The sequence below is a fragment of the Rhodnius prolixus genome, unplaced genomic scaffold (assembly GCF_049639745.1).
Source record: "Rhodnius prolixus isolate KJV_2025 unplaced genomic scaffold, Rpr scaffold_12, whole genome shotgun sequence".
NCBI lineage: Eukaryota > Metazoa > Arthropoda > Insecta > Hemiptera > Reduviidae > Rhodnius > Rhodnius prolixus.
In genome coordinates this window covers 9614470-9674574 of record NW_027411635.1, presented here as the reverse complement: position 1 = coordinate 9674574, position 60105 = coordinate 9614470, and the positions used below count along the sequence as shown (strand labels likewise).

General features: G+C 33.3%; 2 protein-coding genes across 2 annotated transcripts; one reads left to right on the top strand and one right to left on the bottom strand.

The window, feature by feature from the left end:
- The first annotated feature begins 3461 nt into the window (after positions 1 to 3461).
- Positions 3462 to 41256, top strand: Graf (GTPase regulator associated with FAK). The gene is made up of 20 exons (XM_074143195.1): positions 3462 to 3802; positions 9908 to 10065; positions 23703 to 23774; positions 24608 to 24712; positions 29968 to 30078; positions 31887 to 31991; positions 32067 to 32147; positions 32228 to 32291; positions 32457 to 32554; positions 32641 to 32735; positions 32817 to 32898; positions 34519 to 34627; positions 35507 to 35728; positions 35825 to 35930; positions 37148 to 37307; positions 37395 to 37529; positions 37657 to 37963; positions 39392 to 39539; positions 39691 to 39770; positions 40485 to 41256. Exons 1-20 carry the CDS (start codon positions 3643 to 3645, stop codon positions 40574 to 40576), a joined length of 2490 nt encoding a protein of 829 aa, XP_073999296.1. The 5' UTR covers positions 3462 to 3642; the 3' UTR covers positions 40577 to 41256.
- A 5554-nt stretch (positions 41257 to 46810) lies between these two features.
- LOC141461826 (GON-4-like protein) lies at positions 46811 to 57649 on the bottom strand. The gene is made up of 13 exons (XM_074143197.1): positions 57358 to 57649; positions 56960 to 57089; positions 55524 to 55627; positions 55278 to 55419; positions 55057 to 55167; positions 54549 to 54717; positions 52068 to 52142; positions 50808 to 51040; positions 50449 to 50652; positions 49572 to 49702; positions 49398 to 49424; positions 48601 to 48830; positions 46811 to 47163 (listed from the first exon to the last, which is right to left on the bottom strand). The coding sequence occupies exons 1-13, from the start codon at positions 57516 to 57518 to the stop codon at positions 46904 to 46906; spliced, it is 1977 nt and encodes a 658-aa protein (XP_073999298.1). The 5' UTR covers positions 57519 to 57649; the 3' UTR covers positions 46811 to 46903.
- Between the last annotated feature and the right edge of the window lie 2456 nt (positions 57650 to 60105).

Here is a 60105-nt window from a genome sequence, read left to right as displayed (position 1 = left end):
ATATTTATACATTTTAACAATTTGGTGCGCTAACTTTGAGCCAACTGTACTCTGTATTGAGTGAGGCCCCCATAAAGCATTTTAGGAAATGTTTTTAGTGAATGAATATATACGTGAGAAAAAATATCTCAAAAAATCTGAAAATTGACTGAGTATTTAGGCCAAATTTCAGTTGGCTGATTTTGAGACTACTTTATTATCCGAATCAACCTGTGGTACCTAAAACAATGTGTTTGTGTGTTTTTTTTATCACTTCAAACCCTTCAAAACCCTAATTTTCTGATGAAAACATTCATAAAAATCTTGTTAACCTTATTTCTTCTTTTACACAGAGCAGTTAAGACAAAGAATAAAATAAAGTTTCAAGTTCAGAAAAGATTGGTGGTTTAGTTATGGAGCAGTATCTGTTAATAAATATATGTAAGAACAAATTATATTTTGTAAAATAATATAAAGACATTGTGATAAATTTTTTGTAATTAATTTGTCTCGGACCAGTGATAGACACTGTTCAGTGCTATTCGAATAACCAATAATGAATATATTTTTATTTATTGAGCTCATTCGAATAGAGATTTATTAATCGTTAACTACTTACACTATCAGCGTATTAATTTTACTCTTACCCATTTACAAACTTCACTTTGAACAGTTAAAGTCATTTTCCTTCACTTTAATCCCTTTGTGAGCCAGATTAAGATTTCATTGTGAGCAATTGACAATATTTTTTTTTTTTTGCTATATCTATTTTGAACGGATTTATTACCTCATTTTGATCAATTTAAACCATTTTCTTTTGTAATAATATATTTTGGATTTAAAATATTCACTATTTCGATTTAACAAAATTAATGTGAGGGGAAATTTAATTAGATGTTCAAAAAAGAGTCATTCAGCATCCACGTTCCAAAAAAGATCGATGTGACAGTATAAATTGCTTTAAAAAAAAATTAAGGCGATACAAAATTATTCAAAATGAAATTTTAAACATAATAATTAATTATTTGATTAAAAAAAAAAAACTTCGATTTTTCATGAAATTTAGGCAGTCATCTTTGGCAGTCCAAAACATTCCCATTTCATCTTTATCCTTAGCAAGACAAGTCTCGCAGGGAAGAGAACTAACGGCTTACTTGTCGTTACAGCCGTGTAGTGAAATGGAATACGAAATTTCATTAATGCGATGTAAATGTTTCTGCAAGATGCGTGCGATCTGCATGGTGTAGGCAATGGTAACCGAACGGGGTAGGTCCTTGAGAGATTTTTATGTAGAAGTGGTTTCCATGTACTTTGTGCGATAGTTTTTCCCAAGCGCTGTAGTCGTTCTTCCACTTTTCTTTGTTTGCCACCCGAGATTGCTCGCGCATTCCTTGTAGGACAAGTTAATTGACTTCACATTAAAGCTTTCACAAAGAGAAGGCGGAAGCTTCATTCCTACGAATCTCACAATGGCCTGGCATCCATTTTTCCGATCCGTAGCATGTATGGATCAGAAGCATGCTGTTAGCCTCTTTGCCACCCTCACTATAAATTAAAACTGTAGGCATATGGATATTTGTTGAGATGGTTAAACACCAAAATCTCTGCCAGATTCTTTTTATTAATTTGTTTTATTATTCCATATAGTGCTTACTTCCCTAACTTCCTCATTCTCGGCATGGAGAATTTTACTTAACGAGTTTGCTTTTTCGTTGCCTTCTATACTGAAATCCCGGGAGACTCTGTCTGGGCATCTAGAAGAACCTCAATTATATATTTGGGCCAGGCATTGATTCTTATCTTGTATTCTCCCATTAATTAATTTGGTGCTCATCACGGCTTGCTTAAAGCCTCCAGCGCAACCTGACTAAATGAAAGTGTTTTAGCTCCTTATAATCTCCTTGCCCTCTGTTTTCTTCGAATTAAGTTACGCTTGGCTCAAAAAAAAAAAAAAAAAAGAAATAAGAAGTAAAAAAAGTTATTAATTTTTAGGTAAAGTAAGTTGAATAATAGGTACAAATTTATTGATTATAGGTTGTTCGAATTGGTTCTAAAAAAGCCCCATGCCTTGGACAGATTATCATTTGACCATATTTCTGTTTAGTTTAAATTAAAATCAAGTTCTAAAAAAGAAAAGATTATTGAAATAGAATTTTGGAGAATATATAATAATTCTAAATTAAAAAAGATAATTCCAAAATAATTATTGTATTCTAAAAGAAATTATATATTTATTTAAGTATATAGTAAAATGAATTCATTTTCTTTCGGCTACCTTGTTTATACCTGTTAAAAGTGTGGGCTATGCGAGTATTAAGAGGTAGGTGAAATGATAGAATGAGAGCTCTGGACTGTAGACCTACACAACATCTGGACTACCCGCTTACATGCTGTGTCTGCAGAAGCCCAAAGTTCAAATCTGCTATTAATGAGAAGTCCTAGGTGATCTACTGACGTGAGACCGTTATATTGTATTCTTTAGGGAGAATTATTTTCTGATAACCATACAGGAATATCTGCCCAATCAAAACGGAGTTAACGCGTCCTAGCTAACTAGGTTGAGTTTGCATATAAACAGCTCAAAATGTAGAAGACCACACTCATGCACCCATCTAACGCATCCTTTTTCTCACCTTTTTATTCTTATTAGGGACTCGCCTGAATTTTTTCTGATGCTAGTATGCAAGGATCCGCTTTCTAATTCACTTGAAATACAGGAACTCCATTCTTTTATTGCTGAAATTTTTTTTTAGAGCTTGATCCGTATGTTTTCTCCCCAGTGAGAGCAACCTACCATCTGAGAAATATTCGATTCATAAGTAAGTTCAATAATTTCTAGAACAAGTATTTATTGTATTCATCTAAAACCATTTAAACTGTTAAAATAGTAATGATTTACATATATCTATAACAGCCCTCTTTAACGAAAACTATTAGTTTAAAAAGTTTAGAATGTAAACAGTAAGGTACAAAGGTATGTCGACCATATTCTTATAATTATTTTTCACAATTATTTTTAATTTGAGATTTATCATCTATTATAATTTTACTTTAATTTTCTGTTGTAAAGAAAATTTAGGATTACCCAAGAATCAGAATGTGATTGGAATATTTTAAAACAAAGTCTGCTGTAAACTCAGGAACTGCTCTTGCTATTTTTAAAATTATCAAAGTGCTTCTTTCCCAGCCGCATGTGTTTGAATTGGCCGCGCCAAATAGTTGAGACTGGCGCCACGTGGCCGCAGCACGCCCATTGCCCATGTTCTTGTCTAGCAAGGAACTAGAAACCAGTATTTGTCAAGAGTTGTTGTAGTTGTAGAGGTTCGGGTTTTATAATAAAAGAGAAATTTTTTTAAAAATAATTTGTTTAATAATACGTCAATTATTTTTTAATTTTAATAATTAATAAAATATGTTCAATCAAGTTTTAATAAATAATTACAGAATTATTTACAAATTATTAAAATTTCAGTATCAATATAATATGTCATTGAGTTCGGTTATTTAGTGTAGTGTACCCAGTTTTTTATTGTTATTTTTTGTGTTTTTTTGGGGGGCTTTAAAAAGATGTTTTTTATGTAATTTTTTTAAATTTAATTTAATTTTCAAATTATTTTGGTGGTTTATAAATTTTTTTTTTTATATTGGGGACACAAAAATACAATGGTTATCGGATTACAACCATTAGAGTTCACTGATTGTATAACAGATTCACCAAGTTTTCGCGAAAAATTGCATCAACATGAAAAAGAATTAGATAAAACTAGTCAACAGATAAAACGTCTAGTTAAAGAAGTTAAAGACCTCTTGAATGCAGCAAAAAGTGAGTAAAAAGTGATTCTTATAATTAGTTTTTCAGATGTGTAAATTTTATGTAATAGAACTAAATTTGCAACTGGCACAAAAGTTTTGAGTTCTTATTGAAAATCTTTCCATGGGCCGACTGTCAGGTCTTGTTTATTTTTTTCTCAGTAATCAATTCACTTACAATGGTCTTACTTTTAATGATATGAAATATCTGACTCACCGGTATTTCAGCGATTACGAAGGATATTTTCCAGATTCAATCTAAGGTCCAGACAGTTGAGATGCTGTATTGTGACAGCTACATCTCTTCAAAGGGAGATATCTCTGTAACTCCCTTTTGCGCATCTGTTTCATTAAGCTTAAGTATACAAAATTCCTTTCTATTTCATATGTACCAAGTACCTGACTCACTTTTAGAAAGATCCAGCCTTTATTGAATGGATTGGTCTTTTTGTTGACTTCAAATCTCCATTTTCTGTTTTTTAGGAGATCAGAAGAATTCTGTGATTATAAATATTGATCTAGGCTCGTGACTCGTGACATAAGCTGAATTTCGTGTGATGAGGAGCTGGATAATGAAGGCCAAATTAGGAGCTAATCAAAATTGTTGAGTTCATTGACCAGTTGGAGATTTAATGAGTTCTCACAGCTCTGAAGTATTGTATATCGTCTCACCATTAGTTGAGTTGAGATTGAGTTTATAGTTAGTGAGCTTATATTGTTCTAGATAAAAGTAGATGGTTACTTTTTTATGTGAGATTATTGATACCATATTCACTGACTTCAAAGTTCCAGGAATTCACAATGTTTGGTCCAGCAATTTTTCATGTACTTGTTGAGTTGATTTTAAATAGAGATATAGTAAGTCCACGCTGCTTGGACCTAAATACTACGTTCATATGTTTTGTGTGAGAGAATTGAGACGACATAAACTGTCGTACAGCTCTTGAAAGAGTGTTTAATTCAGTTCCAACAATGTTTCACAAGTGGTTTTGTTTTACAATTGATGGAGATTTAGTTAGTAAGAATCATAGACTATGGTTCATGGTCATACGTTTTGTGTGAGAGAACTGAGATCGCGTTTGTAGCATCTTCAATATTGTTTAGTGTAGTGTACCCTAAAATTGTTGCCTTGTTGAGCTGGGTTGAATTTAAGGACGTTGTTCCAGTCATACTGGGTTAGGTTTTCGTGAAATATTGCTTACCTAGCTGTCGTTACTGTGATGTGTCCACTATTCCTTGTTCTGATGATGGCTTCTTTATTTATGGACAAACAAACCTTGATCCACTCTATGCAGTTTAAATTCAAATACTCGGTAGAATTCATTAAAGGAAAACGTTAACTTGCAGGCTTTTGATTTTTCTTACGTCCAGATGCCAAGAAATCAAAGTGAATAAAGATTTCTACTAGATCATTGTTGTTTACATACATCTAATGTAAGAATTTCTCTTCAGTAGTAGGAGATTCAGTGCAACTTTTAATAGAATTGATTGGTTTATATAAAAACCTAAACTCATTGTATATAAAGGTATCAAATTAGACTGCAAGGGTGTCTCTACACATGTATGGTAAACTTTAAACGTTTATAACCTGGTAAATAAACTCCCGTGCTATTTGTGAAATATCCTAAGACGAGTTCAGCTTATTGCCCGGCATTCGTTTTAAAAGTTATGACTGGTGATACAGTTCTTAGAAAGATAACAAAGTTCAAGACGACCATCATGTGACGATGAAGACCTATCCAGTAGCTTTGAGATTAAAATCTAACAAAATCTAAACTGTCTAATTTTAGAAGTACCTGGATATGCCAGGATAAAAGGCGATGAAAGTGTGAACGAGTTGGTTTAGTTGGAACCACTACACTGTTCTGTGGTCTCCAGCTAACGTTTGCCGATATGAAACAATTTTACGAAGGGTTAAAACGAATAAAGGGCTAAGAAGTTAAAAAAGCTGTGGAGAGAGACGGAAAGCAGTAGTATCCAGAGCAAAAACATTTTTTAAGAAAATAAGCTGGGAGTCAAGAAGTTCTTCTCCCCCTGAGTAGGACGTAATTAGGGGTTGAAGTAGATGTGCTGATTTGCTTGGATAGCCAGTCATTTACTCAAAATATGAAGATCGGCAAGCCCTCAGTGTCAGCACTGTCTCCACCCATTTCACTAATATGTGATCTAACTTATTCCGCAAAAGTGTACTCTTGAGCGGACGCTTATATATCATCGAATTTGTAGGCACCCACTCGAATTTGTAGGCACCCACATCAGGCTTAAGTTCCGCGCTATGCTGGCATCCTAATAATATTGGTGCACTTGCTGAGGAAGCAGCAGTGTCGTAATAAAACGATTAGCTGGCCGTTATATTAAGGGAAAGATAAAGGATTAGTTCAGATAAGGTTAGATCGCGGGACGGATCTGTTTTTTAATCAGCCAAAGACGCTTATTATATGATCCACTTGAATCTTCTGTTCTGTACCTTAAAGTAGGTGGAGCCTCTCTTTATAAGATATAGGGGCCTTGCCCGGAGGTCTCGTGATATGGTCTCCTGCAGGCTTGAGGTGTTGCAGATCAACGGAAACATAGCGATAACACACAGTCAAACTGGATGTGAGAGGACGTTTCTCCTTTTACATTTTTTTAGAGGCGATCACCCCCATCCTGAGAAGTGAAGAGACCTGTTATGCAGACATTACTTCTAAAAGGAAAAATCTCGCTATTTTAAAAGTATCCAGGGTTCCAGCTCTCGTGTTTACATATTAACTTCTATGGTCTATATGTGCCAGTGGTCTGGTACCACATAATAGGGATGGCAAAGCAGTCTGACGTTATGAGAGATGTTTTCTCTTTTCTTGTCACAGTCTTCCTAGGTGTACGTTTTCTGAGGCAGCCAGGTTTTTCCTTTTAGAAGTAATATCTGCATAACAGGTCTCTTCACTTCACAAGATGGGGTTGATCGCCTCTAAAAAGAATGTGAAAGTAGGAAACTTCCTCTCATATGTTGGCATTAGGCCAGATTTAATCGGAATGGGCATTCGGCCCTGTCAAGATCCGCGGCCACATCAGTTGTGCTGACTTGATTGATCAGCAGAGCCTGATCTTGGGGAGGTTTGTATAATGCATGCAGGCCCTAAGTAATGTACCTTCCAAGCTCAAATCTCTTAAAGATTGTGAGTTGAGAGGTGTCTGTCGGAACAACGCCAGGTCTTCGTTACTGGCTTCAAGTAATGTAGTGCAAGTCCTGCCCAAAGCTGGATGCCCAACGACGTGCCAAGAAGTCCCCATATTGGCTCATATTGTTTAGCAAATTAATTTAGACTAGAAACCTCTTAGTATTAGTCCTTACTACTTCTTCGTCACAGAAATGAAAGGTGAATCTTGAGCGTGAAGAGAGTAGAAGTAGCAACTTTCTACAGATGGAGGATAGTGGCTCATGAAATTACATCTCAGCAGGCCTCCACCACATCTCCTAAACAATCCAAGAAAAATATTGATACACTTGCTGCAGAATTGGCAGTGTCTACAGACGCTTGGCTACCTATCTCCAGATTAAGTGAAAGGTAAACACGAGTTGTAGAAATACTGCAAAACACATGATCTAGCCGCCAGGGAGATGAGTACTTCAACATGATGATAATCAATCCAATCTTTTTTCTTTTTTTTCTTAAAAAAAATTGATGTTATGCCACAAAAGTTGATTTACTAGCGAAATCGTGTGACAGGTGATCGATCAATGGTTGGATTACAGATAAGAATTATCTTAGAAAAAAAAAAAAAGAGCTGTTTGAGAAAGAGTCTGTGTTTAGCTTGTTTTCTGGAACTGAGGCCGGATGGGCTTTCTATGAATTCAGAATTTTTCTTTTGACAACTAGAATTTGCTCAAAAAATATCTAAATATGTCAAGTTTGGTACAATCGCAGAGAAGTTTCAGCAAGAGGTTTCGGCCCATTTAATCTCATGGCAGACTAAAAAGAAGGTATTTAAAGTGGAAGATTATGAAGATATGAAACTTCTTTTAATCCCAGCCTAAGTACAGACCTCGCTCTATTTTCTCGATTTGTTTCTACCTCCATGGTACACTTTTTTCGCGGGAGGACACTAAATAAATGAAACTGGAATGCAAACCTTTGAAAAGCATATTAAGGAACGGAATAATGCTGGGAATCCAACAGCCTATCCTAATGACTTTTTTTGGACATTCATAAAAGTTCCATAAAGATTAATCAAATATTTTATTTTTACTATTTTTTTCTCCTAATAAGAAAAAATATTGCCTTCGGTCAAATTTATCAAATTAAGGTTTCATCTGAAAATACTCGTTTTGAGATTATTATTGTTTTTAAAAACGTTAACAGCTCATCAATAATTTTAGTAGTATATTTTAGTCTATATTAATCCAATAATCTTTTAGTCTTAAACTTCCATTGCATAGAATTGTTTTATCTTAAAAACGTGTTCCTATTTTTTACATAATGTCTTTTGACATAAAAAGATAAAAAAGATATTCTATGCAATGGAAACATGATAATCCAAACTATCATTGGATTAACATAAACTAAAAATAAACATATGCTGTTATATATTTTTTTTTGTAATATGAGTACAATTTTTATTGTATAGAAAATATCATTTAACTTTCTTGGGTTGAAAATGGCTAAAGTGGCCAAAACTGAAAAATTGATGTATTATATATGATTGAAAACGTGGTCATTTATATTAATTTATTAAACAGAGACCAGTAAAAACAAAGTTTTTCTTCATCCAATCATTAAACAAACTTAATAAGGTAACTATTAAAACTAGTATCATGATCTATTAAGCAAACTGGAAACTAGATTGCTTGGAAAGATATCGCCGCCTGACGCGACGATTGCGCTCATTGTTCCTTAAAGGCACAAATAAGTTGATATTTAATAAACTATTTCCTCAATCCTTGTTTGTTTGTTTTGAGGGTTTTAATTATATTTCAGGGCCCAAGTGGTACATACGTTACTATCAATTTATTTTAACTTAATTGAGTAATAGATGAAGCCAGCCTGTTTAAGAGAGATTAATTCATGTTATAGATAAAAAAAAAAAAAAAGATAGAGGCAACCAAGGACGAGCAGAACTTATCGCATTTGGCACAATCGATATTTGGTAAACTTTGGAACTGTTTTGATGAAACGAATCATATTCCATTTTTAGCAACAAAGAAATTATCTGTTCAAATTGTACGGGCCGGAAATGATTGATAGAACTGGTTTCGACTTTTGTTAGAAAGCCCATAATTTTACTGTTTTAGTAAAAAAAAAAAGGAAAAAATAATTATGAAGCAAGTTTTTTTTCAATTCACTTTACGTAATCTGAAATAGCGTTTCCCAAACTAAGGGGTGCCGTTTTAGGTAGGCTCAGAGGGTGCAGCTTTTATCTGAAATAATCTTCGCTAAGTACAAACAAGTACAAAATTATGAATATTACCTAGGTGCCTTATAAGGTCATAAAATAAGCAAGGGACGTTGAGTGATTGGCATATTCTGAGAAATTCGCTTGCCTGAATTTAACTGTTACACCATACAAATAATTTATAATGTATGTTAAGAACTTAATAAAATATAGAGTATTGTTTTTTTTTTTCTTCGTCGCTGAATCTAATAATATTCAGCCATACTAGAATAGCTGTCGTCAAAATGAATATGTTGTATCGCGAAACATCTATTTTTCCAATTTATTCAGGTTTTTATTAGGCGAATCAGCTACACCAAATCGATGAAGATGATGCTGGAGAAAGTTATGGCTTTGTGATGAGCCTAAAGCATGCTACTGCAACGACTCTGCGCGATCAATGGAAGTCAAGAAGACAGTCCAACGATTGCACACGCAGTACCTTTTGACAAGGAACTCTTTTCGCTTGCGGTAGTTAGTGTTATAATTCATACTGGGTTGGGCAATTCTAAACCGCATCAAGTGTTCTGCTAGTTTGTTACTATATATCCCGCAGTGTTATTGAACGTACTCAATACTACCTTATTATCAGCCTTGGCAATATTAGCTAGCACCTGGCAGCAACCTATTATTTGTGAAATGAAGAACCATTTTAGCTAGGACATGGAAATTGTTATCTAATTTGTATTACATTTATTTGTTGCAGATCTGTCGAAAGCACAGAGGACCCTATCAGACACTTTGCAAAACTTCAGTTTCGAGTGTATCGGCACTTCGCAAACTGACGACGAATTGGTCATTAGTAAGTCATTGGCTGAATTTGGACGTCTGATTGGCTCTATTGAGGATGAACGAGATCGAATGGTGAGTGTATAGTTTATAGATAAGACAAACTAGTATTCGAGTACTGTTCTAGTATGTAGTTTCGGTAAAATTGGTCTTCAAAAGCATAACAAAATTTGCTGTCAAAAATAACTGTGGTCATCTTTAACCACTTTCTCTAAAAACATAATTTTGATGTCTAAATATTAGTGAAAATTCGCTCAGTAAGACAGCTCTTAATTTTTCGCGAATGTTTCAAAAAATTTATTCTTCATGGCATTAATGTATGAAATTGAAGTGAATTGTAAGTACAGTCGAACCTCGCTTAACGAGCATAATTCGTTCCAGAACCTTACTCGTTAAGCGAAACAATTTTTTTCATTTAAATTAAAATAAAAGGGGATAATTGGTTCCATGCAAAAAAAATATTGATAAAATTTTTTTTTATAACATTTATTTCGAAAAAATTATATACATATGTACATATGATGTAATATAATATAAATTACATATATTAATTGAGATAAATATGTACATTCATAATTAATCCTTTTTAATTATAAATTTGTCCAATGTTCCTTGTTTCTGCCGTCGCTTCAAAACGTCTTCAAAATGTGACACAGCATTATCATTAAATAAATTTATAGATCGCATAGCCACAGCCTTATTCGGGTGATAGTTTTCTACGTGTGTTGCAACAGTTTCCCATGCTTTCAACATTTCTCTTATTGCGCTGGAAGATTGTTGTTCCTCTGATATTTTCTCCTCTTTGTCTAATAAATTCTCTTCCACCAATTCTTGTTGTGAAATGTGTTGCAACTCAACAATTTCCTCTGTGGATAGCTCTTGACTATGATCGTTCAACCCCTAGAACAATCTAAGCCTTTCTTCTCTGCCCAGGTCAACTTCGTTACAATATTTAAACACAAATGTCACTATATGGACTTTCCCTATACACCACTCATTCGGTGAAGTTCGGTTTCGACTGTATCAGTGCATTAGATACGTGGAGAATATGAAACGCATATGCGTAAACAGGAATGACTAATCGAAGAATGCGCAGTTTTCGATGAGTCAGCGAAAACTGCGCAGTCAGCGAAATGTCATTAGAAAACTATCGTTATGCGAAACATCGCTCGCTATAAGAATCAATTTGTTTTACTCGTTATGCGAATTACTCGTTAAGCGAGGTGCTCGTTATGCGAGGTTCCACTGTACTGTTAATTTTGTTACAAAAGTATTATTTTTATGTCTGTTACAGAATATACAGAATTATTCCCAAAAATTAAACATTAGAGATAGACAATACTCTTGTTCATGGAGATCGTAACTTACTAGTAACTGCTTAAAAACTCTCTGAAAAACAATAAATTTGTCGAATAAGTCTCATTTGAGATTTATTGGCAGATTACCAGCTTGTATTAACTCAATTGCTGCCTAACGCAGTTTTTTAAATATTGCTATTTATTATTTGAGAGCACGTATGTGCCCTAGTTCCGTTATTCTTTGCATGTTCTTATGTAATTGAGGTTCTGTTTTCCAATGATAACAAAAAATAGTTCTTATTGGCTGGCAAATTTGAAAAAGAATGGTAGACGAAAGTGGTACTTTACCGTATAGATCTTTTTTCTTTTTTTTTTGAGATTTTTTGTACTTTTTATTTTGTTTCCAAGTTTTTCTCTAAACTTTGTATACTTACTGCATGCATGTAGATCTATTTCTTTTATTAGAATCATTTTTTTTTTTCCAAAAAAACATTTTTACTAAGCGGGGTTCTTATTCTTGGTAAGGGAAAAGTAAACCTCTTCTCCAAAGTACCATTTCAGTTTATTGTACGTTTGCAACATGTGAACAATATTTGTAAATGTGAAAATTGAAACAGAAATTCCTTTGCTATTTTAGTTTGATTTTTTAGAGATTATTAATTTTGTTGGGGTTCTAGTGGTTCCCCTTACATGGTTACTATTTTATTACTGTCAACATATATAATATTGGAGATAAATGCTACAAGTTCTAAACTTCGAGAAATTTAAAGAACTATACTTAAATAGAAGTATAGTTATAATGAAAGAAAGTAAAAATTTTAAGATACAAAAAATATACTTGGCTATATATATTTTTTTAATTTAACCTCTGAACTTACATTTAATCATGCTTACATTTATTCATGCTTAAATTAATTTCTTTAATTAAATTCATTCGGGTTTTAACGCATACAAGTTTTTATTCACCCTTGCTTTAATTTAATGCATTCTTGAGTACATTCATCAGTTGTTAAATGGATTTGTGCTTCTTTCTTTAGCGCTTACTTCATCCGCACAGCATTCGTTTTTATTTTCATCATGTTTAAATAACACGTATTCGAAGCTCATAGAAATATTCTGGATGTTCAAATCAATTAAACCGCAGGTGTCAATTTACTCGTAAATTTATTTTATTTTTTCCTCACGTTGTGGTTATTTTTTGCAAAAATGACTACCACGACCCATAACTTATTTGTAGGCTATACTTTTATATGCAATAAATAAAATTTGGTTCCAACGAGTGGTGAAGGTCAATTCGTCACACTGCCCTGAGAATAGTGCCCTTGTTATTTACAGGAAACTTCGTTTTTTGGGGGGGGTATTGTAGGCTTAGTTTAAGGGCTCGCTGAGTATGTGAGCCCATAGATAACGACCAATTACCCACAGATCTGTGGTTTAGCATCCCACTGTATTTGAAGGCTTCCATTCAGTTGATAAAATAATTAAATATTCTAGCCAATACTAAGAGCTTCATCATAAAAAGTTGAGTCTCTTAAATATGGTAGTAACAATTTTAATTATTTATATCGTTACTTCATCCTTGATGGTTACAAATTAGGTATAGTTATTCTAAAATAGTTTTCTTCTTCAGTTACAAATATAGAAATTTTACTTTCTCTTTCCCCTAGTAAGGGAAGCACTGCAGTCGTATAAATTTTCGTTATCTAATTTTCTCTAGAAATATCCTGTGTTGAAGAACAAAGGTTTTTTAAGAAATGGTGTATGTATGCATACAAGTTTAAACTTCATTTGGGTGCTTTTGAGTGACCCGACAGAAAGAACGAATCAGAATCACACACCTAAAACAGTTAGATCTAAACTTTTTATTTATTGTTTATTATTACTTTATTATTTTTATTATTATTACTTCTTTTTTTTAATTGTACCTGGAAAGTATTGCTTGTCAACATTTTGTTTACAAGTTCTCGCTGGGAAAATCTATTTTGAGACCGTTTTTGTTCAAATAAAATAATTTACAAATTAGTCTCTTTAAGGTGTGTGTGTGTGTGGTGTGTCATGAGTATGTGCTCAGCATATATTAAAAATCCAGGAAATTTTTAATCTGGTTTAGGTGCCACCTTCAAACATGACAATATGCTTTTAGACAAAAGTCAACTTATCGGAATTGCCGCTTTACATAATCAATTTTCAAGTTTGTTTGGTTTTCTTTTTGTAGTTTTCTCAACAACTGGCTCTAAAAATTTTCTTTGAACGTGGCGTACTTGGCTCATACATAATTTTCCAACTTTTATTTGAAACATTTACCTGTGAAAATTCTATGAAAGTCATTTTTGAGCAGGGGCGGTTATATTTTTCTTTAAAAAGCTATTTTATGTAATATATGGACTCATTATCTATTAAATACTAATTAAGATTAAATATGTAACCAAAATTTCAAATTTGGAAAAAGTCGGCTGAACGAAAGTATCACTTTTCTAAATAGATTTATTTTTATTGACTTTGTTTTGGTAAATAGTTCCTTTGAAGTGAACCTATACAATACTAAAGTCATCTTTCTAGTATAAATTCTAAGATTCTAGAAAATTCAATTATATAAACTGCGGTTGAGAATGTCTTCTGTATTCTTCTGATTTTGATTGCAAAATAACATAGTCGGATTAGGGTAGGAATTAACTCAATGGTTAAAGTATACTGAATTTTCACGCAGAGATCCCGGGTTCGAATCCAGCTGCTGGCCCTTAGATTTTCTCTTCCTAGGAGCTTCTTACAACCCTATGTACATACATTAATGGCCGGTGTTGTCTGTAACAAGAGAACACTGGTCTGGAGGCCAGGTTTGCACTGAAAAAAATCTTCGGGTGCCAATGACCTCAGATGCTGATTATTGCAAAAATAAATGAATAAATAAAATAGTTTGAGCTTCTTCCAATCTTTCGTTTATCATACATTTTATTTACAGACAAATTCAAAAGTAGTGGAACACTTTCCTACTTTTTGGTTACTTCGGCTTACCAGTAACAAAGATTATGTGAAATTAAGTTTATATATATATAAAAAAAAAATTGTAATGCTGTGAAATTCAATTGAAAAGCATATTTAGGAGACTTTATAAATTACATCGCTATCTTAAGAGCGATGATTCAGAACACGCGATATGAACAAGCGATAAGTTAAGGGCGTGACGTTTTTCTGGATAGCCCACTTCAAGTATTTCAAACCGATCAGCAAAATTATATTGACTATAACTTTTAAATAATTATTGCAAATGAATAAGTAAACAACATCGTCTTAGGTTAGGCGCATATGACGCACATTAAAATGCATTTGTCACATGTGACTAGAAAGGACATGTACGCTTTGACTAGAACTTGCCCTACTACGCGATGATGCATATATTTTTAGTTAAAATTATTAGTATTAATTACACTGCTGTTTACTTGAGAAGAGATAAGATCAGAGGTTAGCGTATACCTTAAATATTGTCGCGCCTTACATAATAATAATAAAAATACTGTTTACTAAACTGCATGTGGATAAATTACAGTTCGCTAAACAGCATGAGGAAAGTATATTGATAAAAATAAAATATAATTAAGTGATAAAAATACAAAACAAAAAGAAGATAAAGCACAAATTCAGGTTATATTACAAATAAGAAAATGAACAATCCCTGTGGCGTAAATAGGTGCTACTCTGATTGAGGAATTCGTTTTCGTCACTCTTACTTTTTTTTTTATTTTGTACAAATAAGGAAATTATTGTCAAACATTCGCAATAGTCAGAAAATCCTTGAAACCCCCTGAGTCTAAAAAGATGGTTTCAGCAAAGCGGTGTGTGTGTGGGTATGAGAGTGGTTAGTGTGAGACAAAATCAAACATGCAGAAAGTTAAAATTATTATTAATATTTATATTTTTTCTTCTATTCGACTTGATAATAAGTAAGCCTTGGGATAAAATGGGCCTAACGGATGTGTCACTGTACTGAATCAATTATTCAATTTTCTTAGTAAGAATTTTTTTTTTTAATGGCTTTCTAATTGTATCTATGGGATAAAATGGGCTTACGGATGTATCGCTTTACTGAATCGATTCTTCAGTTTTTTGAGTACGATTTTTTTTAATGGCTTTCTAATTGTATCTATGGGATAAAATGGGCTTACGGATGTATCGCTTTACTGAATCGATTCTTCAGTTTTTTGAGTACGATTTTTTTTAATGGCCTTCTAATTGTATCTATGGGATAAAATGGGCTTACGGATGTATCGCTTTACTGAATCGATTCTTCAGTTTTTTGAGTACGATTTTTTTTAATGGCTTTCTAATTGTATCTATGGGATAAAATGGGCTTACGGATGTATCGCTTTACTGAATCGATTCTTCAGTTTTTTGAGTACGATTTTTTTTAATGGCTTTCTAATTGTATCTATGGGATAAAATGGGCTTACGGATGTATCGCTTTACTGAATGGATTCTTCAGTTTTTTGAGTACGATTTTTTTTAATGGCTTTCTAATTGTATCTTTGGGATAAAATGGGCCTACCGGATTTACTGCTTTACTAAATCGATTATCCAGTTTTTTGAGTACGATTTTTTTTAAATGGCTTTCTAATTGTATCTATGGGATAAAATGGGCTTACCGAATGTATCGCTTTACTGAATCGATTCTTCAGTTTTTTGAGTACGATTTTTTGTAATGGCTTTCTAATTGTATCTTTGGGATAAAATGGGCCTACCGGATTTACTGCTTTACTGAATCGATTATCCAGTTTTTTGAGTACGATTTTTTTTTAAATGGCTTTCTAATTGTATCTATGGGATAAAATGGGCTTACCGAATGTATCGCTTTACTGAATCGATTCTTCAGTTTTTTGAGTACGATTTTTTGTAATGGCTTTCTAATTGTATCTATGGGATAAAATGGGCCTATCGGATGTACCGCTTTACTGAATCGATTCTCCAGTTTTTTTAGTACGATTTTTTTTAATGGCTTTCTAATTGTATCTTTGGGATAAAATGGGCCTACCGGATTTACTGCTTTACTGAATCGATTATCCAGTTTTTTGAGTACGATTTTTTTTTAAATGGCTTTCTAATTGTATCTATGGGATAAAATGGGCTTACCGAATGTATCGCTTTACTGAATCGATCCTTCAGTTTTTTGAGTACGATTTTTTGTAATGGCTTTCTAATTGTATCTATGGGATAAAATGGGCCTATCGGATGTACCGCTTTACTGAATCGATCCTCCAGTTTTTTTGAGTACGATTAAAAAAATAATAATAATACCTAATTCTATCTATGTAGATCTATGATATTTATTTGAAATATTTCTCAGGAAAAATTCATATAAAGCCACTTTTAGTTGAGGAAAATGATAGGTTCCTCTTTAACGTGCCATCTCATAATAAAGTATGATCTTAACACCAACTAATCGGCATCACGAATTTAATGTTGTTTTTTTTTTTTAGCGGCCATTCAAAATTTGATGAATTTTTGCCGTCAGAAATTTTGCAGAAAATGCAGTAATTTGTTTAAACTACCTTCTTGTAGGAATATTACTTTAGAAAATGTGGTTAGATCATCCGCTGTTCTGGATAATATATTTGATTTCTATCAATTGTGGCACGCTTTTTTTTTTTATTGACTTAGAGTCGGTTTTGGACTTTTATCCATTGTCAGAGGTAGATTATTCACTTGCTGAATCTGCTATTTTTCTTTTAATGTAGTCTACAAAGAAGTTGCTCTTTTTCACTTAGGTTTGAAACTTTTTTTAAGAACATTTTTTGATTATTATTTTTTATTTCATTATTATTTATTTTTGGTAATTATGGGGAAGCTTTGATTTCTGTCACCTTTCCTTCGACAGTAGTAATCTATTACAGTAACAAGTCTTACATTGAAGTCAACTCCAAGTATTTCAAACCGATTAGCAAAATTATATTGACAATAACTTTTAAATCATTACTGTAAATCAATAGTAAACAACATCATCTAGGTTAGGCGCAAATGACCCACATTAAAACTCATTTGTCGCGTGGGACTAGAAAGGACATATTTTATTTTATTTTTTTTTTAAGAAAAACTTTTAAGTTTATAGAAAATTTAATACGTAAATTGCTGCTAGAAAAAGTGATTAATTGTCCTAACATTTTTTTTAAATGATTTAAAATATTTTTTCCAGAAAATTAATTTTATATACTATTATAGTGTCCGAGTGTTATTAGAGTAATCTTGTCTAGTATTGCGGCCGATTCTTTAATAGAAATTGCGGATAGAAACCATGGAAAATCGGCACTAACCTAGATAAGAGCATGGCTTACTTTAGACAGCAGAATAAAGGAATACAATAGAAACGTTCCAAGTAAACTGCTAGTTTAAAATAAACTAATACTGCCCAAAGAATTTTGTTTTGTTTTTTTTAATAATCTAGTGTGAACACTAGTTTTTTTGAAACTAAATCTAAATTTTTTTTGAAACTTAGATTTGCTACTAAAAGAATAGTTTACTTCAACTCTGAAAAGTTCACTGTAATAAAATGATACTGCAGAAAGAAGCGTGATGTCAGAGTTCCCATAAAATCAATATTTCCTCAAAAAGAAGAGAAGATTTTATTTAATAAAGTGAACGTAAAATACGAGACATTAAGCCTTAGTCCAATTAAAATCCTTAGGTGATTGTCTAGGAATTTTTTTTAAAAAAATAGAAAAAAAAAACTGTTCTGAACACTCGAATCTTTTGAAATTTCGATTACTCTTAAATGTTTTCAGGTGTAAAGAACCGTGCAATATATTGAAACCGTAATTTAGAAGAAACACTCGCGTATAAAGAACTCCGCTTAAACAGGATTTCGAACTAAAAGTGTGAAACCTGCGTGTAAGTAAATTGTTATATTGTCCATACAACGTTCAAAACTAATGTAACTGTTTTCAGCAATATTTCTAAGATTGAAAAAATCTATTAAATCAAGTGGCACTTCTGCAATCTTTTTTTTTTTCATTCCAAATTTTGGTTCTGATTTATTATTTTTTTCTTACCATACCTACCACTAAGCAAGAATAAATATTGTAATCGTGCCAAATTTTTGATTTAATGTTTTTGTTCTAAATATTTCTTTAAAAATAAGTTTCACGAGAAACTAAAAACTCCATTAAGTAAGTTGGCACTTTTGATCGACTGATTTTGTCTACATATTTCTTATAGTAGTAAAATATTTTTCAAATAAAAGTTCTTAATGTATGTAAGGTGTGCAAAAAAACATTTAAGAAAATCTTTGAAGGTATTTTAAATAAATATTTTTAAACAATAAACGATAAGTATATTCATTAAAGTGCTAGTGTTCCTGGTTGATCGATTTTGGACCAAAACCTTATTGTCACGTTCTCTGGTGGTTTTTTATTGAATATGAATACAGCGATTTTTATTTTTTTTCTCCCCATTTATGATGATGTCATACTTTAAGACAGACATATCAATACAAATTTTAAAAATCAAGAACACTTTTTTTCATTCTAAGATCTCTCAAATTGTATATTTGCGGTGAAAATCTAAATTGAAAATATGCACGATTGTGATACTTCTACTAAAACTGACCAATTTACTAAACTAGACTAGCCTACCCAATTTAAAGTTGTATTTTACTCGCTGTACAAATAGTGACAGAAAGTATCATCTACTCTTGTATACGGTCCGAATGCTCACAATTGTGTTTGTGTTGTAATGTAAATGAAGGTTGAATACGTTTCCGGTCCCATTCTAGTTTGATTAGTGGATTTCTAGTTTTGTCTGTCCATAAGAACTCAACTGTTGTAAAATTATATTTGAAATACTATAGTTCAGATAAGTATTTTAGTATATTTCATGCTAAATATTCATTTAATCCTTAGGCAGTCAAGAAAAAAAAAAATACGTAGGGGACTGAAACTTATGAACTTTCGATTGGTCCCAGCTGTTGATTGTAACTTACCAATCAAAATTCCTCATCCGGAAGTACCACTATATTTTTCACTTTTTTGAGATTTTGTGGAAAGTGGCTCCAAGAATTTCGATAGAAATTTCGGTTGAGTTTCGTGGGAGTACCTCACACTAAAAATAAATTTCGAGAGTGTTCACATTCATAAAGAAACACAATTATGGAGGGGAGTGGTACTTTTCTTAATTCGGTGTAATCGAAAGTAAAGACTGTCCCAGGACTGAGGAAGGCTAAGATCTATTTGGACATACATTCTATGTGTCTATTTGGAAAAGATCTGAGGATTGGTAACACCAAAATTAGGCGGCGGTTGTTGACGGATTTCTTCTTAGGAAATGGTCTACTCAGTGCAGTTTACAAGAAACTAGGCTAGAACGTGAAAGCGCATCTGTAGATTCTTTGTTTGGGAGAGAAGAAAGTGCTCCAATACTTCTCCTTGGCAGACTATGATATTATCGTTCAAGGGAAATTTAGTTGCCTGGATAGATTATCAGGAATTGGGAAATGATATATTCTTTGCAGGAACCTCATCTTAGATTTTGTGGTTTCTCGGAGATCTTGGAGGGAGTGCTGAGATCTCACCCGGCTACAGTAGAAGGTACAATAGGTGCTATTTAGGTTGCAGTGCACAACATCCTTCCATAAAAATGCTTTTAGGCATTGCCAGTTCTAAAAGTGGAACTGTACTTGTGCTTGGATTTGATTCGGACAGCTAGCTATCCTCTCATCTTTAAACTCACATAATTTCACAAAATGAGGTTATCTCTAGTGTAAACAAAGAATAATGAAGTAGGTGTTTTACAAACCTAAAAAGTTTGTGCATAATTGTTTTTATTATTATCATCATTATTTTATTTTAATCCATGTAATAAAATACATTTTTATTAGTTAAAATTGTATTTGCATAAAGTTACAGCTGATAACAGTTAATCTAAGCAAAGATTTTGAGTTACTGAGCGACAATAGTGATTGCATTGTGGACACGTGTTGCAAGGTGAGATTGCAAGCCAGGAAATCTAAGTTCACATTTGCCCTTTGTCGACCCCGGCTTACAATCAATAAAGGACACGTGGTGAAGTTCCCTACAAACCTTGAATGAAACCTTCTCCCAAGTGCAATGGCCCTGTTTATCTTTCCCTCCTATCTCATTGGTGGGATATTCTTTAAATCGCCACTTCCAAGGATAACCCAATTTTTTCCCCTCAAGCTTTGGCAATTCTCTTCAATATTTTTATGTCAAATTACAAATTATATTGTGATAGGAAATTGTACGGTGTTCTGTTTGAATACACTTTAGAGGCTGACTTATAGTTGCATTTCGTGAGAACCGCCCGTACACGGAAAAACCTCTTTTTCCTGTCAATGGTTATAAATAAAAATGATATTAAGTGTTTGAGAATAAAGATAAAATGATAAGGCTAATGATTCAAAAAGAAGATACAAATTTGAGAGAAGCGATGTTATTTTTATTAAGAAACAGATATTAATTTTTTTCTGAATTATTTGTGGAATTAAAATAATTTTTGTAAATGGAAGTTATAAATTCCCTTGAGATAAGATAAACAGTTTACAACCAGTTGAGCCATTTTAGAAAAAAGTTCCAGAAAAGTGAAAAATGAAAAGTAAAGAGGTTTCTTAAATAATATAAAAGGCACAGAAACGTTCCTTATATTGAAACGATAATTCAAAAAAAATATACCCACGCCTCTGCCAAGAGTGCTCTTAATGGAATTAACTTAAAGAAAAACAGTTTTGAAAAACATCTTTGCTTCGAGATACTGATAAATTATAAACTTCAACAAGTTTATCTCACAAAATGCAATCCATTGTTTCAATGTCTAAAGAAAGTGAATTGACAATCTTATCTGGAATGTTCATGCTCGTCTTTTAAATCTTTAAAGCACAAATTTAAAGTTAACAAATTTTGAAGATGTTTTTTTTGTAAATCAGTTTTTTTTTTTGTTTTTTTTAATCGTTTATATTCAACTGCCGTAGATTCGAAAAATACACAAAATTTCTCAATGGCAATGAAGATTCAAACAGTTCAATTTAACGAATTAGGGCCATTTGTTTCACTGCATAAGTATGTAAGACACATAACTTATTTAACCTTTAAAAAAATTAAAACTTCGCCATTTTTGTATTGTGTTGAGTAATTGTTGAATAATCGTAATTTGTAATCAACTTTTTTTGATATCCATTTCCTAAAAATACCATTGGATGTTGCAACTTACTAATTAAGTATTCTCTAGCGATATTCACATTATTCATTTAATCGTTGTTACATGAACACTCCTAAATTGCTGGCGTGGAGAAGAGGGAAATACTCCGTAAGGTGAACAAAAAAATATATACTCAAAATACAAAATCTCTTTAAATAAAAATAATAAAATTTCAGCGTTAATTATAAAAATAAAATTAAAACAACTGTTTCTCGAACCCAGATAACTCACCCCAGGAGGCTTGGTACCAAAGCTTTTAAATTTTATTTAAATTTCTCCTTTTAATGTGAAAATGGTACTTATTTGAGAGTGCTAAGGTGTCTTCTTTTTTTCGCGCCCATTGCAGGTATTTTCCGGGCTTTTTCCACCTCCAGCATAGTGCTCTTATTTTTTCCTTTTCTTTTATAAACAGTCTCTTTCAAAGTGAATTTTTCATCATAAACACGTTCAGATTAGGAATTTATTACTGTTAACATTATTTAGGATTAAAGTTAGTGAGGATTTGGTCAAAATAAAAATAAGAAACTCAGTTTTTAAGACAACGTTTTCATTAAAATTTACTGTCGTTCCTCAGGGCATTATCATGTGAGTTGGTTGTGAGTTATACAAAAATGCTTAAAGATTAGAGTTTCTGTTTTTTTTTGTTTGACCTAATCCTCGCTAGTTTAATCCTAAATATTACTAGTTTACGGTCATAAAAAGTTAATATAAATTCATAACTTTGAACTTCAAATTTTCCTAACAAGGAAAATTAAAACAGTCATACTAATAGAAATGGTAAATTGGGCACTTTAAGTGTCTTTTAGCGCTACTAATCGCTAATTAACTCTCTCAGCGTACTCTCTCATACGCGCACGCCATACGTCTAGGTTCTTTTGTTTATGTTTTACAGATATTTGACTGTATACCGGTATCACTTCACTTCTATTAATACATTTAAAAACAAAATAAAACCACTTTTTTCGTGGTTTCAATTTCAAAGGCAGTAGATGATTAATAAAATGCCTTTATAAACAACTGAAATTTTAATACATATATACAATATATATATATATTTGTGCATATTTTTATAGTATTTGAGCTCCTAAAAAAAACAAAAAAACATTTTTTGAAATCAGTTAGGTTTTTCAAAAGTTATGGTAATTTAAAATATGAAAAACAAATTTCAGTTTACTGTCAAAATTACGTTATTTTTTTTAAAGAATCTGTTCAAACTGAGCACAATCAACGGATAGACAAGCGAAAACTCTGGACTCCCACGCTTTGCTTGTAGCAGCACTTATGGTGGCGAAGTCAAGATCTAGGCAGGCTATGTTTATATATATGTATATATAAACACTGACCATTAGCGGAATTTGTGTGAAAAAAAATAATAATAAATAAATAAAATTTACACGTACTTGTGAAACTAAAAAAAAAACAAATGAAATTTATATGTAGTACAAAAAATGTAATTAAGTATAGCAAAAAAAAAAAAAATAATAAAAAATAATTATTTTTATTAAAATTAATCTGCACCCAGAATAAGCCACAATATCATAAAATATACAAAGTTCCAGGCATAAATTAAAATCGGTAAAATATCAATAATTAAATTCTGAAACGAGGCAATATCTATATTTCCACGCATTCCTGCAGTATCTAATGAGTGGTTACCATCTTCTGTACCCGTTTAAATATTGCACTAACTCCTTCAAGGCGAAAGTGCTCTTATTAAAATGTAACACTCTTAATTTTTTGAGACTAGGACATTCAGCGATAAAGTGATAAACAGTCTCTACCTGAGACGTATTACAAATGGAACATAAATGCCTTGACGGCTCTCTAAGTTCACTGCAATTCAAATACAACAACTCTACCCTGGACTTAATTATCCAATTGTTCTAATTTATTGGCAACTCTCGTCATTCATATATTTAACATCTAAATTCAGTTCTTTATAAATTCTACCTGATGAATAACTGAGGGCTTTAGATATACAATTCTGATGGAAATAGTAATTAAAGCGAGACTGAATAATTTTTAAATTAGACAACCATAAGTCTACGTTATTTAAATTAAATTCTATTTCCAGTACATAGCTTGGAATACTATTTAATTTTTTGAACCAGAGACTATTGCATTTCATGATTTCTATAGTGACTAATTTAGGACACCTATGTTCGGGATAATTAAAACAAAAATTTCAAAAACAGTATTTTTATCTATTTTTTGCTATTTCAGATGGAACGAACGCACGAACAAATAATCATACCGCTAGAGAGATTCCGCAAAGAGCATATAGGTGGCGTCAAGGTAAGCTGGCTACTGATTAATCTGGCTTTGTGAGAAAATTCACGACTTTCTCATATTGTAATTTTCAAAGTTCTAACAATAAATGTTTTTCTCAAACGTGGAACATTTATTCAATGTTTGCTTTAACATTTCATGGCTAGTTATTGTATATAATCAATATCTTGAGAGAAACGGGACTTGAAATACGGGACTTCATTTTTTTTTCCCCTGATTTTCATGTCTCTCTCGTTTTGTTTTGTTCTTTTCCTCAATGTTGCAAATTTAGTCCATTCTCGTGTCTATTGTGTATTTTTTATTCTAATGATTAGTTGGCGCTTTTTAAAAGATCTTTGATGTAACAGTAAGGAATGGATGATAGATTATGATATATATGATAGAGCATTCCTTTTGTGCTGTACATGTTTTCTGCTTGTTTTTTCATACTTCGTATACGGTCAGTTAGTTGTTAGAACATACAAAATTATATTCGCGAGATACCCAAGGAAAGACATGTTATTATGCCACTTGCAGATTATCCCAAGATTCAAAAGGTATCTGCAACGACTGACCAATGTGAACTCAGAAAATAACTTTTCCCAATTGAATAAAAGTAATCACCTATTTTTTCAAGCGGGGCGTAACTTCTAACAACCAATTTAGGTGTCATGGACGGGAGCAGAAGTATTTACTTTACTATTAACATTTTTTTTTGTTAAACAAATAAAAAGTAGCTTAACGCGGGATTCGAACTGGGGATCTTCCACTTACTAAGCCACGCTTATAACCACTAGACGACGCTGCAATCAGTGTATTCATATAGTACTTTTAAACAATTTTTTTTTTTTTGAATTTAGGAAGGTAAGAAGAAATTTGAGAAGCAGACAGCGAAATTCTGCCAAAGTCAAGAGCGTTATTTAAATCTTTCTACAAAAAAGCAGGATGCAGCTTATTTAAAAGAGGTAAAAGCATTACTTCCAATTATTTTTTAGAAATAAGTCATTTATGATTCACCGCATTTTACTTTGGAGCGTTTGGGAGTGGGTGTTGTGAACAAAACTTTTCCAAATTTTAAAAACCTATAATAATATCAAACTTGGCGCTAATGACCTCGGCAGTCGACGCGCCAAAAAAAAAAAAAATCAAGCATTTTTTGAATATTTAATTGTCTTGTCTGTAATCTGGCAGCGGTTAATATCTGTCTTCCAGAAGTACGCCTTTACTAAAGCGTTTGCTATTTTTTAGCGAATTTTCTCCGTAATTTAAATTATTTCTATCTTTAAACTTCGTATTTCAATCCAGAAAAGTAGCTTGAACTTAAAATCTATCCCCTTTCCCTATAGAGAACCCTATAATTTTAACGTCTCTACCAAAATGTTTATAGGTCGAAAAGAATAGATCTGTTCCGCGTTAGCTGGCAGAGCTAATCGAGCTCTACCAGCTAAAATAGTTGTTGAGACATTCCATTGGTAATAGATGGCAAACAGAGAGATACTTATTTCATAGATCCGTTTTTTGTGTGTACTTAAGTGATCTGTTTGATAAGATACATGGGAGGGAGGGAATTTTAGGATGCTTAAAAATGGAACTGCTGGCATATGCCAATGGTCATCCTGTTTGACAATGTCATTGGCTTGAGACATATGATTATTAACCTAACCTTTTATTGCGAGATCTGCAATTTGAATTCAAGAATTTTAAAATTGTTAATTTTAAATAGAATTCTGGTAAATCTTAGAGCATTGGAAAATAGTACGATCGGGGGCCAGCTGATGGAAAATGCCAGTTAGAACAATTATTTAGGCATTAGGCTTTCTTCCACTTCATATTTTCCTGGTCCTCTTGCGGAAACTTTTCACTTTTTCTAATAAATTAGCAGAGAACGTGATAAGCTCTTGGAGCAGGGAGCTAACTATCCTCGTAAATTAGAGTTCCTCAACCGGTGTTCTACGACACTTTGTTGTGCCGTTGAAAAATTAAAATGACTATATGTTTACTTTATAACCTTTGATAGAGGTGGAAATATCCTCTCTGAGGGTAGTACAGGGCAAGGGTTTGTTGGCATCAGAAAGTGGTTATCCCCAACTACTAGCTCCCTGCCCTCCTTGGGACTTTCTTGAAGAGAAAACGTTTTTTTTAATTTGAGGGAGTTTTCTTTAGAATATCTTGGAGGAAAAAGGTAGTTGGCACAACGAGTGTTCATTCCTGACTACCGGCTGCCGGCGCTTTTCCAGTAGAAATCACCTGGAGTAGCTAGAGGATTAGTGGTTTTATTGATGGGAGATCCTTATGGGCATTCAGCTTGTTAAAAAAAAAAATAATAATAAGATTTACAACATTTTTTTAATAGCATCATTAGTGGCTCAACAATTTGTATTTTGCCAGACGGAATGAAATATGGAATTTGGTATGCCGCTGGTTAAAACAGGTTACGGAACACAGCTGTAAGTGGATGCAGGCTATTAAGTGCAAATATCTAACTAATTCAAATGACTAAAAATAGTTTTGTACATTCAATTAACCCTTGTTTGAATTTTTCGCTTTATAATCCATTTATCTGCAATCCCGAAAATTTCAAAGTCTAAAGAACTTTCGGAATCAAATTCTAGCGCAAGTAATGTGGCACTTGGTACAGTCCTGGAACTGTCATAAGACACATCTTCCGACAATGGGAAGATAAACAAATGAATAAGTAAACAAGTGGTGTAGGATAGTGGTACACTGAAAATGCAAGAGTTAGAGTGTATGGTATCAACTTCCAGTTTTTAGAACCTGTTGGAACGTGGGCATCAAATTTCGATTGGGAGACCCGGGCTATCCTGATAGATCTAAGGTACATGGTTGAAAAGAAATTGGACCAAGTAGTGTTTCTCAGTGATTCCAAAGCTGCGTTAATAGCCGTAACGGGATCTCAGAATGGAATTCCGCAGATGTAAGAGCGTGCCAAGAAATGGTTGAAAAGGTACTTACAGAAGGGAAGCTCCTAGCTTTCCAGTGGATTCCGGCAAATTGTGAATTACCAGAGGACGAACAGGCCGATAACCTTGCGAAGCAGGAGAGTCAATGTGATCAGCCAGACCACGCAATGTGTTTCGTTTCGGCTAAAAGGTTATAGGTAGCCACATAAAGGGGAAATTACATGCGGAATTTAAGAGCATGGCCGCTGTAAAGCGATGGGCCACGCTGCTAGAAGACAGTATACCTGCCGGCCTCCCAAGAAAAGAGTCTGCCGTTCTCTTCCGAGGAACTACAGGGCACAATTATCTTCAAGCACACCTCCACAAAATAGGTATTAGGGACTCGTCGATTTGCCCATTGTGCAATAACGGCTTAATGATTTTTAAACACTTAAGCGTCTGTCCGGCATTACAGGGCATGAATACTCTTTATGAAAAATATTTGGCTGCCAGACAAAAAATGGCTTAACGCCTTTGTCGGGGGGAGGGGAAAAAGGATAGTGGTGCAAGTACTTACATCTCTTCAGGCCGCCTCCACAACGAGAATAATTGCCATCTACTTGGCTCACAAGAGGTTGGAACAATAATCTTTTTGGTTCCTTGGAGACCTAACCATTACTTTAATCTAATCGTTTTAACTGATTCGTTTACGAGAGAGATGAGGGTGTAGACGAAGAACTAAGGGACTGTTTTTCGCTTCTAGGTGGGTACTAAAATGTTCTGAGAGACCGGAAGAGCTGGTTGCTATTAAAGATGTTCTTTTTTCTGTCTGGGTGCAAGGATTTTGTGTAACGAGAAGCTGGACATGTTAGCCGAATTTGGGGTCCTTCCTTTCATAAGTCTTTCATAGTTGTTAGCGTGTTGTTTGACATATATATCGGACTTCCAGGCCTTGTAGCGTTTAACCTTGAGAATAGGCTCTGGGGGCTATCACAGTCCAAAGTAGTGATTCAGGGTCCGTCCAGGGTCGATTGTCAGTTACTGTCAGGTGTTTCACTTGGTTTTTCTAGCTGGACATAGTGGTTTTACTTGAGAGTCGTCAGAGATTCCAGTTCATGCAGAAATTTAAGGGCCTAGTGAACCGATGTACTTTTTTATTTTACATTTACTTTATTTTACTTATTTCATTTACTTTTTATTTTACACTACCAGAAAGTTTTGAACTTTTCAGATTATTTTTTTGCTTTTTACCAGTTAGAATGCATGTGTTTATCATTTTTTTTAATCCAAAATATCGGATGAGGTTTCATTTTTTTTTTAATTACAAACAATTTGGCTTATGCCTCATCAAGCTTAAATTTTTTGGGAGATATTTCCGCACGCTTCAATAAAACGTCTAATGTTTGTGAATTATTCTCGCTGTTTAAGCGCTAAAATTCAGGTGCTTGACTACACAATTTTGAAGCATCTTTCTTTGCAAACTTGTAAAGACTGAAGCCAAGGGTAAAGTGAGATTACATGTCATTTAGGCAAACAATGTCCCTTCCACTCGGCATGATTGAAGCTTGGATTTTAAAATATCTAGAAATTCGTCAGTCTTTTCCATCATTCAACAGTCTTGAACATAACTATTCTTTGGTCTGGCTATGTGTCTGAATGTCCGTGTTCGATGTCTTAAGAATACCCGATCTTCCTTGCATATAAGAAGCTTGCAAAGAAAAAAGACTGTTCAAACATTGTGTAGAAGTCCCGTCTCATCAATGGGTAGTAGAAGGGATAGGACCATACATTACTACAAAATCACTTTTAGAGGCAACATTAATTTCATCTATCCGCCAGAACTGTCTTAATTTTTGCATATTTAAATACTCGTACAATTCGATAAAATCTCAATAATTTGTAAAACCCATTCTGTAAAGTGGTACTTCCAATAAAAGGATTTGCTTTGCCACGTATGTTTCTGTCTGGTTCCATGAAAGTATTCAAACGAAATATAAGTCTAAGCTTGTTGCGATTTTTCGTTTTTGAGTTAAAGTTTCACACAAATACAAAGGGAAAGAGAAAGATCTAAGAAAATTACGATTTCAGGACCTGAAAACGTGTATTTCCTATAACTGAGTAAATTGAGTATTGGAAATTAGGCGTAAGTGCATACTTAGTAAAAAACAGTAAAAATTGATCACATAGTACCACTTCCGGTTGATCGATATTGTGCAAGAGCGTATAGTCGTGTCGCCTTTTAGACATCTACACAAAATGTAATGTAGGATCTATCTGAGATTTTCCAATTTTAATATTATGTAACTCCTAAGTAACATGACTTTTCATCACCCGGGTGACCTCATAATGTTATTTTCTGTGAAAAAGCGAAAAATCTCGAAAATTAAATATAATTTTCAACTTGGTCATGTACTTTTTTAAACTTTTAAATTCAGGGGCTCCACCCCGGAACTCTTTTCAACCCTTCTGGTAGTTACCGACTAACCATCCTACTACATATTTGCCTGGCTTGTGTATATATATATATATATTTTTAAATTGAATAATGTATGAGTTAATTTTTAATAAATCAAAAATAATTGCATTATTTTTTTTATGATGTAGTATATGTTTCAAAGATTGTTTAGACTGCAAAGCTGTTGTTAACAAGCGTAGGTTACTTAGTGGCAGGTTCAAGTAGTCAGTTGAGCTTAGTTTCTCTAGTATTAGTCGGTTATCAGATTATATTAGAATCTCAAATAAATTTTATATTTATCATGAAACAATTTCATGAAAAACACAGTTATTTAATAATACAATGCAATTAGTTGAAACTAAATTCATTCAAAGGTAAGAGTAATCATTTGTAAGTTTATGATTTAGTTTGCGTTATTTATATTTTTAGGAAGTAAGGGGTATTTCTGTACGTTTTTCAAACTTCCTTTTCAACAATATAGTTATTCACCTAAAATTATTTTTTTCCTATCTAAAGGTGCTTTATCTGGGCTTAAAGCTGGTTCAACGAGCAGCTAAAAATTCACAGCTTTGATAACTAAGTCCGTGATATGTTCGACTTGCGTAGCTTTTTAAAAGGACAACGCTCTTCATCTTTTAATCTTTCCAATGTACTTAAGAGGGATATTATTCAGCCAAAACTTAATGTACCCGTTCTATATCTGAGTAGAATAGATTTCGTAATAGCTTAAAATGATTTACCTATCTTATTTCCACCACCACACACATGAACCTAATCTAGTCTTAAATAAATTCACTTCTATTCGCAAGTAGTAATTAATTTTTTAAAAAACGAAAATATCTCGTACATAATTTTTTTTTCACAGGCCGATGCGACATTGGATATGGAGGAACGTCATTTCTTCCAAGCAAGCTTACAATATGTGTTCTTACTACAAGAGGTCCAAGAACGGAAGAAATTTGAATTTGTTGAGACGGTAGGTAGTTTTTGAATAACTTTACTGTATTGTTTCTGTAGTTGTAAAACCACATAAATTAAGAAGATTTCTCTTTTATGCAGCCCCTTAAGCTTTAATATTTTAAAACCATGCGATTATTCATGCAAAATGAAGGTTTCGACATTCTCCCTGCTTTAAAAAGACTGCAGATCCTATGTCATCTTCAATCTGCCATACCAATCAGTGTTTTAACTAATCCGAGAGTGAGATTTTAATCTAAGCTTGCCAATTTCCCAGTCTCTAATTGTTTCTCGTAAATTGCACATAAAAGGAACTTTACCCAAAAGACGCCCTTCATTGTGATAATTTAATCCTAAACTCAGTTTTCTTGTTATTTCCAAGAAACGTATGATCATGTTCAAGTCAATCTGAAATTTCTTCTCGATTGAAAATGAAAGGGCTGACTTCTGACAAATGTTTACCTATTTAATTTTCAAAACTGTCTTTTTTGTTCGTTTTATATAACCAATTAGTTTTTCAAACAAACAAATTCTACCCCTCTGTCCATAAATTCTCTTGATTATATTTTTGTTGTGGGAAAAATTGATTTTAAGTACTAGTAAGTATTACGTGCTTTATCTATTTAGGAAGTATTTTCTGCCTACAACAACAAAACTAATAAAAATTGATAGAAAATACAACACTGTATTTTTTTTTTTTAGATAGTCGCAAAAGCGAGATAACTTAATCTTTGTTTCTCTAACCTGTTGGGATAAGCCGGCTTTTATAGAGTTCATGCTAAGGGAGTTTACGGACAGCTTTAAAATGTCATAAAAAGGCCAGCAGAGCAGTCTTTATAACATACACACAATTTAATTGCCTTCGTCCGGATATAATTATTAGGAAAGATCTAGTAATAAGAAACCTTTAATATCCTATTTTCACATACTTATAGATTTCCTTAAGATTGATGGAGGAGTTTAGAGGTGGGGCTTCTTTATATATATTATATATCCAGCTCTTTAGCCGCCGTCCACTTCGAGTTCCACAGTTACCTGTGGTGTTCGGTTTGGTCTGTACTGTTCTCTACTAATCTTATATTGGTCCTTAATACAGCTCTTCGAGTTCCGCTCCAATTTTTAGAGATCTTACAAAGGAATTAAAGCTTTAGTTAGTTGGTTTATATTAATGTGTAGTTACTTAGTTCTACTCCGTAATATTCTATCATTGCCTGCCTAATCTGTATTACTCTTTGCTGTTCAGCTTTGTAAGTGTCCTGCTGTATTCAGTTCTAGCCCTCAATGTTATATTCTTAAGGTTCAGTTGTACGGTGATGGTGTTAAACTACGACATATTTCACTGTAGTGTTCTGTTGTACTCGAGACTCTAGTGCTTAGATTTACTCCATAGAGCTCTGTATGTGTCTACATGTTCTGTATTGCTTTTAAGTTTTATTTGATATTATATCGCAATTATAGTCTTGCATGCTTAATTACTTTCAGAAATCCGTTGTACTTGTCTATACTGTTTTGCAATGAGTGTTTAGTCCTAGAATACCAAGCTCAGTTTTAGTCTGAAATGCTGTGCACTTTTCTGAAGTGTTACATTTATCTTATGTAATGTATTCTGTAGTATTCAATCCAAGACTGCTATGATTAGTTCTACTCTGCAGGGCTCAGTTGGTAGTGTTCTCTATTGCTCACAATATTCAGTTCTATTCCGCTGGGTTCTGCATCACAGAGTCCCAGTATATTCTTACCCTTCATATTAATCTATAATTCCCACTTCTTGTCTTTAGCGATCACTTCTAATAACTAATTCTAGCTATTTGTCTCATTCTGTTACAGTTATTAAGTTTTATGTTCGGATGGTTGACTTTCTATCACCAGGGACATGAAGTTGCCGAAGATTTCAAACCTTATATGAAAGAATTACAGTTCAGGATACAAAAGGTATTCGAAAATTGTCGAGGATCGACTCTCAAAAGATTTTTCTGTCATAAATTAAATATTATTTATTTGTTGTAGACTCGAGAAAATTTTAATGAAACACGGGATAAAACGGAATCTCTAATGAAAAAGACTTTGGAGACTAAACTACGCCAAACCGTGAGTAATCTATTGATTGACCTGTTAAGGAGCACATTTTGCTCATTAAGTTTTTAAGTTATTTTCTTTAATTGTTGCAGTCGCCTGTGGAGTCCGGTGGTAAGGTCAACTCGAGAGAAGGTTACCTCCTTCTAATGGAAAAAAGTGAGTACTCTTGTGGCTTTACTAGTGGTACTTAAGGAAAAAAATTAAAGCTGTTGCGGTTCAATCCTTATGGTGCATTGAGTGAACAGCATTCCGTCCTCGAACCAGGCGTTTGCCTAGAGCAACTTGCAAACATCTTAACATAATCCGTGCTTTATGTTACAGAAGCATTCGGTGCTGCTTGGACTAAACAGTATTGCACGTACCATCGAGATACCAAGGAATTCATCATGGTTCCCTATAATCAGATGACTGGCAAATCGGTCAGTAAATGAATTCGATAAAAAATCAGTTATCAATTAATTAATCAATATCGCACAGATTCTTACGATAAAATTTTCAATTCCAGAATACAACTGAACGAATGATCCTAGCGTCTTGTGTCAGACGTATGTCAGATTCCATCGAGAAAAGATTCTGTTTTGATCTTACGTCAGCAGACAGGTTAGTTTAACTTCATTAATGTTGGTCTATTGTTAATTCTGACTGACAATACTGATTACAATCATGTAATGAATTATTTAGGCCAGGAATCATTTATACGTTGCAAGCATTATCCGAGTTGGATCGACAGCAATGGATGGACATTATGGACGGCAAGGAACCGGTAAGTGCGTCACCCTCACGTAACTCTACTATTACTCAATTTTTCATTAATGTCTTTTATGGAGTTTGCAAAAATGAATATGTAGTCGGCGTAAGCGAGCATGAAAAGTTTGTTATCAATATCTAAACAGACGAAGGTTGCATTTTTCGAGCAGAAAAACTGTAGTAAATCTGTACTAAATAAATGAAAAAGAAGGGGAGAAAGTGGGTCACCTTGCAGCATAACTGCGGTTATATTTATGTTTGGGGTAAAATTTTTATGGGTAGTGACGTGCATTTTTGCGTATTGGTAAAAATATTTAGTTAACTATTAGGCTGACATCAGGCTTTAGTAGTTTGGACCACAGAAGGTTGTGAAAAGCTTTTGAAAAATCTATAAAAATCCAAAAAAAGGTGTACCTTTTTTAATTTAATGTCAATTAATGAGAAGAGTGAAAATAAATTATTCCGGTAACCCCTTCCTACTCTAAAACTGGATTGTATTTCGGGTATTAGGTGCGATTTTTCAGCCCAATATATCAACCTTTCTGTATGTAAGTGAGTATCTTGGTCAAGCCATTCAAGTGGGCGATGCCCCTATAATTAGATGGATGGGTAGGATACTTTTTTTTGTGCAGCATCTTCATATTTATAAGGGACCATGAATCGGGGAATAAAGTTCAGAAAGATCAATAATTTGTTCTAAATCATGATTAAGATATTTGAAAGACTATGTAAATATTGAAGTTATTTTTTGAATATTTTTTCTGGCAGAATAAAAATTATCAAAATATTTAGTACACGTGTCCACATTCACCCGAGGGTTTTTATATTTTTTAAAAGTTGATTCCCTTACTGCTTGCCAAAATCCTTGGGAATTTTTCACGTTGGGTCTTTCCAATTTTCAAATTATTTTTTACTTTCAATTAAATTACAATATTTTTTACGAAAATTGAAAAATTCTTGGATTAAATTATTTTGTCTTGATATTTTCCCCCCTTTTTATAATTTTTTTTTTATAGCACTTCCCACGTCCCACGTCTATCCGATAATTTCTCTTTTTTTTTAACAATTATTTAAACTTACACACTGAATTGACCTCACTATTTTTGAATCATTAGTAATATTACTTATTGCGTAATTAATATTTGGATAAAGATTTTCTGGGTTATTACTTTTATAATATAAATTTCTACTTTCATTCACGTTTAAATGATATTCTTTCTTTAAATATTAGACCATTTATATTTTATGATAAAGGTGTTTACAATGTGATTCCTATCAGTGGATTGTTGTTGAGACCCGAGCCCAACGTTTTAATACTTCTGGTATAGTATTGTTAAATAGTAGTTGAAGGTATTACGTCACAAAATTATGTGTGTAGTACAAAAGAACTTTGTTATAAAACATAAATCAAATCAGATATTTGATATCGTTGAAGTATTATGTTCTGCTTCAAATTAAACTACAGTTTATCTTTATAAGTTAAAGCTATCAGGTGACTTTATTATTAAGACAAGGGGTGGGTCTAAAGCACTTCATCCAGAGAAGCTTATTATACCACAGTCGGAGATTGCAATATATTGTAATCTAGAGCAGTGTGACACTCACTAACTAAATCTCTACACTACTATTGTTGCAGACTTACAGTATTCCTCAGCCAATGAAGCCAGCTAAGACTGAAGAGTGGCAGCTGGACGAAGTAGGAATGCACTTTGTAAATAAATGTATCGAAGTATTAGAGAGTCGAGGTAAGCTTTTTTTTTTGCATAATTACTTTTTTAGTTTCTAGGAGAGGGATTTGATTGAGGGGTGACCGAAATGTTTTTTTTAGGGTAGTGTGTGATGTGTAAAATAATAATACACACTAAATTCGAGTCCAGCTGCTAACCCTTAGATTTTCTCTTCCTAGGAGCTTCTTACAGCTCACTGTCCGGTGATGGACAGTGCTGTCTGTAACAAGAGAACACTGTCCGGAGGCCGACTGAAAAAAGCTCCGGGCGCCAATAACCTGAGATGTTGATGCGCCCTAAATCATTTAAAAAAAAAATAAATTCAAATAAAATAAAATAAACACTAAAACGAATTTTGCCCCAAAAGAAATTCTATTAAAATTATACAAATTAAGGATATAGATTCACTGTATATACCAAGTTCAAAGAAAATTTCAAAAATTAAAAAATTGGATGCACACTACTTTCATTTACTAATTTCTCGCGGTTCAACTCTAACCAAAAATCCGTAAAAAAACACTCTGGAGTCCGAAAAATTTGTTTTGTGTTTGTATCAACTATATATACGTACGTTATGAATCTCAGTATTCTCAATCTATTGTATTCTTTAATTTTTAATTTTGTTTTATTTTTATCACTTTTTATGATTTTTAATTAATGTACAACACTTCTCTAGCAGATGGACTGAGTCCATGCTTAAGTGTTTGGGAGGTTAATGAAATTTCTGTAATTTGTAAAATAAGTATTTAAATAAACGCATTATTATTATTATTTTTATTATTATTATTATATGAATTTCAGGAAGTTGTAACTTTGTGGGTGGGGATAACTGAGATGGTTTTTGGAGTCTCCTAGTAAAAGAAGACGTTCTGAAAAAGTACTTGTACTGTGTTGCAGGGCTAGAAGAACAAGGACTATACCGTGTGGTGGGCGTCAGCTCCAAAGTGGCCAAACTTTTGTCCATGGGTTTGGACAGGAGAAAATACGACAAACTGAACTTAGATGACACTTCCGAGTGGGAGAGTAAGACGATCACTTCCGCTCTGAAGACCTACCTGAGGAATCTACCTGAGCCGCTCTTAACATACAGATACCACTCCAGCTTTATCTCCGCAGCTAGTAAGTTTTCCACTTTGGCTACTAATAATGTTAAAGAGATCTTAACTCTGAGTGAATGAGAGAGCGATTTTGTGTAACGTTTGTGTACTTTTACAGAGCAAGAAACTCTGGGTGAAAGAGTTAGTGACGTGCATACTTTGGTGTATAGGATACCACAGCAAAATATTAGCCTACTAGATATGCTGATCAAGCATCTTACTAAGTGAGTATCCCCCAGTTTCTCTTAAATTGAAGCAACCTAGGGTTTTAGTTAGCCTTATACACATCTCCCAAAGATTTGGTAAGTTATAGTCGTTATATCCACTAGATGGCATAGGCTGTATTATTTGGCAGTGTTTTATTTCAATTTTAATCTAAAGGAATCTCTTGACTGCGTTGGACTTCAATACTTCATGAAATGACGATTGTCAACAATAAAACAGGATTCGGATTCTGCCTTTCTGACTTACATTTATTTTTCAGTTGTAATTATTATAATAAAAATTTTAAATTTTAGCTATATTTTTATTTTCTACTTCTGGTTGTTTAATTGTATTTATTTCTTTTGTTTAAATAAAAGTGTTTGTTTCTGTTAATTCTAATTTTAGTTAGAGAATTTTATTTGAGCATCATTCTGCCTGCGTTTTTTATTACAGGACTCATTCTCCTCACTGTAGAGTTATCCCATCTGAGACACCCTTGAGGGTATTTTTATTTGCAGCTGGCTAGAACTACCGTTCTTGGGCTATATGGCGCCCTAAAAAGATTTCCCTCACCCCTAGCCGGCTGTAACAAGTTTTTTTTATGTTTTCCGAAGGTTGCTAGGGGCAACATTAGTTGAGACGAAGTGCATGTTATCGAGCAATGAACTTGGTAATCTGATTTAACATCATTTAAAAGATGTAGCTTTAGTTTCATTTTTTGCGATCAAAATAAGACTAAATTAACTACTAAATTACTGTTAGTAATTATTAATTACTAAAAAGACTACGTTAACCAGGGGTTAACGAGACGTCCACAAAAAATATTTTCTGATTTTTAAACTTTGTTGCTTCGTGAGCCTTCCATAGTGGTTCATTCATATTATGGGCGGCCGGCTCAATTGTAACACTATCCGCACTTTTAGTTATAGTTGGAGCAAAAAGTCTTCAAATGCGTCTAAGATGCGGTCGCAGAGGGATCTTACAAAATCATCAGATCTTGGTTATATTAGACATTACATTATGTTTACGCATGGCAGAGTCTAAGACCACTGTATGTAGGCGCTGTATATCTTAATCAACTTTAACAATTTGGAAGAATCGAGAATGGGTCAAGTGGCATAACACCCACAATAGCAAAAACGTCGGGGTTGCCCAGTCTCTGCTAACTGTTAGAATTCAGAAAACTAGATAAATATGAAAATAGAGAAAGGATAGTCATCTGCGCCGTGTTTTACAGTGTGGCCTCTCATGCGGACAAGAACTTGATGACCATCAGCAATCTGGGCGTATGCTTTGGACCGACCCTGTTACGGCCTGAAGAGGAAACAGTGGCCGCCATTATGGACATTAAGTTTTGTAATGTGGTCGTCGAGATACTAATCGAACACTATGCTAAGGTAAAAGAGACACTTTTGCTATATTTCAATTAAATGTATATTTTAATGGATTTTCTCAGTTTGGAATTTTCACCTTTTTTTTTATAGATTTTCAAATCACCCCCTCAAGAGCAAACAGAGCCATCGATATCGACGGGCGTCGAGTCGATGGTGATCCAGCCACATCCAGTGCCGCGTAGTAAATACCAGAACTCTACTAGCTCTGTGAGTACAGCGTCGCATGTGAGTATCTTCGACTTAGTTCTTGAGTTAGTTAGGAAACGTTCCAATCGAGTTATATAGGGAAATACGTTTTTCTCAAAACTGCCATATTAATATTTGCTTTCTATATATCCGTTCTATTTTACAGGTCGTGGTGAAGCCGTTCATAGACAGTACAGTTGCAGCAGTACCAAGTTCGTTGACTGCATCTTTGCACAGTGTGACTAGTTCAACTACAGCGAGTTCTATTTCGACCAAAGATCCAAACAGTACCAGTACATATCATCCGCCAAGTGGGCCGCTGGTCAATCGTTCGACCCGAATTAGTGGACCAGTCACAGCTTATTCCTCGGAAAATAACCTACTGACAATATCCACTTCGGTGCATCCAACATGTACTCCCACATACAGCAGTCCGCATCATCTCAACCATCGGCTGTACTCATCCACTGTCTGTAAGTGTCCCACACCTTAAGTGAGCAACAGTTCAATATTCTTTGGCGATAAAGGTCTATAAATTAATCAAAAATCCATTATAAATTGAACTCCTGATAAATTATTCCTTTAAAATTTCAGAAAAGAACGCATACTTCATCTTCCCCCCCTAAAAAATTTGCACTGTAATAGAAGATTATATGCGACTAATCTGCATCTCCTTTTTTAATTGCTTTTACTCTACTAAGTAAGAGAAATTATTGTTTTCTTGCAGATTTTCTATTTTGTTTTTTTACCGTTATCTTTTTATCCGTTTTGAGACACTTCCAATATATAAAAGAGTTTTTACAAATGGCTCTCTCTCTGGCAAAAAATTTGAAGGGTCTGCTTTGTATTGTCGTTCTTCCACGTCAATGAGTGCACTCTGGAACATGTTTTGAAGAGATATAATTGTGGTTAGGATTAATATAAACCCACAGACCTGTCTGAGGCTATTGTTTTCTTTGACAATTTTTCTCTTTGTAATTGAACTATCTTGAACAAACATAAAAATCTAAAACCTTTATTTAAAACATTTTCCCTAAAAAATCGGTTAGGGGGTGATTGGGCGTCTTTGAAACATTACATTTCAGTGGTTTGCTTTATAGAATTAAACATGAGTCAGGTTTTCGGATTTGGTATAAAATTTGTGAGTTAAGGGAAAATAGTTGTCAGAGAAAGTTTGTGAACGTTACCTCAGATTACTGTTTATTCATTATAGTTTATAGGTTCAATAAACTCTCATCTATTAATACTCAGTTTGATTATGTTTCCAGTTTAGTTAGAATTATTTTATTTTTATTAATTTATTTGTATTTAATCATATTTAAAAGTACATTAATTAATTTATTTTTTAAGTATTAATTGTATGTACCAGTACAGCAATTTAACTTTTTAATTTATTAAAAAACCACAAAAGTTATAGCCAGGAAAATCTTTCAGGGTGAATATTATAGGTATAGTTATCAGCAGTTTTATCATAATCCTTTATTCAACATTTATTACAAGCTATACGACTCATAAACCAATTTAAATTTAAGTATAAATTTTCTAGGCAGTCAAATTGAACTTGAGACCACATTGAGCATATCACTTTTGTTTGAACATTTTTCTCATGGCACTTAGATTTTAGTGAAGTTCTGCATGGCTTTGAAGTGTAATATCACTTCCTTTAACATTACCATTTTACTCCAGTATAATTTAGGAAAAATGTTTGTAGTACCAATTCTCTGATTTAAGATTTGGGGGGGGGGTACAAATTCTACTAGTAAATAAAAAATGTAAATGAGTAATGTGGTAAGAGAAATTTGTATGGATGTTTCCAGAGCTTACACCCTATTATACATTTTTTAAAGGAACGTGTATTTTTTTACTTTTATTTTATTATTATTTTTTTGTTTTTTTAACAGTTAACGCTGAACCATTAAATAGCACTAGCAGTTCAAATGAAAGTGTATCCTCACTGTCTTCAAGAGATTTGAACAATCATCCAACACCAGCCAAAAGTCATAACCCAGAATTTCAGATCAGCTTTCGAAGACTGCCATATCAGAATATGTAAGTAAATCACTGAACTCTATGATATATTCGAGGCCCTGCCTTCTGAGAGCTTTAAAATGTATTATTAATTAATTTATTATAAAATATGAATGTAATAAAAGAATGTTCTCAACGATTCTAGAGCAGCTAATCCCAATTTTGTTTCTAGGAGGGTGAGGACTTTATACGCTTGTCTCGGCGAGAACGATGGAGAATTGTCTTTCGAACCAAACCAGATTATAACAAATGGTACGTTAGTAGATAAAACACACACTGACTAATAATAACCGCGTAAATGAAAGTTTGCCTGGTTAGATCTCACATTTCGCTAAACTTCCAAATTGCAGTTCTCTTATTATTAGATTCAAAATAATTAAATAAAAATTGACCAATATCCATAGTAATGAAATGTCTGCTTGGTTAATGTGATTTCTGGCCACATCTCTCTTTAGACATGGGAGGAAGGGCCTTTAGTGAGGGAGATTTTCAACACCGTAACGAACTGTTTGCCTGATTTAGAAGACATGTTGCCTAAAAAGTGTCTAAGCAGTAATGTATTCTTAATGATAGATGTAACAAATGTAATAAACGATGTCCTGATTAAGATGATTATTACTACATACAAGGCTACAAAACAGGTCCATGCTGTTGTTCCGATAATGGTAGATATAACTAATATCCACAGTCATGAAGGTTAGTCTGAGCAAGTTCATTAGGACAAAGTGTCAACAACTGTTAGAAATTCAAAAACTAAACATTCTTCATTGTCCATGTTGATTTAAAGCTTAAGGTGGGACCTGTATCCTGTTCCCCACGTACTATAATCGAAAGAAGCTTATGGGCCAACGCTTTGCATGAAGAGAAATGTGCCACGAAAATTAGTCTGAATAGCATTTGAAGCTCCCCTAATAAGCTGCAGGGCAGATTCATGCAGGCTCTCTATGCTACTGTTTTTGTTCACAGTTAAGAATTCTCTAGAACCAGGATGGCTCGAGGGAACTTTAAATGGTAAAACTGGACTTGTACCCGAAAACTACGTAGAACTACTACCTTAAAGGAATCCTCGCTGAAGAATAGAAACCAAGCTTCAAGCATTGGAACGCCTCGAAACTGGCACACTGTTAAACTCTCGAGATCGAAGGATGTGTTCTCCAAAAATTAACTGAGATAAAACTAGATGGACATATCTAAAGTATTAGACTGATAGATTAAGATGGGCTTTTTTTATATTTTGCTTTTGAAGCTCATTATACCTCAATTTAGGTTTCTTGGTCTGTATTTTCCGGTTTAGCGGCTGATTTGGTTTTCAATTTTTTTAACGACATAAGGTATTTTCAGATGGGAAAGTACTGCGACTTAGTTTAAATTTTGTTCAATGAACACGTTTCAGAAATATTTAGAATCTGAAATGCATATAACAACCTCGTTTTCTGTCATAAAGAAGAGCAGCCTATCTTATTTAGGCTTACTTTACTGTCAAATCTTAAAAGTCTCTTCTAGATGAGCGGGATTAAAAACCCTGAAGTAGGTGTTTTTAAATATTATTATTGTTATTATTGTTACTATACAATCGCAGCACTTTCTCTTAATTAAATTTATTTAAAATTTAACAAAAGTTATCGCGTTTTTTCACTCTTAATAACTCTTAAAATTCCAAAACAAACGTTTTATTCACCAATTCAGCTTTCTGCTGGAAATATATATAAGCAATTTTCTATAACTTGAATCCATTGAAGCCAACAGTTCCTTGACCTTCCAATTCACCATCTGAGTCAGAGATGTAAACTATTTTAGATAGAGGCCTAATACACAAATTTTCCATTGCCGAGCACTTTTTGCGTAAAGTATGGGCATTGCATTTTTTCGGAGAACTTGATTTTCATTAAAAAAAGAGGAATACTTTCATCCAAAATGGAATGTAAGCTTTCTAGCTGATTAGAGAGGAATTCATATGAAATCGCACGGCCGCCTCAACCAGCCAAAATGAGAGAAAGGCTCATTAATATACGGGGCTATAAGTACAGCTGGTTGATCAGCTTTATTTAATCCAGTTTGTGTGTGTTGGTTTTTTAAACTTATATCTTTTCAAAGCAACATGTTCCTTATTCATGTGGAAATATCTGTACCTTTCTCCATCCTAGCTGAGCAAGGGCGTGTGAGAGCTACAGATTTTGCTTCTTGTTGACTAAATGTTCATCTCTAATAGTTTATACTAGGTTTCTGATGAAGTACGAGTAAGTTATTTGGGCATGGAAGAAGCTGATGCATTCTAATTCTTGCCTCTGCTTGATAATTATATTGCATTTGATGTATTTATACATATAAACTTGCGCCTCTATTCTCGTGGTAACCATTAGGTTTTCACGCTACAGGGCAATCCTACATACCCTCGACAAAACTAAGTTACGAATTCAGACTATTTTTACTTATTTGTTGTATCTTAAGACACTTCAGTGAAGAGTAAATGATTGATGTCGCCATCCCCTTCGTAACCAGATGTTTAAAGGAGTTGTTTAGAGCAAAACACTGGAATTTTTATATTCAACTCTGCCATTTGAGATAGAACTTCGCTTAGCAAATTCTGTGATTTATGGGTAGCAAATAAGGAACTGTCGGCACACTTAAATAAACTGTACAAAGTATGCTTCAGCCATGCCGAGAAAAAACGCACAGACTTTTGTTACGCCATGGTGTTTTCTTGAATACAGGGTACATTTTTATTTTATTTTAATAATCACTATATGTATTCCGAGATTTTTATTCTTCAAATGATAGATTTTTATTAAAACAGTTTCATTTTAAACTTTCCTGCCAGTAGAAATATTAAAGTGTCTCTTAGAAGTAGCCATAGGGTAAATCCAGATATTTGCAGGGTTCCTTAAAATCTAAGTAAGTTCACTAACTAAATTTCCAACTCTCTAGCTCTCGAGTTAGACTTTTTTTTGTCGCAGAGTGTGCTTGTGTCACTCAATCTCTCACACGAAGTCTTAACGTTGTATGTGGTCCGTGAACTCACTAACTAATAAAAAAGTAACCGTGTGAAAAAATGCTAGTGATAGACAAAACACTCTGAAGGAAGACCCTTTACTGCAAGCGACACTTTAGTGTAAGTAAATAAATTGTAATAATAATAATAATAATATAGTCTTTATTAGATTAAAGGGTGCCTCCTGGTCAACGACCATTGGGGGAATCGGTCATCTCATACATTGCATAAATAAATCGTATTTATGTTTGAATATAGGATTTTGAAATTTTATAAATCTTGATAAATTTATGCCAAATTCCAAATTTTGAAATTCCATATTACTTTCAACAGTATTACAGAACGTTTATAAGATATCTACTTGTAAGTTGTATCAAAGACTAGGCTGCTTATCTACCTTTTGTAGGAACCTTAGGCGATTCCTAAATTAATGGAAGCATTTTGGGTCCTCAAAATAACTGCAATTTCGGTTTCGAAAATTTCAAGAAGCCTGCTTTAAAATTTTGAGTTAAATAAACTGTTTTTTTCGTTTCCTTAATGTGTGCAATAAATTCTGACATATTCGCTAGTTTTGGCTTTTTTATGTGGGGGTGTAGTAAATTGGGTCCAAGCATAAACTTGCATTTACTAATTTTTTTTTTTGTGATTCTCGCAGCTGAAGAATCTGTGAGTCTAGACTATGTGTGCAGATGGAGTAGTTAGACTGCCATCAGTACAGAGAAGCCCTGGGTTACGTTTTAGATTTAACACATTTTCAGCCTTGGGATCACGTCAGGATGCTCCTCACGGGGCGTTCGAGGTCTCGAGCGGGGTACATCTGAAGAATGTGAGGGACATAGTCTGTTATTTAATGTAACCCTTATTTTAAAAACCCTACCACTTCAGACATTCCAAATTATTCGTCATTTAGCCATTTCCGACGGAAGTGTTCGACATAGAATCCTAACCAAAGATAGTTGTTACGTGTATTTTGTACATTCTAAAAAGCTTTATTCTAATAAATTAATTATTTGAGATTAATTAAGAAAATTAATTAGAATTAATTTAGTTGCTAAGAGTTTAAATTGATTTAAACAATCCTTTATTGTCTGACTTACCTTTTGGCTGACCTACTTTGCTGTAGTTCCAAAGCCATTTGAGATCACTAACATAATCTATACTTACTTTAAACTACCAGTTTGGAGCTGGTTCGAACACTAATACTGGCTGTTACAGTTTTTCAACGAATGTGTTCCGATTCTCTCACTCAACATATGACCATGTATTGTAATTTTGAGCCGTGTGAGTCTCATCTCGTTCTTTAGGTCAGCGCGTAGGTATATTTAATCATTTATTATCTATTTAGTTTGCGTCTAACGTTCTACTAAAAGTTACGACTAGGATAAATTTTTCATTCCAATTTTTATTTATTGAGATGTTCCTTAAGGACCCTAGTGCCACAGTAGAATCCTATGGGTCGCGGTGACGTATGCTTTCTGTCCAATTCCTTAGAATTGTATGGTCCCCAAAATTTGACTCAAATTAGAGTTCTAATGAGTCGATAGTTCTTTCTGGCGTTGAACTGTGCAGTCCACACTGCTGTAACTTAGATTGTAACCTTAGCTACTAGCCACAGCCTCTACCCATCACTAGGGCCAGTGAGGACACTTTTTCCCTGTAGCCTTGTAACTTACACAGGTTGATCTCGCCACACTTAAGCAGGAGGTTCTATAATTCATTTGCACTAAGTTCTTATAAACTATGGACTGAGTCTTTTCCGTTTTCAAATTATGTTATGTTTTGTTGTACTTTAATATTTGTCTTATCTTCCATAAAAATGGTCAGTATCTCGTAGATACCTACAGCTAAAGCAATTTAATTACACTAACGATATAGGAATTACAATTTTCCGTTAGATAATTAAATTTAAACTGTCTCGTTAAGGCCAACCGTTGAAGGGAAAGTACAAAAAGACATAGATTTAAATTGCACTAATTGAAGAATATCTTGAAGTGACAAGTTTTTAAAAAATGAAATAAATGCTTTTTAAAATACAAAATTATAACATATTTATTTCTCTTACTTACATTGTAAGCTCTAAACTTTCTCTTTTTAATAATTAGCATTTATAAGTTAACCTCTTGTGTACTAAATTCACTATTTTTCAATGAATTAATTATTTTTTTAGATTTGCTTTAGCTCGAATTCTCCTACAGTTACGAACATTTTGCAAGTTCTCGAGATCTTCTACGTTTCGCACATAGTTCATATGAACTTTTTGATTTCAGAGATTTTGAATCCTCTCTTTAAGTTCGGCTGGTTCAACCAGTGACTTCCTGTTAAATAATAAGAAATAGAATTCGTGCCATTTTATCTTTTCTTTTAAATTCTAATATAGTAAAAATTCCATGATTTTAAATTAATGACAAAATTTATTGATTACCAATTTATTTGTAATTTACAATGAATTATACGTTGTTTTTAATTAATTTATTTAAATATACTTTCATGTAAATATAGGATAAATTAATAAATTGTCTCCTATATGTTGTTATATGTTTTGAATACGTACACTATGGTGCCTCGGAATACCTGGTTATTTGATGTATTGTCTTACTTGATGGCTTCAATTTAGAAGTTTGTCTTGAATGCCTCAAAATGTGTGCACCCATATTAAATAACTGTTTCGGAAGGGGTAGAAATGGGAGATGCTTGGTATGGGTTGAAAGCTTAGTCAGGCAAAACGGGAAATCAAATCTGTAAATTAACCAATGAGCTGCACTTTTTAGCACAAACGTGCTTCTTTCTACCTACGCGCATCAGAATAAAATAGAGTTTCATGTAATCGCAAGACCATTAAAAAATAAATTACACTTTCATAGTTCGACCATCAACACGCACAATATCAAATCAATCCAATTATTCGTATGATGAAACGAAAAATTGCTGGAGTTTTTCAAGGATTTTTGCAGACTTGCTTAGAGGGAGCAGTTTGTGGTTGAGAGTTACATGTGTACTTCACCTGAAGATGTTTTCTGGTCTCGCTGTACAAGGATTCGCTTCTTTCTTCACAAGTGCTGAATCTAAAGCCCTGGAACACTAGATACAAACAGTTGCTTTACAAAACGTCTGCTCGGACGTCCGGTCCGTTTTTTGTATTTACTTCGTTCAAGTCATCATCAAATGATTTTTATACAAAAAACTTCGTTTCAAAATCTCGCATTTTGGAGCGGTACCTCAATTCAATTGAGTCATTAAATGGGGCCTTCTAATCACTCCTAATCTGTCCTAAATGTAGCGGGACCATAATCCCCAGCATCGTACTTTAGAGATACTGTGTTATGTCTGTGACTGTTCTGACTCCACTAATGTTAATCAATCGCGTTATAGAGAGAAAAATAATATACAATAATATGAATAAATATTCATTTTTGTTTGCATTCAAGTAACAAACTGGTAAACAGCGTGGATAAAAAAGATTTTCTACTAGACTATTATTTAAATGTTTCTAATGTAACCAGTTCTTTATAATGATGTAAGAATTAGTTAAACTTGTTTTAGGAAATTTATTCCAGAATTTATTTCTCAAATAACTAAGGGTTCCGCAATTTCTTTGCATCCTAGTGTATTTTTTAAATGAAGTTGTATCCAGTTTCTGTTTTTTGTTATTAGTTTTGAAATTATATATTCTTATAAAAATTATTATACCATTTGTTAAACAAAGTATAAATTATGTAATAAAAAAATGTACTTGTAAAATTTACTGTTGTAAATATAATTTGGGGTTAAAATAATAGGTTTTCACATCAATACAAATATTTTACCTTAATTTGATCCCGACTATTTTCTGACACAAAACGTGACTATATTCTGTAGTGCCGAAAAGTATGAGCTTACTAACTACAGACATTGCTGAAGCCGCACTAAACTCACATTCTGCCAAAATAATCGCCAAAATGTGAAACTAAATGGCACACTCCTAACGGTCCTGCTGTCAACTGGCGATGTTCTTGACATAACGCTAGTATTAAAGTTTTTAAAATTCAATGCGGCTAGTCTAGTACGGTGATCAAGACCATCATGCAAAGATTTCAAATAGAACCCAGTGTATCTTCACCAGCTGTACACTTTTAACTTTTTGAAGTTTGAAATAGATGCACAAAAGCATTGCACAGTCTAAAAATTATATGATACGGTGTTTGTAAAAATCAAATATATGCACATGTTTAATTCTTCACGCCCTTTGCGAGTTCAGTAGTTGAAAATCGATTTTAATAAACAATCATAAAACATGGAAATGGTCACTAAAAAAGAAACACAAATATCGAACATTAAATCCTCAATATATTCACACATATGTACACAGAATTTTTTTTTCATTTTTTTTTTTTTTTTGCGCATCGAATCATAATTACACCTATTTAGACAAATTTCTCAGATAGAGACGCCATTTTTCTGGCAACAGTACTGGCGACTGTTCGTACAATTTTAGCATACGATCTGGCATAGGTATAACATAATGGTTAATTTTTGGTAATGTATTAGTCTCTATAAATGATTTTACGGAATTAGACGTATTCACCATCCGGAAAGATCTTTGAATAAAATGTTTGATACTCGGTTTCGACCATGCTGGCACTTTATACGTAGTTACATGGTCCACTATTTTAGCGATATCTGAAACAGAATAGAAGAAGGAATATATAGATACATATTATTAATCTTAAATCACATCAACCTACTGTGGGAATATATGCCATCATTGTCTGAAACTTCAAACGCATCTAAGTCCATACTCTTACCATCTCACAAACCATCTCTGCTGGCAAAATAATCCAGTATCTATTTCACTTTTTAAGATTCCCCAAAGAAGGATGTTTTACTATCAAAGCACGATCTAGCTGAGTTGTGCACAGTTCGCATGTTATAAATACACAACCGTTCAGCAACCTTCTAAGTGAAAGACGCAAACGTACGAGTAGAATAATCATCAAACGATAGAATAATACATTTTCTCACATATTCTCTTCCCAGGACGGACACAGCTGGTTGACCGGATCTAATCCAGTTTATTTATTTGTTCGGGTTATCCGAAATGAACTCATTTTTCTCAATGCTTTTAAAATAATATTTTTTTGATGAAACAAAAATCAATTGAGTTTTTACCGACCATAAATCGACGTGTGCCATATAAGTTCATGTGGAATGTTTCTACGCCTGAGGTGGCAGTTTAATGGTTCGTGCTACACAAGCTCTAATCACCAGAATGTTTTATGATGCTGAAGCGCAAGGGTCCGCTACTGTAGCTGTCATCAGAAGTGCTGAAACTAAGAGGGTAGAGGATGGCCTAGACCAAACTTAGTTTTAACCAGGATCATAACCATTATAATGTTAAAAGCCAAACATGAGTAGTCCGAAAAGAAACAAGAGCCTTCCTTCTCTATACTAAACTGATTTCGCGGCGTTTCTGACTTTTTTTTAAAGTAAATGACGCAAATTGTCATTTGTCATTTTCCTTAAAATGGCATAATGTTTTTGGAAACAGCTACAAGCATAAACCGAAAGAAAAAGGGATACTTTTTTAGTACAAAATACGCTTGAATATGCAAAGCAACTAACATAGTCTCTTCTTTTATCTACTAGTGTGAAATCCGAGGGCATAATGTCCTTAGTCAGCTTACTATCTATCCTAAGCTGGTTATATAAAAAAAATTAATATATTGACCCTAAAAAAGGGGGTTCTGTTAGGCGATATAACATTAAAAGAATTTCTAAAAACACGACATCTTCCGACTTAGGGCAATGTTTAAACATGTGCGCTTGAACTTGTACCTCACCACGCCGCTCAACTTGCAAACGTATTTTAAACAATCTATCTGAAATGCACACTTCGACGAAAGTTAGTAACATGGGTTCGGAAAAGGATTTACTAGTCAAAGTTACTGAGATGAAGGGCCAAAATGCTTGAATCGGGTGATAAATAAAACAGCCTCCTTAGCTGGTGTAAAAGTGGATTTGTAGACAAGAAAAGCATCGAATAGTCTAGGTGTAATCACTTAAGACGGCAGTTTAGAAGAGTGGCTGGAACACTATGCAGCCCACCAATAAACTCACCTTTCGTCAGATCCATCAGTTCATCATTCTCTGTCATATACTCATGTAGTCCGAAGGCAATCAAATTGATCTCCGAAGGCAACAAACCGCTTTTGCCTACCTTCACAGGTCTAAACCCAGAAGAAGGTAACATCAAAGGGTACATGAAGGCTCGACTCTCTCTGCAGATCCGGATCAGTTCCATGGGGATTTCCGGCTTGTAGTAAAGCCTCTTCTTTCTTTCATACTTCCTGGAATAGAGAGCAACTCAATGGATTAATAGGTAAGACCTAATCCAGAGGATCAGATTTGATTTACTGTGTTATTATGAGTAAAGTATACTTGATTTTTGCCTCCGCCCACGACTTCTAACCGGTAGTAGGCGTAAAGCACGCCAAAAAAAAAAGGCATCCATATTCACGCACGAACATAAGCATTTCAGACTAGTCAGTCTATTTTCTAGTTCCGCTTCTATGTTTGTTCGCCAACTCATGATCCTTCCCAGATAAGTCTCTTTCTTTATAATTAGCAGTAATGTATTAATCACTTGTAAGTTAAGTTTATGTTTATTTATTTTTGTACTTATTTGCTGTCCATTTTTATTTTTCGAGTTACTATCTATGTCCGACCGCATTACTTAAGCTTCGGATGAATCAAGGCGATTCACAGACACTTTAATGTCTGTACCCAAACACTTAAACCATACAATCATTTAATTACTGTGTTTATTAACCAATCACTTTTTCTCCAAACTACGGTGATGCAGAAAGAGAAAGTCGTGAGTGTTTAGATAAAAATCAATCCAGATTTCTACTTACGCTAACTGCATCTCCTGTTTCAGAAACCTGAAAATAATAAAAACAGAATCTGCTTTACTGCGCATGTAGGGACACAAATTTGTTATTTTTACCTAATTAGGTAGTTGGACGTAAAGCCCACCTAAAAAAATAGACATTACTTTACTTTATTAAATTGTTTGTTACTTTGTTGACCTTTGGATTGTAGCCTTCTTGTCCGGATCTTCAAATATGGCTTCCCACATGCTGGCCAGATCCATGGATGCCTTTATGTTGCTGAGCTTCAGCTTGTTATCGTTCACTAAGTTGATATCGTTCCAGCTTAGCTGAAACAAAATTCAGGGGTGAAATCTGATATAGCTCCATGTTAGAGTGTACGTATAATGTAGTCCAAATAATATAAAGGCGGATTTGCTTAGTCGATACACTTTTGACATTCATCACGGATGATTTACTAGAAGTAAAAAGAAAGTGCATTCACATTTTTTTCACATTTAACGTCTAAAATTAAATTATTTCAGAAAGGCGAGAAATATTAAACTAAAAAAAGAAATGATCTGCTCGTCACTTATTTTTTTAAAAATAATTATAAAGAATAGTCCTAAAATAAACAACTTCTTTGTTGTTTTCCAGGACAAGTAAATGTAATAACCTGAACACATCTGACTAACGACAGCCAGATTTGTGTTTAGTTTAAACGGTTCACTCTGGGAAAATCATCCGAGTGAAACACCAAAAATGAACGAAAAATTGAATATTTTTCTGTTCTGTTCATCTATTATGCTGGATAATCACTTTTGATGATTGGCTATTAACGCACTTCTTTTGCTTTTCACTTTGGATGTATGTAAAGATGTAACTGCTATGTAAACCCGTCATAATGTATAAAATCTACCGCTTAGGGGTGTATGGCACTAAGAAAAAGAAGTGGTACACTAAACTATTTTTAATTCATTACAATGTATCATCATCTGTATTATGGGAAAATACAAATATTCCACTGATGTCCCAAAGCTAGAAAATTGCACAGATCTATCATCTACATATATTGAGCTTTAAAAATCCGAGTTACCATCATATTTTTAAATGTTTCTGCGTACGATTCTTGGAGACACGGATGTCCATAACTCAACAGGAAGTTGGTGAGCAGAAGCTGGATGTGTTGACGAATCTGTTGCTCGAGAAGCAATTTTTGTTCATCAAAAATGACCACTTCTTCGCTGACTGTATAGGGTGCACTGTTTTCAAAGTAGAGATTTGGATTTTCAACGTTCGACTAAAAAATAAGACGTTCAAGACCTTAGAACAAAAGTAAGATGTTTGTCGGATTGAGGTTCTTTGGCAAATCTCGCCACAAACATGAATTTCTGCCTGAAGTTACAAATACAAAATATGCCCAGTTTAGCTTGTTATAAGTTCTATGAAACTTACAACATCTGAATCCGCTCTCAGGGGATCACAGTCATTCAAATTCTCCACTATATAACAGTCAGATTCCTCTTCCTGTTTAATACCTGTGGTTGCTATCATGGATTCCATGTTTGCATTTTCTTCATCATCTGATGGAATAGCATTATACTCAAAGCATTCAGAAATTAACGCATTCAACTCCTTTTTACTGACTTTAACTGCGCGATCCATGCGCAGTTCTTCCCGATCTGTACCTGTAACAATTTAAACTGTTAGATGTATTTAGTTCTATAATTATATAGTAGGTACCTACTTTGGTAGCTGGACGCTAAGCCCCCCCAAAAAACATTACTTTCCTTAATAACTTGTAGATACAAAAATAGTTCAGATACGTATGCTTCTGATCCCTTAATTTGGAGTTAAATCTTCAAATACTGACTTGAAGAACTACAGACGATTGTTTAAGTTCTCTTTTTATGGAAGTCTTCTTTTATGCTTTTTTTTTTATTTTTTTATGCTAACTTGGGGCAGTTTAGAAGCATACTTGCGACTCTCTCAATTTACTTAGATTGTAGATGAGGAAGGTGACAAGCAGAATAGAAGTCGCCTCAGAAAGTTTAAGGGATAAAATTCAGACACAGATTCTGTAGAGTTTAAAAGCATGATTAAGGAAGTTACATTAAAATTTAATTGAAATGTGTAGCAACGATTTGTGGATTTCTTTGGATTTAAAGGTATTAAAAAAAAAAAAAATGTAAACCGCTAAGTCGGGTGCTGGCGGGTTAATCTATAACTAAGAATCACTTAAGTAGCACGCTAATTTCGCTTAAGTAGTTATATATCATGTAGTAATGGGCCACATTATAGCAGTTCGTGCGTGTTTTAATGCAGTAATAGTGTAGAGATCTAGTTGCCTGGCAACAACAACACGCATGCAAGTTGTAGCTTTTATATTCAGTGAAAATACAAAATAAGAGTAAGTTCGAAGTAGAGAAATATTTTTGACAACCAATATTCTATTTTATTTTAAGAAGTTGTATCTACCCATGACTAGAAGGAGTAACGCAATATTAATTTAGAAGCAGTTTTGATGTCATCTTAAGGCATCAACTTCCTTTTAAAACACTAAAATCATTTTTATTGAAAAATTTCTCATACAAAAATCCTATACACAGTCTCTAAAAAACTTAGTTTTATAAAAAGTTAAAAAATATTTCAGCCACTTTTATCATAATCATTGGAAATGCGAGAAAAAAAAAATTGATAAAACTGGAAAATTACCTTCAATTTCCTCATCCACCATAACGTTGTATTCTGGATCATTATCGTCATCGTTACATTCGTTTTGCTCGCATGCTAGCATTTTCAAACAATAAATAAGTAAATACATAAATGCACAATTTAAATACATACATTAATTTTACATAAGAGAAAAGAGTTTTTTAAATTCTATTAGATGTTACAACTGTTTTTTAAAAAAAAGGGTAAGAACAGTTAACGGGAAGAAGTCCATCAAATAAAGCACTAGTACTCATCGTGTACATGATGCAGAACTGGCATTATCTAAATAATTAATTATCTAGCCATCTTCATTTTATAGAAGAGATAAAAAGGAGATTGAGGCGCATGCCTCAAAACGCTTTTAACACAATGTTAACTATTCAAAGAAAAAAAAGTAGGATGGTCGCGCGGGAACTTACGCCTCATCTGACAACTTGACTTAAACAAGCCGACAGGTTGCGCTTCTACAAAAGAATAATGTCATTTGCTAAGAAGTCGATTAACTGGCTGAAATTCCTGGACTACATGTCAGAATTTGGTAGGATTGAGGACTGCAAGTATAAGTATGAAGAAGAAATTTATCAGAAATTTGCTGATGGACTTCCCTTGAATGCTCAGGATAATCTAGGTTTGGATACAATCGTACACAATTTCGTTCTAGCAAGTTAACTTTCGGTCACAAATCCTATTAAATTTTTTTATGAGATAAATCCGGTGTGAACACAACAACGGCTTCCTGTCAGCCCCTATCAATGTTCTAACTTGCATATTTTCTTCTTATTTCGAAATATAAATAAATATTAATTGCCTTAAATTTAATATATTCACTGCAATAATCCGTTGCATAAAAAATGCTTCTGTTGCATACAACGTGTTGTAATAATCCTTTCTGACCTTCAGATCCCATTCATCAATGACCTTATCCGAATCCGTTATCGCAAATTTCACTCCCTTTTCGAACATCATTCCTAACCTTTTAATCTAGCAACTTTCATCATCTATTCCATGTAATCCCTCTCGATGACTAATGCAATTTCTTATAAAGTGTCTCCAGTGAAGTAATGAAGTATTTGACTAGTGTTTATTGAAATAGGAGCAGTATCACACGGGGCGATTTCTCCTATGCGTCAATTGAATAGAACTATTTGCTTCTCGCTGGTTCTGCTATTGGTACAGCAGTTGTATTTTTTTAATAAAACTGAACTTATGAGTAAAATAAAGTATCCCAACTTTTACAGAAAGACGGCATTTCTGTTTTTTAAATTTTCTTTTAAGGCAAACGCTAATTTGTAAATCACTAAAAATTAATAAAAGCAAATGTTCAGGAAAATAGCCCTTTCGGTAAAACAATTTTCCTCAAATTCAGAATTTTTGCCACAAATTTTATTCTTATTAACATTACGCAGTACTTAGGACTTACAACTTATAAAAATGGTACTTAAAGCCGAATTTCATTCTTCCCGCAAAGTCCTCTAAAATGAATTTCGCTAAAAAAATGTTTCTGATAAAAGAGATAGATCTGCAAGTACATAATGAGTATGCCTGGCTTAAAGCCAATCGTTGCTTTGAAGAAAAACGCGTAAAACTGGAATATCTTATCAGTCCAGCGCACTTCGGATGCCTTACAATGTCCAAAACCTTACAGTCAGCATTCCTGGTGAAACCTACTCTAAATATCAAATTTGAACCTTCTCTTATTTTGTGTACGTGAAAGAAACTCTAGGATCTTACCGTCAACATAATGGCGAAAATACTAGACATTTTTAAATGGATATACAGTCATACTAACGCAAAAAAAAAAAATCCCAAATCCAAATGTGTGCCTAAGTTTTGACAATCTTAACTATTACAGAACTTCCACATACACAAAAAGTTTTGTGCTCTCTTGAGAACGAAAATGTAATTTGTAGTTTTTCACGATTTTCCAGAAAATCCACTCCATTACTCAAGCGTAATTATATCAAGTATTCAAGTAGAAGTCTATGAAACACTCTACGAAACGTTTTTCCAAGTTTTTTTTCTGTGCGGTGAGCAGGGTTGAGTGGGCTATCTCTAAGTACTTCATTGGACTTACGCTACATCTACCGATGTAATACTACAATAGTATGAATTAAATTTTTGTAATTCTGAGTTTGAAGAAAATTTCTCGACTGGAATTGTGCATTTCTTGAACGATTTCTCGTTAGTTTTCTTAAACTCCTACTCAGATAAAACACATTGTTTTCATTTTTAAAAAATGATTTTAAGCAGGCATGATCCTTCTGATGTGTCATCCACACCTCAAAAGTCATTTTAATTTACTTTCTAAAGTCCTGATTGCATTTAACTAACAATTAATAATAGTTCCATGTTTGTACACTAAAAACTGCAGCACGATAGTTGTGATTGTTCGCAACAATTTTTTTTTTCTAATTGAAAAATTAATACTTTATCTCATTACAGTAAAAGAAAGCTGTTAATTCTGAATTTTAAAGTCTGTACCATTGAATGGTTGAGTAAACTCCTTTAGGAAATCCACCCAGTCCGGATTTTCACAACTCGTAGCATACATATCTGTAGTAATATCGGGCGGGACGAATGCTTGTTCTATTGCTTCCAATGGAGTTTCGCTCAGGCATAATTTGGAGCGAGTCCTTTGTCCAATGCTACCCTAAAAGACAAACAAAAAGCTCATTTCGATGCGGCAAAAAAAACTCATCTGAGTTCATCTAGCAGATAACAAACTAGTTAAGTTTAATAGTCGTTGAAATTTAATTAGTGAGCTCAAATTATTCTACGAGTAGGTACCATACATGTTCATGTGTTTTGTTATGAGAATATAAACCACATTCGCAGGCTGTGACAGCCCAGAGTCGAGCTCCTGCAATTTTCACAAACTGATTGTATTTATTATACAGTGCAAGAGCTCACACTGCTCTGAACATGAATATCACATGTGAGAGCATTGAGTACACACTCACAGTGAAAGCTCTTTAAAAAAAGTACTTACATCGAAGTGGAGGTTTGATTCTAGATTTTCAGTTTTGATATTATTGATCGCTTCCTTGCCAAGCAATTCCTCTTCAATAAATGAATCATCAATTTTGGATTCATCGTCTGTCTACAAGAAAAAAGTCAAAACAATGTTAAGAAATTTAGCCTTGTCCTAATTTTGGCACTTTAAAAGCATGCCTTACTTTTTCTTTTATTATATAAATTAGTAATACTAACGCCATCATCTTGTGGGCAATACTCTTCGTCAGAAGAGTCATCCGGTAGCTCTTGGCTTATTAACTCTACAATATCCGAAGACTTCCTCGGGGAACCAGTTACTGGCCATATTGGAGGACTAGAATCTTTGCCTAATAATTCTCTAAAGCAAAAGGAAAATCGCCTTAAAAAACAGCCTTGATAAACATGGAAATTCATTGCCTTATTTAAATAAGAACTATTTATCACTACATTGTCTATATTTACCGCGTTTTCGCTCGAGTTAGTTTAGGCTCATACGGTGGCCTTTCTTCGGATACATTCAAATTGAAATCCATGAGCGTAAGCACATCTTGACTTGTTATGACAGCCTGAAAAATTTTGTAACTATATATGTCATAGCCAACTTCAAAAAGAGAAGCAAAAAGCCACTGGAACTGTACTGTGCTGTTTTGAAATCTAAGAACAGGGCGTCTCTTTAATCATCTTAATTCCTAGGCATTAGATTAAACAAAATAATATCAGTATAAGAAAAGATTATTATTATTACTATAGCAGTATGAACCTTAGAAAAAAGACACGTTAATGTAATTGATGAGGCTTTATAGAAAGCTGCCTAGTAAAAAAGCACAAAAAGTGCAGACATATATTTTATAGATCTGGTAGGTCTAAAGACTGGCCATCTTCAGACTGCAAGAAAGGTAAACAGGAGATTTAGGATAGCGGCGCATAAACTTATTTCTCAATAGACCGCTACCACTTCCCAATCAAGCTTAAACATTTATTTGAAGTGCACTGAAAGAATAAAGACATGTTGAGAAATGAAGTTACTGACTAGAATTTCAGAAATACATGGTCAAAATAGTTGGATGGCAGAGATATAGTAAAGTTTTTCAAAATAAATATAAATTGAAAAAGAAATGGTCCAAAATTGAAGCCACTTTTTCAAAATAGCTTAAACCTTTTAAAAAAAAAAAAAAGGCCCAAATTAGGCCATATTTCATGCCAAGTTTTTCAAAATAAGAGTATGGTCAAAGTGGAAGAAGTGGCCTAACTACATTTAATGAAGTACTTACTCATTCGGTACAAGGATGGTCTCGCCTGGGGTAGTATTAGAGCAGTGTCCGATCGTGGATTAACAGTGGGTACTAAAGTTCAACTTTTGATTAAATAAAAAATTTAATCGCCAAAAGTGATAAAATAAATTTTAAATTTAATTCAATCAATTAAAAACATAATTATTTAATTTTAATTGGAATCTTGATTTTGTTAATTTTTTTTTTTTTGCGCATCAACTATTGGGTTATTAGCGCCGTTTTTGATAATGATTAAAAATGTTAATTGATTAAAGTCCAAATGAATTACAGGTTATTAAACTTCAGCTACTAATTTTGGCCAACTCATTTTTTTAATAGTAATCATGATTAAAAATTAATTTTGGTTTAATTTAATTGATTAAATGTTTTCCCATCTCTGATAAAGGTAGCAAAATGTTATTTTCAATTAGTGCGAAAGGGCAAGTTTTAAAAACAGAATGGTGAGCATTTTTCTGGAATTATGAAGGTAATATATCAGGAATCCATTATCAATGGATTTGTTTAGGCATTCCAAATCCTTTATTACCAACAAACTTGGTAGGCGTAATTCTTCAAACTAGGTAATTCTGTTCTAGTTCCAATTTGCTAACCCAACCCAAATCTTACCTTAATCATATTTTTTACATTGCTGACAGATAAGTTATTCTTCCGAGCTTTGGATTCCAGTTGTCTTTCGATTTCCTCTTCTAGTTCATCTAATAACGCTGGTTTCTCGCTGGAGTCTTTCGATAATTCTCTGTAATAAGAGCAAGATGGCATATAGCAAATATCAGGGTCCAGAACTCAAACTCAACCAGGCCTAATGTTCAAACTGTACAAAGAAGGCACGAGTTGCAGTGCACAGAAGTACTCAAGCCAGAGTGTTCAAGTAGTAAATAAGTTTGACAAAGTGTACTGTGGTGCCGACACACTGTTACAGGGATGCTTAAACACTTAGGCTAAGAACAACTTTGTAAAATATATTATCCAAACAACCAAATATGAAATTTGAGAACTAATCTTACATAAATTTAGTTGCTTCATCGTTGTCATCATCTAAACTTGAAATTTGCGTTGGATTTAAATTCGTGCCAGGACTAGTAGGAGTGGCTACGTCTTGAATTAAATTACCATTTCTAGAACGTTTTCGCACAAATTTGAGTTTCGTATCTTTAAACCCAATCATAGCTTTGTTTGCAACAAAAGCAACTCACTCAGTCACATACTGGCCACCAACTAACAATGGTTTAAGCAAAAAACTAGAGAAGTGTAAGCTAAACAACATCACTTAATTCTTGTTTATTTGTAACCTTACAACTGGATAACCCAAAACTCTAAGGCGCCACAACACCCAGCAATTTCCAAATTTAAGAGACACTTCTCCGTAACGAAATAAAATCCTTTTTTAAAAGCAACATAATACCTTATGCTTATTTAAATGAGTAGAACTATATAAATTTCTAAAATTTTCCAATTATTTAAACTATAAGGGTTATTCTTTAAAAACTTTATTTTATTTTAAACAATTGGCCTATCACTATTATGCCAACTTGAAGTTAAATTGGTAATAATAATAAATAACACCCTTTATTTTAATTTTTGTTTCATCTTGTACTCAACAAGACATACATAGGGTCATTGACCGTCTGAGGGGTTGTTATTTATTTTAGTAACTAAGAAACAAAAAATATTATTAAATTGAATGCAATATATGAACAACTAAAATTCTCAATGAATATCTGAAAGCAAAAGAAATAAACAAATCTAGTACAACAGAAATAGTATAACCACCCTAATAATTGAATTCTGAAACTAAAAAGTACAATACTTCCACGCATAAATACAATAATTTATTATTAGACCAGCCCAATAATTTCTATCCTAATATGAAATAAATTCGGTATGGCCTAATGTTTTTTTATGTAAATATTTTACTCTAAACTCTGACAAAATGGAGCAGGAAGCTACAAAATGGAAAAGCTATTCCACCTCCTTTTTGTTACACAGCGAGCATAATGCAACTGGCTGAGTAAACATATATTTATTTAAATGCAGCAGCTCTCCCCGCACTTTTATTAGCCAAACCATATGGTTAGCCGGCAGAGTGCCGCATACAAATTTATTGTCTGGCTGTAACTCTGCTTATATGCTTAAATATATTCTAATGGACAAAATCTGAGAAGTTAAATTAGTAAACCATTGCTAAGACTTAATTTTTCTGTGGCAAATTCATGCTTCATTTAATGTGCTTCTTGTTAAATCAAGCGACCTAATATCGGTGGTGAGAGCCAAAATTCACTAGTTTGTTGGTCATTCTAGCTGTATATTTTTTCTTCGTTTTTGAAGTTTCTTTACCAAATTCAAGTGACTTATTATGTATGTGGTATATTCTAGCTGTGCATTAGAAATCGGTAAGGTTCAAAATAACCAACTTGCTGGTCATTCCAACTAATATTTCCTAATTGTTCCTTTGTCTTTTGAAGTGCTTCAAAAATTAGGAGTAGTCAATAAATATATTCTGGATCTGCTATAGAGATAGGTAGCGAGAGCTAAAATCCAATAATTCACTGGACATTCTAGTTTAAATTCAGTATTGAAGTTTTGATTTTCAAAATTAGAGCGACCTGAGGTGTATATTACAGCTCTGCTTTTAAATATTAATAGTAATAGCAAAACTACATTTACTTGCTGATCATTCTAGTTTAATATTAATCTATTGAAAATTAAATTATCCTATGATGTATTTACTAGCGCTACTATACATATATACGTACAGATGTCGATGGTGAGAGCAAAAATGCACTAATTTCTAGTCATTCTACCTAATCTCCTTAACAAAAACTTACAGTTTCAAATGTTAAGTATAAGGGTTGATTAAACGCCAAAAGGTACACAAATCAGCGTGTACCCAACATTTCATTAATACTTCATTAATAGTCAAGTAATTCTACTGCATTAATTTTCATTAATAAGTTATTTTTTAGAATTTATTAGATGTCACAGACCCTTATGCTGGCCATTTTCGTCTACAAAATATAATATGTTCAAGTAGCACTGTAGATTGACTGTAATATCTAGTTATTTATAATAATCAAACTATTAATTACAGGTTAAAAAGAAAAACGTTACAAAAAATAAAAAAAAAATATGAGGCTAAAAAATTCAAAACTTTTTTTTATAAAAAACTTACATTAATGATTTTATTTCATTTATTTATTTTTATTTTTAAATAAAAATCGTCGGTTTAAGTTCATTCTTCGATTAAAGTAATTGTTATTTTATGTAGTAGTCAAACGTTTATAATAATAGGTAATAATTATCTGGCTTTATCGCAAATAATATAGTTTTCTTCAATTACATTCTCAATCTAGATATTCATCCCACAATGTTGTATATATGTAATATCGGTAAGACGAATTCAAGACAGTAGCCTACTCTAACTTTGTATTTTTCTACTTTAACATGCTTGTTCATATATATGTAGATATGCATATTTTTAGGACAGCTAATTATTCCAGCATTTTACTATAAGTAAAATTAGGGGGACTAAATTAAATTACAATTGAGAAATGAATAATTGTTGTTGAATAATCTACTTGTTATTAACTGTGTGTTATTTGTGCTCACGAATATTTCGGTAAGACGAATTCAAGACAGTAGCCTACTCTAACTTTGTCTTGTTCTACTTTAACATGCATGTACATATATATGTGATTTATCATAATTATAACAAAAAATATTATAAATGAAGTGGCCAGCATAAGGGTCTGTGA

Coding starts and splice junctions, on each gene's coding strand:
- Graf (XM_074143195.1), top strand. CDS start 3,643: ATGGTTATCGGATTACAACCATTAGAGTTCACTGATTGTATAACAGAT. Junction 23,775..24,607: donor AGCATATAGGTGGCGTCAAG/GTAAGCTGGCTA, acceptor TTTTGAATTTAG/GAAGGTAAGAAGAAATTTGA. Junction 37,530..37,656: donor CTGTGAGTACAGCGTCGCAT/GTGAGTATCTTC, acceptor TCTATTTTACAG/GTCGTGGTGAAGCCGTTCAT.
- LOC141461826 (XM_074143197.1), bottom strand. CDS start 57,518: ATGATTGGGTTTAAAGATACGAAACTCAAATTTGTGCGAAAACGTTCT. Junction 51,041..52,067: donor GGTGGATGAGGAAATTGAAG/GTAATTTTCCAG, acceptor AAATTGTTACAG/GTACAGATCGGGAAGAACTG. Junction 48,831..49,397: donor AAACAGGAGATGCAGTTAGC/GTAAGTAGAAAT, acceptor TCTCTATTCCAG/GAAGTATGAAAGAAAGAAGA.